The sequence below is a fragment of the Cupressus sempervirens genome, chromosome 3, assembly GCF_028749045.1.
Source record: "Cupressus sempervirens isolate cs-2001-9-10 chromosome 3, ASM2874904v1, whole genome shotgun sequence".
In the NCBI taxonomy this organism is placed as follows: Eukaryota; Viridiplantae; Streptophyta; class Pinopsida; order Cupressales; family Cupressaceae; genus Cupressus; species Cupressus sempervirens.
Window position 1 is genome coordinate 349,756,258 of NC_143120.1, and position 72,089 is coordinate 349,828,346.

Genomic DNA, 72,089 nt, shown 5'->3' on the forward strand with positions numbered 1-72,089 from the left:
CCTAGTAGTTGAATGTGTTTTTAATAGTTGTAATAGCACTCTTGATTTAACAATATTTTGAGAATAATGCAAAAAAAATTATGAATTTAAAGTTGTCAATTATTAATAGTAACTACATAAAATTGGATAAAATGTATTCCATAAATCTAAAACGCAACAAGACATGTTATATCATCACCCAAATAAAACATGACTTTGTACGCAAAATAAGTACTTTTTATACTTTTTTCAAGATAACTTTTTTAACTCATTGACAAAAAACATGTTTTTTATTAAGAAAGACAGGGTTTGAAGGGTGCCTGAAACCCTGTACATATCAAAATATTATCACTGAAGCCCAAACAAAAATACTATAGCCCAAAGGTGAAACAGGTCACCAACCAAAACAAGTTGACCAAGGTGGCCTCACAATAACACAGTACATTACAACCACCAAGACGGGTAAACCCTATGGTTACAAAAGATATAAGCAATTATTCATAAACCATGACAAACTACAAAGAACAACAGGTCAAAAGTGCCAAAAGATCCATCAAAAGGGGGGACAACCTCAAATAGGCGAGGGCGCAAGATTTACATTTTGGTCTCATCTTTTGAGAATGTAAAAACATATCAAAAGATGGAATGGAGAGCTTGACCTTTTTTCCTTTTGATGTTGTCCATCCATCCTCCACCATCTTAGCAACCTTCTTCCACGCAAAGCCCGCAACACTGCAACCAGTCTCCAAAACCCCCGCAGCAAGAGAAGAAACTCCACCACCACATGATTTCTGGATAGCAGTGCCATCCTGAAACAAAGTCGCAAGAGGGGCCACCATCGAATCACCAGTTATAACATCCGTAGGAGGGGCAATTGTTTTGGTCACCACCATTGGGGCAACATTTGAATCAAAGACAACAACAGAATTTGCACCTGAAGAAAACAAAGAAGAGCCACCAACTCCAACAGAGGAAGCTTTCTGAACCGTGTAGTGATCATCCGAAACTCCCATCCACCAAGAAGGTGACTTCTTCAATCACCTTTTCAAATGAGCAACGCACAACAAGGTGACCTGTCTCATGGCATTTCCTACATCTTAAGGGGATTCCCTCATAATCAAGAAGTTGAATCCAATAGCCATTAGGAGTGGCCAACTTATCTTTTTTTAAGGAGCCGCTTGAAAACATCAATCTCCCCAAAAATGTGAACATACGTTGTCCGAATCACATTAGAAGATGCAGAATCAACCAATAAGAAGTCCCCGAGGGCCTCCCCCACAACCTCTAGGAAAGAATCCAACAATAAGTGAAGGGGGCGATTCAGCAACCTTACCCACAAAAGAATCTTATTAAAGGATTCTATTGACAAGACAAAAAACATGTTGATGTAGCATTGCAACCTTATTAAGTTATAAGCAAGGAACTCCTCAAATAAATTACTATCAATAATTGAGAGTGAGAATCCATATAAGATTTTGTAAAGCACAAAGTAAAGGCATTGAACTCCTAAATCCTCTCCCTTGATTAGTTAGCAAATGTAACTTGCACCCAATAAATAAGGGAGTTGGTAAACTAGGATTTTAACTCTTATAGTGTGTCCTTGTCAGAGCTTTAAAAAAATACGAGCATTTTATATAACCCATCATATGTACTACACTTCAGTGATGCCCATTAGCTATAAAACCATTTATTGCTCCCGTAGTGGAATTGCTTAACAAACCAATAAAGGACAACTACTCGCATCAATCTTTAACAAGTTAGCAGACCGAGTCCAACGTACATATTTGAACTAAAAACTCCTGTGTTTCAACCAAACTCAGTTATAAATCATTTATTTCCATATAAAGATAAAATGAGGTAATTGTATTGACCAAGAACAGCTAAGAAACAAAAATTATAGACATTGCCAAAACATGAGGTAAATTATAACGAAGTTTTTTCTTCTTAGTTGTGTGGGACCATTCTCACTCCATTGGTGAAGTGTGTCATAATTAAATAAATAAATCAGACACAACAGTATCAGGCATCCCCTACTTGAGGACAAGAGTAGCATAAGCTTCATAATTTTTAATAGCATCGTCCATGGCTCAACATAATAGGGAACTTGAAACTATCATAAAATAGTATCATCCACCACTCAATGACCTGAATAATAGCAGCCTTAAGATGCATGACAAAGTATATGGCTTAAGCTCTAAAAAGCCTTAAAAACTATCATATAATAGTCTACATGTTTAAAAGAACTTCCTGTCATTTTTCTGCAACTGTATGTTACCCATCTAGTTTTTAATTACAGAATATAACTCTTCTGAATGGTTGCACAATATTACAAATTTTAGATTGATAGATGCTGACTTAATGCTAACACTAACTCTTCTGAATTGTAGATTGATAACACACACATTGCAAATGGCTAATTGATGCTGACTTCAAGTTAACAGTATGCAACTCTTCTGAATTGTTGATTGATAACAATAACATTACAAATGACTAGATGCTGAACTCGTGCTAATCTTCTTAGTTAATTCTAACATTATAGATTGACTTAATGAATGCACACTTCATGCTAGCACTTATAGCAAACTGATGCTAACTAGGTATTCCACATAATAGATATGTCAGGACTTTTCAAATAGGGGATAAATACATGCAACTGTTCCATAGAGGATGTTAGAATAATGCAAACTTACAAAATAGCAGGGGCCTTCTAACTTCACAAGAGAGGCTTTGGTAGACAATTGATTAATTAGAGAACCTATATTCTTCACCGCCTGTACTGTGTTACTCAAAATCGAGGATATTAAATAATACAGAATTTGCAAAGCTGCTTAAATCTTCTATCTTCACAAGAAGCTGTGGAAAATACTTCATTGTATATCCCAGATGTCAATACAATGAAGAAACAATTTAACAAAACATATACATTTCTCATGCATAAAAAATGTAATAATCGCATTTAATGAGCAGAAGTATGTCAGCGCATCTTATAGCACTGTGTTCTTCCGGCCTGACAACGCTTACCAGAAAATGAATAGCTCAATATAATGTCAACATCACGTGGATTCTTGGCATTTGGAGCAACAGTCATGCTTCCAAGAAGGGATTCCCCCTCGCACATGGTGATCACATCTTCCAGATACATTACAGTTTGCTTCCAATGAGTAGCACGAGATCTAGGCCCTGTAATGAGAACCAACTTAATCACATAAGCCTACATTTCAGTTGTCTAGGGAAGCATTTCAGAAATGCTAACACAATTTTTTGCCTGAAGAAATCAATGCAGCAACTTAACCAAAAATAAAATAAAAGAGGCACATGCTTAATTTTCAAGCAAATTCATTGACAATATTAAAAGCAACATCAGATTCTACTTAGCTTCTCTATTTAAATCAATAGTTACCTGTTGAAAACCCCATGACTTTATGACAATTGGTAAATGCAACATCAAAGTATGCCACCAAAGCATGGACAAAATCATTGCGCTCAGCCACAAGCTTGAATGGTGCAGTAAAGGATGCATCTCCGGGACTCATCTTTGAAATGTCCATTGTCTGAAATTTGAATAAGCAGCAGCATGGATTTTATCACTAATACCAAAAATGGCTTACAGTAGATTAGGAATGGAGTTCAAGTAAGACATAAAAAGAAATGCAATAAACCTTCAGCAACTGGCAGTTTGTCACTATTTGATTCTGGTCAACTGTGTCCACAAGAGGTTCCAACATGGCTTGCTGCCTAATGCAACTCATGTCAAAGCCATAGACACGATCCCAGACTGCCAAGAATAACAATAAGCTATCAGATAGATCATCTACTGAAGTCTAATGTTTATCTTGAAATAACACAAGTTAATCCGATTCACTCTATGCTAAGCTTAAAATTTGACTGCAGTAATGTCTGTGGGAGCCTTGACAAATGAAACTTACAGTCAATCTTCTCTTGTTTGTAGTCTGCGTCTTCAATGGCTGTTAGGAAGAGGGAAGCCCTATCTGGTAACACAACACCACCGGGGATCTACATAAAAGGACTTGTCAGACAAAAATGACAAACAAAAAGCAGTCGGCATTACAATTTTCCCAAGTGTGACAAAAACTAGTTGGTATAGCACAATTTTCTTCCAGTAAGACATTGTTAAAAAGTCCATGAATGTTATGAAATTATTCTACAGGAGTGCAAATTTAAATAACTTACTAACAGATCAAAGAAAGAAAAAATTGAAACACAGAATGAAGATGCTTTTTTAATGATATAATGAAGATGTTTACTAAAAATCTAAAAGCCTGACCCCATGATGTAAATTTATGTCAACAATGGTTTTGCTACAAATTTTACACCCACAATGCTCTGTGAATTTTAAGACACATTCATAAACTATTCATTGTGTATGTGTGTGCATGCGTACATAAACATAGGTTGTGTAAAATGTACTTTGAAGATGATCACATACATATTTTTGAAGATGATACGAGTATCGTGGCATTTAATTTACACATGAGAGCAGTCCAAGTTAAGAATTAATCTTGTACCAGAATATCGTACAATATTAGATACTTCAAATTCAAATAGACAACTTATGCATTGCGCAATCTATTTTATTAAATTTAAATCAGATGATGATAAAAGACATGATATAAGCGAAGGCAAGTTAACAAAAGTCTATAACATATAGTCAACACAATATTATGAAATAAATGTCAAACACACATTGGTCAGGGGATTCAGATAAGGACAAGATCAGCTAGAATTTTCCCTGACATAGACATGGGTCCACTGCCTGAACTGAGAGATATCTCCCTTGACTATTCATAACAAAGATGCCATCAGAGCTTGTGCAAGGCAGAGGACACAAGTTAATTGCTTGATAAACTATTTGCTCTTTGGCAAAAAAGAGTGGATAAGGGATTGATGATTGGTTAAACTTACAATTTCTACATGCAAAGACAAGAACAGATAAACATCCGATTCTCGTGTATTGAATTCAGTCCACGAGTGTCTTCACTGGAAGATAGCATGTTAAAAGCAATTATAATTGACCAAGCCCTGTGCCTTTTCATGATTTTTGCATTGACTTCAGTGTCTTCTAATTAACTTTTATTGGCTACAAGCTGTCAGCCTAAAACACCAACACATGTTACAGATAACTGTGCACTGCCAAAGATGCATTCTAAGCCACTCAGAAAACATTTACCAAAGACTATAATTTAATAAATTTGTAACTAATAGCACAAATTGTTTGCATTTAACTTTTTTCCTAAGAAATCAATAAAGCCTTGCATTGGTTTTTGAATGGGCTACTGTTTGGAGTCAGATGCATACAAATCATTAGTTTCAATCGACACAATTGTTCTTCCAAGGCATCATGTTTGCAGTCTTTACCACTGCCGTTTAGTATTGCCAGAAATTAAATCTGTCAATCAAGTTCCAGATTTTGTAATGATAATTGTTGATATGTTGAAGAGCTTTAAAGTTCAAAGATAATAAAAATATAGGATTGACAAAAAACAGACTTAAACAGTCAAAAATAATATGTTACCATTCTTGAACGGTGCTCAACCACCAAAGAGATAGTTGTTACATTGGCATGCTATAAATTTGCATGAAGACGTAGCAATTGGGTTTGAATAGTCATCCTAGAGCATGACTCGAATGCCTTTGTTTGGAGCACATGGGTTTGCAATCACTCATGGTTTACAAAGCTGCACCTTTATGCATAAATTGATGCCATAAGATGTTTGTTTGAATATTCGAAGGTTTGGAGCAAAGTAACGAGAATCAGAATCGGATCGGAATCAGCAAGGCTGAATCGAATCGTGAATCGGCCATGAATCGCCCCTGAATCGGCTATGAATCGGCAAATTTATAAAAACCCTTTAAGTTTAGAGATTTTTACAATTTAAAACTTATTTCGTGCACCCTTTATTGAATATAACTTAAACACACTATAACATCATCCTATAACATCATCAAATAGAAGTTAACATACATAAACATGGAACATGGAACATAAATGATAAATCCATCACATACGTAACTATGTTACACATAAAATGTTAATTGTAGGCTGTAGCTGAAGTAAATAGAAATCATATGAACATAATGATTCAAAGTTGAAACACACAAAAATCCTTGCACTGAATGGTTCCATAAATGGCACTTTTGAAACATTAGATACACAATAAATTACTCGACATTCTTATTACTTTGCTGACGCAGCAGGTTTGACTTTTATCGCTGCATAGGCATATACACACAACAGCTCAAGTCTTTTTATTGCTGTTGATCAAACTTGGGAGATTTATTGTTTTTGCTGATTACTTCTTAACTTTTATTGCCACATCCTTAGATTTATCACGTTCCGTGTGTATGTCTCTGCTTGTATATTGAATTGTTCATACTAATCGTTGAGTATCTTACTGGTTTCATCCTCTTATTTTATTCCATATTAATAGTGCAAAACTGGTTGTTGTAAATGGCATGATGTGTATCTACTAATCTAGTATTACGTTTTTCCACTAATACTTCATGATATGCTGACTGGAATATTTGTCTTGCTACAATATTTTTCTTGTGTACATTATAGCCTTCAACGCTTCTTTAATATTGGGCAATATTCCATCACCTGTATGCTTACAAAAAGAATGCAATACATATACCTCCAGCGCTGCATTTATTAGTTATGAGTCTCCAGCTATGTTCTTGTTCTAGATCTGTTAAGTGAAGTATATATACTTATAGTAATATACACAATGCCATGGATGTTATTTTTGTTCCATCTATGTTTTCATGAATCTCCTGCAAGTCTGCTCAAACATACCATGAATGATGATTCTTTAATCCTTTGTATGTTTCTTTAATTACTTTATGCCTTGCCTTGCCTTGCCGATTCAGGCGATTCATGAGAAAAAATCAGCTGATCCGATTCACGACTCATGAAAAATTGCCCAAGTTGAATCGAATCGCCCAATTACAGATTCAAGCAATTTCATGGCGATTCTCGAAACTCTGGTTTTAAGTGTGGGAATTAACTGCCACATTACTTGATTGCAGGGAGTAATGCTATCAAATGACTCAAGGATTATCTCATTGTGTTTGTAAATTCATTTTAATTTAGTACAGTGAAGGATATATAATTGAGGCATTCAACATGGTTTTCGGCAAGGCAAATTATTTGTCATTTTGATTGTCTAGTTGTTAATTTCTTCTATCAAATATCAGTTTTGTTTATGATGTTTAACAGCAAGTTGTATCATATTCAAAACCTCTTTTATACTCCTAAGTTCTGCTCAAAGAACTTGACTAATATTCCCTACACTTGATTCTAGAGCTTGTGTTAGCTTAGCCTGTGAAAGAGAGGACATCTTGGCTTGGTGGTAGTGAAAGATTTGGCGTTTGGCTGATATTGCATCTAAAATTCGAAAAAAAAATAGCTAGCACCTCAAGAATTGAGATTGAGAAGTTCAACAAACAACAGTTCCAAGTTGTGGAATCTGAAGATAGAAGATCTCATGGTAGAGAGATATCAATGAATTGCAGTAACTACAATACCAAGATCAATTTATTATAGAATGGATACAAAGGATTGGTAAAAGCAAAGAAAAATCAGGTTATATCTTTATGATTCAGCTTAAACAAATGCTTTTGGAGATAAAAGATGACATTATCAATAACCAAAATTCCTGGTTGTAGAAATTGTATTCACTGAAAATGAATAAGGGAGATTCCATAGTTTAAATACATTTAATATAATAGTGTGTAATTAACTTCCACAGATGTAAAAGTAGGAAAAGTGGACAAATATACTACTTTAATTATTACTTGATCCATAGTATAACTTAACAAGACCGTTAACTTGAGTTGGAAGCTGAGAAAGTTATGTCGCCCTAATAAATAAAGAACTAAAGAGAAAACCTCTGACCAATGCGCTCTAAAGATGCTCTCACAGTGAGAGCTTGTTCCAAAGAAAAAGAGATTGATTGAATGAATGATGAGACAATATGAGATGCCCATTTTGGGTTAAAACCATAGTAACACGGGGACGCATCCCCGCCGTTATTATGGGGCCCACTCGAGATGGGGACGCACCCAAAGCAGGCGGGACAGCATTCCTGTGTCCCCAGCGGTGCCACCAAATCGCCGTCGGGAGGAGGACGTCCCCATTGGAGACTTGGGGGACGAGGACATGTCCCTCAACCCAGTTGGGGATGGCCGGCTGGCCTTTTATTTTTTACTTTAAAAAGTGCAAAAAAAAAAATTAATTTTAAAGGTTTTGTTATAATGTTTTTTAATGTTTGCTAACCCTAGGGCATGTGGGGTCCATCTATAAGTTGAAATCCCATTAAGTCTCTTTGATGTCTCATTTCTATTCATTTCATGGTTTTCTAATTTTTGCAACAGCAGCAAGAAGAAGAGTGAAGAGCTCATTGAAGGGTGATTATTTGAGTGGAGAGTGTGTGGAAGGCAAGATGGAGTAAGGAGCAAGTAAAAAAGAAGCAAGATTTTTCAGCTTGTTCAAGAGATTTGTGAAGCAAAAGGTAGGGTTTTTCATAGTTTTTAAATTTTATTTTCTGATTTTTCAAGTCAAGATCATTGTTTTTTGTTTCTAGTTTGTAGCTTTTAGATCTTAGTTGAATTTCATTTCTAGATTTTAGAAGATGTTTCTTGTTTGATTTCCAAATTTTTGTTGCTTAAATTTTACTTTAAAAAATAGTGATTTTGAAGAAGGCATGGGCTGAAAGCTGTATTTTTTTTGTATTTTTTTCATTTTGTGAAATGCAATTTGAAAATGAGTTCCCAAAGTCACAACTCAAGTGGGTCAAATCAAAATGATGATGAGATGGATTCAAAGGCAGATTCTCATAGCAGCCAAGAAGATTATAACCCTAAGGCTGAGCATGATGAAGAGAATGAAGAAACAGATTCAAAATCAATAGATAATTGGCCACCTAGTCCACCGGCTACAAATTACCCCCCCACTCTTTTAGCAAAGTGGGTTAGGGGTAGTTATGACTCTAAATCTCCTCTCAGATAGTTTGCAACAAGGATAACTGCACGGACAGCTGCAATTGGTTGTACAAGGAAGTGGAAATGTAACATTTGTAAAACAGAATGGTTTGGGATCATCACTAGAGTGATGCACATTTCCTCTTTTGCACAGGAAAAGGTGTGGGTGCACGCAAGTTCTTCATGAAAGCAAAAAACTTGCATTATAGAATGGAGTTCACCAATCTTTGGGGTGTTCCAGATGACTTGGGCGTTGAGGTACCTACCACCTTGACTGGTAGGCAACAAGTTCAAAGTCTTCAGCTGGCTTATGAGCAGGGGCAGCCACATTTGTCTACTCCTAGTCCTAGGGGTAGACCACAGCAAATACCTACAGCTACATCATTTGCAGGTGCAGCCTCGGGTCCTTCTACATCTAGTGCCATGCCTGAAGCACAGTCCGGCGAGGGGAAAATAAAGGTGTCATCTAAAAGTAACCCCATTGCTGATCCATTTAATGCCTGCTAGAGAGATGAGAAAGAGGAGGCCATTGGTACATTTCTTTTTTCAATGGCATACCTCTTCCTGTGACATAGTCTCCTTATTATAAGGAGATGATGCAACTAGTGGCAAGGGAAGGAGGATTGTCATTTGTGCCACGAGGTGAGCACAAATTGCAGAGTACAACCTTGGACAAAGAGTATGCCAAGATTGCTTTAAAGAAGGAGAACTTGAGGCCTATTTGGGAGGAGTATGGCTGCAGCATCATCATGGATGGGTGGACGGACATTAGGAACCATCCACTCATCAATATCATGACAGAGGGGCCATTTTTTCTCAGGGCATCGAAAGGATGTTGATTTTTAGTTTCATATCCAGAAAAAGTGGTCCAAGCAGTAACAGATGCAGCACCAGTGTGTAGAGCTCCAAGGAGACTTGTTGAGACAGCTTACAGACATATTTAGTGGACTCCATGTTGTGTGCATGCCATGAACAATGCACTAAAGGACATGGGGAAGATTAAGGGAGTAGTGAGCAATGCTAGAGATGTGGAGACGTTTATCTACAATCACCAAACATCACATGCCCTTTTTAGGAGTTTTGCAAGGAAGGAGTTCTTGAAACTGGTTGGGACCCAACATGCATCCTACTTCATTCTTTTGGAGAGAATGATTGAGTTGCAAGAGCCATTGCAACTCATTTTTATGACGAATGAGTGGAATAGGTGGGATGGGTCTAAGACAAAACAGGGGTTGAGGATGAAGGAGATAATGAAGAGTGATGTATTTTGGAGTGATGCAAATACATTGACTCTTTCATCACTCCAGTCTTTTAGGTCATCAAACTGGGGATGCGGATGCAACTACTCTTGGAGAGGTGTACGAGTGCATTGATGTTATGCTTGGCCAAATGAGAGCAGTTTTGCAAGAGAGGGACCCAAGTTTAGCATTTTACACTGAGCACATTCGGCCTATTATTCAACATAGATGGGATAGCCTCAACACTACCTTGCAAATGGTTGCTTATGCATTGAATCCCGAAGTGGTACATGCCTAGGCCTAGGAGAGTTACACAATTGAATGATGATGAGGTAATCAGAATCTATTATCAATTTTGAATTTAGTACACTTGCACTTGAAAGTTACAAGTTAGTACACTTGCACTTATGAATATTATATTTGTTAATTTACTCATATTGAAATTTGAATTTAAGATGAAGGAAGGATTCTTCAAGTGCATTGATAGGATGTATGGCATGGGGAAGGTTCACACCGAGTGGACCAAATTTGCTGCTCTTAGGGGCTATCCAGCTAGAGCAAAGGCCGACATGAAAACAACGGCACAAGAGGATCCTATTTAGTGGAGGAATTGTCATTGACCCAAATCAACAACTACCACACTAGCCATCTGTCTCCTATCTCAAGTTTCATGTTCTTAAACTTTAGAACCTTTACTTTTCACTTCCAAATTTCAATTTCACTTTTACTTTAGTCTTTTAGTTATGAATTTCAATTTCACTTTTTTGATTCTCATACTAGTCATTCAATTGTTATGATGTTATCTTAGGTATCTAGTTCTTCAGCTTTTGAGAGGAACTGGTCTACTTATAGCTTCATCCACTCTCTTAAGATGACCAGACATACCTTTGAGAAAGCAGAGAAGCTAGTGGTCATACATTATGTCTTGCGTACAAAAATCGCAAGACACGTGTGTACAAGGAGAGCCCTGTAGCAGGATGGGATGTAGAGCCAGAGGAGCCCTCATAGGTTGATGAGAATGCAAATACTTCTAATTCGAGGTTGGTTGGTACTCCTCTCACGGCTCTTGCCCTTGGAGAGGTCAAGAGTTCAAAGGATGAGTTTGTTGAGCCTAAGCCTCAAGTTGACATGGATTATTAGAGGCCCCTACGCAGCCTCTACTGCATTTTGGCAGCCCTTGGGCCTTTAGTACTTGATTTTTAGTCTTTTGATTTTGTAATTTGTACTTGAGACTTGGGTATTATCATATTTGTCATTTGAAGTTTGAAAGTTGAAACATTAAACATTGAACATTGTGATCATATCATGGTTGTTGCTATTTGATGTAATTAAGTCTATGATGCCATTAAATGATTGATGAGATAATGATACTCATACTTTGAAGTTTGATGCCATTTGAATCTTCAATCTTTGATTATTTAAGTTAGTTGATAGAAGTTAGAACTTAGAACTTAGATCTCTTTCTTTGTTCATTGTTCAATGCAATGTAAAACTAAACTAGCAATAGCGGTTTTGATGAACTTATATTTCATATTTATGTCTTACATTGTTGTACATCTTTTCATAATTAGCATTTTAAGTATCATATGTATAGTACATACTATATACCCCCCATCCCTCGCTCCCATCCCCCGCCGTCCCAAATTGAGATCCCTTTGTCCCCCTGTCCCCCAGGCTGGTGTAACTATGGTTAAATCTCTAGCTAGATTTGAGTAAGACTCACTCAGTGTCCAAAAACAGCTTACAAGATTGATTTCACAACCCCTTTGACTTTTACACCACAAACAAGATGTTTAACTACCAAAGAACCAAACAATCCCAAAAAGATCTACCCTTAGAACTTCTATGACTATTATGAACACAAGAAAAGCAATGTCAATGCTAACTACAACAGCTCCCAACAAGAGAATTAAAACCTAAGCCTATATGATTTTACCTCCACAAGGTTATATATTGACTTTCCAACCATAGACAAGCTGGAACAACCATCTAAGGGCAGAGGAAGAGATAGCAAAAAGTCTAGAACATCATAGGATATCATGACTATACATAAACAATATGCCACTTCTAACAAAAATGCAATCATGTACTTGTATATGACAAATTTGTTATTTTACACAAGTTTCAAATACAAGGTGTATTTAGGGGACATAATTTTTTAGGCTATTTTAGGATACGGTTTTTAAAAATGGGTAAGCTTTAAAACTATGGGGAAATTTCAAATATTCATATGATAAGGCATTCATCATATAGATTGCTGATCCTTGATACACAACATCAAGAATGTATTGAGAGTTCACATAGGAGCAAAACAAATTAACAAAAAATATTTGCTTTAATTTAAAAAGACTCAACCAAAGCTTTTTGTTGTACTTTTGACATTGAGGAAGAATCTTCTCCTAAATCCTCACATTCTCCTAAATCAATCTTTTAAGCCTCCTCTTAAAAATGCGCAGTGAAAGAATCTTCTATTGAATATGGATCAGTTTCACCAAGTCCCTAATCACTCATTGAAATCTTCCCTTCTTTAAGGTCAAGACGTAGAACATGCAAGGAGAACATTTCTTGACTTCGAACGGAGATGAGAAAAGAGGCCACCATATCCTATAACCTTATTGCTATTCTACTCCAATGTGCAATTCTTGTACTTTGACATGTCCTATATCAAGTCTTTAATTTTAATGTATTTTTTCACCAAAATTGTTGGAGCATCCATAGTTAGAAAGTGAAGTTGCATGTTTGCAACCTCGAGATATTGAAAAGTTGTATTTTTTATTAGTAAATATGGCTTTTATGGGGTCATGCCCAATTATATTAATATGGTAAAAAGTTCACATAGATCCCCTCTGTATAGTCAAGAGGCTTTGACCAACTTTACAATGTTTGCAATAATAACATAATGGCCTTGCAACAAATGGACCATGAACACCACTTTCATCTATCTAAATTAGAGGCAAAATGCAGAATGTGCTTCTTAACATCTTCATCAATATATTCTAATCCAAAAACTTATGTATCTGAACTATTTTCATTCTAAAGTATTCTTGATTCATTGTCATCCTTAGAGCCATCCTCTTTAGATTCTTTGTCCCATGCAAAAGACCAATTGTTATCTTCCTCACCATATAACACCATGATTGTCATCAATTACTAATGTGACATGCATTTGCCTTCTATATTGCAAATTAAATTCTTGTAGCCTAGATAATCAAAAGTATCCATGAGCTATTAGTATATGCAAGTATGAGACAAGGCCATATTTTGGACACAACTTGATGGTGAGGATAGCAACGTAAAGAAAATTTCTTCAATCCCCAAAGTCATCAGGTCCTCACCCAAATTTTGCAAAAGTTTCCTGACATTTTCCTTTTCCAAGCCACATTCTAGAAATGTCGCAAAAAACATAAACAACACATCAATGTTGACTCAATAGTGGTGGGAGAAATTTCATATATTATTCACTATAATCATTTCAATGGCATACAAAACTAATAGAGTATATTGAAAATACACTTCAGCCTGACCTTAATGTTAGCATGCCTAAAAGCCATCTTTTGACTCTTTGTCGAGAGGCAAATAGTGGTTTTCATCTACTTGAGAACTATAATTTTTTTAAGATAAGTGCAGGGATCATTTCCATTTTTGTAGAGTGTGAGCAATGGTTGCAATGCATTTGATAGTTTCAAGAACTTCAAACATTCATTTTACATGTATCACAATTAATTAGTAATCTTTCATTATTGTTCTTGGACATAATGTGATCAATCTGTAATCATGAGAGCATAGCCCTTAATGGCCAATGCATCAGAAACATCTCCTCACAATAAGAGTTGATGGCCCAATTGGGCATGTGATTGGCCACATCATCAGCCTTTCTAAACATGTGAATAAACTAATATAGTGATTCCTCTACTTCACTTATTTGGTAGTTAATGAGTTGCCTTTGATAAGGATGTTATATTTATTTACTCTTTTGCATGTTTGTAGGTCTAGGATTATAACCCATGTAGCACAAGCACTAGTGGACATCAAAACATTAGAATGGATTCTTGGGACGGGGAAAAAGGGCTTCAATTTGGGGACGAAGGAGTATGGCCACAAGTGGCAAGGTGTGGGGGTGTTGTAATATACTATACATATAATATTTAAAATGTTAGTTATGTAATGATTTATAATTGTATAAGGACTAATAAATTATAATACAAAATACTTGAACATAGCAAAATTGCAACATGAATATATGAGTAGCATGATATCAACCCAAGTACAAAATCATGTACATACATTCATAAATATGCATAAGTAGTATGTGGGCGTAGCAGTGACCCGTTGCTAGTAAACCCCTATCACAAGTGTTGGTTGCAAAAAACCCCAACGGTGAGATGATTGTGTGAAGGCAGTGGGGGGACTTGAGAATGCCAAGTCCCTAATCTGAGTCCCTAATCTGATATATCTTCACTTAACATGTACAAATGCTAGAGACCTACATATAGAAGAAAAAGAGCCTGCTATAACAATTATGGCACCCTTACTGGAAAATACATAACTGTTGTGCGCTAACAAAGTGTAATTTTTTACTCACTCTGGCCTTCTTTAACATCCAAGCATTAGTGCACAAAAACAATCAGCTATTCCCCACACAATACCCATATTTCCAAGACATTGAACAATTTTTTGACAAGGGACAGTGGGGGCATTTCTAAGTTTTCCACACATCCCCAGAATGTCATAGATTCAAGGACGTGTCCAAAAAGGTTGAGGACGCATCACAATGGAACATAGCAAATCTATCACAGTGAATATGTTTTCACCACTACTACAAACTAGTAATTTTGCCAAAACTAACAAAATATTTGTTTTGAGAAGCATCCTACACACACTAAAAACCCGCACATGGATGTCTAGTACCCATTAGTCTCCAAGCATCTAATTGATGAGAGAGTATATTGCTTTAATTTAAAGAAACTTGCTCAACATTTGTTCTTTCCATCTCACATGTAGATTTTGGGACCTCCTAAAGCTGATATGTGCCCCAATTATCATGGAAAATGAAGAATTTACCATTTTTTATGATCCAGTATTTATTAACCCTCCTGTAGATGACTGTCTTGTTCTCGTATGAGTAAGGACTGCCCAAGATTAAACCACACACATCTAAAGAAAAAACATCAAGCCCTATTTCATCAACAATAGTTAGTTCCAACTAAAACTCTTCACTTTCATTGATTACTTATTAGCATGCCAACCATTTATTTGACCCAACCCAGCCTATTAAATTTAGATTGTGTGGACAGTTTTCAGGTTTAATTTATACACCAAATCTTGTCAAACTAAGTTACTAGATAAAAAATGCATCAATCTTAACATTATTTCTAGGCATTTTGAGAATAAAGTAACAATTTTTCCAACAACAGATCTTTTCACAGTGTTCATTCATTTAAGGCATAGAGTTTTCCTTACCTTGTTTGTGAGGGGGTGTTTTAAGATGTAATTTCGAAAATGAGGACTATACATGACCATCCATATCAAAATGATCAGTACGTACACAGATTTCATTTTGGTGCTTGTGTTCCTTTTTTATCCTTTTTATTAGCCTTAACTTTGTTAGACTTGTAAGTGGAAGAAGAACTATCTCTCTCAAAATATTAAGCATGTGAGCATGCTTCATCTGTCAACTAGCATAGAAAACAAAATGGACCTACAAGATCCTTATGAAGACCTCATATATATTTAATTAGTACTTTATCTAACCGTCCACTTATTTGTTAGCCCTTCTATAAAATTCAACATCTTCTTGAAGACTTTGGCCTTATTTTTGCTTGCGATTTGTCATTACATAATAGTTTCTTCCTATGACATATTGGATATAATTACTTCCTGAATAGCTGATTAACCTGCTCTCAAGAAATATGAGTGATTTGCATATCATAAAGTACAAGAAAATTTCATATCTTGCTTTTGCCAACAATAGTCTGCCAAATGAGATCTTTTCATTTGGTGAGAGAGCATGCATGCCAAAATACCTAAAAGTAGAATGATCCAAATATCAAGCTTCTCCATATAAATATCTCCTTCAAATTTTAGTACCTCAATCTTGGTCTCCACCTTAAATAGAAGATTCTTGAAAGAATCTTATCAGCCCTTGAAGTATCGTATTCTTCATTAGATTTGGGCTTGTCACCATCCAATGTCTCCAAAAGAACCTCCACAAGACTTTTCATGGTCCCAACAATTGAAACAAACTTAAGGCGGCATTCTAAATCCTTTAGAATCTTGCTTCAATGTCCATATAATCTCCCACCATGCTCCTCGACAATCTTCCAATTGCAGGATTCAATGTCTCTTTGCAAAGGAAAATCTTCTCTCCAATCGATCTAATTGTCACAAGAAACTTCCAAAACACTCATAAAACACCTCCCAAAAGATGAAATCGTGCTGATACCACTTACTTTGTAAACTATGATGATATCCTGCGTGCAGTTTGCTAAAAATGGAATTGTTTGCTTTATTTTATGTGAAAAGAATGACCGAAACATTTTTAAAAATGAAATAAATATAAGAGATGTTCAATTAACATGAAAATATGACCAAGATACTCTAAGAAACCCCTTGTGTGTAACAACACTAGCCACCCCTAGGCTCGCCAGGCACTCAAAATAGCTAGCTAAATGATTTCCACAACCCCTCAGACCTTTTACAAACTCCAATAAGATATTTAATTCCCTAAGAACCAATCAAACACTCTTGAAGTGATCTATTGATCTACAACAACTATGGCAAATAAGTTGTAGGGTTCAACTTTTGGCACCCTCCGTACCTATCCGATACACCTGCAGATTCAGCTAGGGTGTGCACCAAGGCATGCAGTTGTTCCAAGCCAAGGAAAACCCAAAAGCTTGGGAGCCCATTTTGTATTTTTATAAAAGGAAATGAAACCCTAAAGTGAGTTTTAAAATAGTTAGGGAGACTATTTTTCAAGCAGCTGTTTCTCTCTTGCGGGTTCAGCAAAAGTTTGGCTTCTAGACTCAATTAAAGGAAGTTGAAGATCGATTTTTTGAAGCTTAATCAAGTATTGTACTTGTAGCTTCACTCCTACTCATTTGCAAGCTTCCATTGGCTGAAAGAGGTAAATTCTTTTTCATTTTTTTCATCCATTTTGTTTCCTTCTGTTTGCTTTGAATGTGTTCATAAATATTTTCTGCCAGAGGAGCTACAATGGCAGCTGCTGCTTCCTCCATAGGACAGCTTCTGAATGAATTTTTATTTGAATATTGAACATGAAGTATATGACAGTATGATCATGCTGCCGTGATTACAATTTTATGGTATTTTTGTTGCCTATATGATATTGTGTGACATTCTAACTTTGATTCATGCTTTTAGGTTGCACATGCGTGTATAATTTTTACATCATTTTTGTCTTAACGAACTCGAAACCCCATTTCATAATTTGCCATACCAGAAAAAAAGGGTTCTCAAAACCAGAGACCTAGTATGGCAGACATGAATAAGAGAATATACAGTTCAAATCTCACTATGACAACTCTCAAGAAGAGATTTAGAAGTTAAAACCCGAGCATATAGAACTTGACCTCCAAGAGATTATAAATAGTCTCTTTTGCCTTGGGAATGTTGGAATGAACATCCAAAAGCAGACAGAGAAAAATGACAAATATCACAGTTTAGAATGTCAATAGACACTGCAACTACATGTGATGAATTCACTGCTTCCAAAAAAGAGATAGTTGAAAGTCTGCCACAGTCCAAATAAATTTTCAACGGTCTGACAAATTCACCAAGGCAATTACACTTTGGGCACCTCTATGGCTGGCAATTTCACCAAAACTAGCAAACATTTTAGCTTGAATAACCTCCCACAACACTGGAACCTGCAAATGGATGTCCTCTTTCATTATAAATATTTTCCAGCATACATAAATTACACTTTGGGCACCTCTATGGCTGGCAATTTCACCAAAACTAGCAAACATTTTAGCTTGAATAACCTCCCACAACACTGGAACCTGCAAATGGATGTCCTGTTTCATTATAAATATTTTCCAGCATACATTAAGTGGTCCTCTATTCCAAAACATAGAAATGAGCACAGAACCAGATTTATTTCCAGATCATATTGATATATGCAGTTATTAGAGGTCTCTTTCGTCCTAATGTGAGGTTTCAATACCATCACTGCATTATAAAAGGGGGGGCCCTCTTTTTGCTTTGGTGGTCAGAGTAGTGGTCTTAGATGCTTTTGGGTGGTCTTAGGTTGTCTTGGAAGCAATTTTGAAGTCTCCAAGTCAAAAACGTGGGTTTAAGCAATTTTGGCTTATTGGGAGCTCAAGCCTGTAAGGGATACCCATGAAAGTTGGGCTAAGCTAGTCAAGGATATGCAGTGAAACCATGAGATTGTGATGAAAAGAGTTAGAATCATTAGAAAATCCTTTTTCCAGCTTCAATTTGACCTTAGAAAGTCAAGAGAGGTTGTGGGAGGAAACAACACTGAAGGCATGCTAAATCTTGAAATTCGGCCAAGTCTGAATTTTTTTGAAAACTCTCAAAATCTAAAAACTTTATTATAACTCCTATGAAGCTGAAACCTATCTCAAACATCCTAACAATATTTATATAAAATATAACTTAAATCTTCTATTTTATATAAGATCCTCCCACCCTTTAGGCTGAAGAAACTGGCTTGAAGAATTGGGTAGCTAACTTGCAAAAGAAAAATCCCAATATTAGATTGGAATCCAACCATGTCTTGGGATTCCTAATCCCAATAACCCAAAAAAAATCTGCCCCTATTAAAAGTGAGTTTCAAGTGCAAATTGATGGGGAAAAATGAAGGAAGAATGCAAAATAATAATAATAAAGTGGAGTAGAGTTTGCGAAATTAAAAATTCCATGGGGTGGAATCAACCCTCCTCTTGGGATTCTTAATCTCAACACCTACTAGATTTTTGTTCTGCATTTAAATGTGAACATAAAGGGTGTACATCGGAGGTGAAGATGAATTGCAAACATTTGGGCTAGATGCAAACCAAGCAAAAAGTGAGGAGCTTTAAAACTTCGAAATTAGAGAGACAAAGAAAAAATCACAAGGGGTGGAATCCACCCTCCCCTTGGAATTCGTAATCCCAAGACACCTCCAATTTCTGACCTCTTTGACTCAAAAACCCAACCCACCTTCAAATTCGCCCAAGTATGGGTGTCTTAGGATGATAGGGAGGCAAAATGGCATACTTTGAAGGTCAAATCATTAGGAGAAAACTAAAAGTCAGATTGAGAACGCAAGCAAACATGAGAAATCAGGCTTCAACATGAACAAATCAGATTGGATTAAATAAAAGGGAAGTTCAATTCAGATTCTCAAAGTACAAATTCAAAGATCAAGATCAAGATGGAAATCAAGAAAAAACAAAGAACAAGGAGAAGGAGAAGGACAAATCATCAACCTGAATTTCTTCCAGAAATCCACATTCATTTTGAAGGATCCAAGTGCATAAAGATTTCATCACCAAGAAAATCAAAGTGAAGGCATTGAAAGAGACCAAGTACAAGCTGTTGATTTTTTTATACCAGAAATGAACATAAGCAGTACCAAAAACAAAATAATGAACACAAAACACAAAATTACCCTAGGAAAAGCCTCCAAATCGAGGAAGAAAAACCCAACCACAAAATGTCACTTCATAGATGAATGAAACAGAAGTCTGAATTACAATTCCCACCAAACTAGCTCGACAAGAGTAATAATCAAGAGTCCCATAGTTGGAAAACTCGGACTGAACAACAAATTGCCAAGCCCCCTAAAAGTCTATTAGGGAAAAAATCGAGAACCTAAAAAAACGCTAAAATTTAATTCAAAATACATTTTTTTGCAAATTTCAATGAGAAGATACATCTAATGAGTTAATTATTAAGAACACAAAAGAAACAAACAAAGTTTAGGTATATATAAATGCATAGTGGATACAAAATTGCATTCTCATGAGGAATGTTGATGGCGAGAAGCAAAACAGTAAATAGTTTTTGTCAAACTAGAAGTCTAGAAGTAAATACATCAATACAATCAAATCTTCCTCTACAATAGCTAACAATCAACTAAGAATGCCTTGGAACCCTTCTCTCCCCTCCTCAAGCCTCCAAACGCACCAATTAAAACTAGTGTTGAAAGAAAAGAATTTTTTTGCCTATATCGCTGGAACTAACGCGCAGCCGAGTTTTTAGTAAATAATCGCGAATTTTTAGGAAAAATTTGTTGATTACTCTACAATTACTCGGCGAGTTTTTGAAGCCAACCAATTTTTGGAATCCGCATTTTTTCTAGGAGAAACTCACCCAACAAAGGAACTCGGTGATTTGTATCTAATCACAAATTAAACTGCGATTTTGCCAACTATGATCAAGACCTATATATGTCTGTAGACAATACTGAACATTGTATATGACCTATTGTCCAAGCAAAGAATATCAAAAAAAGTGACCTCAAAAAAAATGCGAATACCATCTACAAGTATGAACTTGTCTAACACTCAAAGAGGACTCTTCATTGTCTTTACAATGAAGAGTTTGTCATGTCAAATGAAGCAACTGTAATTACAAAAGAAAATAACTTCATTTTCTTGTAACTTTTGAAAATGAGAGGAAGACTCTTCATTGTCTTGAACCATTGACTCTTCAATTAAAACACCTACAAAGATGTTACAAATAAAGCATCTGCTAATATAGGAATTCCTTTAGATGTCTATGTTGATTTGACTTCATAATATATAAACCAACAACGCATTACAAAGGCTACTACACTAGTCATTTATTTGATTTGAATTTTGTAGAGAAAGATATCTCCTGCAGCTATATCATCAACACTTTGTCTTAGTTAGGGGAGTATCTTTCTAGATATCTATGTCATAATAGAGTCTCTCAGCATGACACCCACAATGGTTGCACCTATTTGTGGAAAAGAGATTATCACAGAATCCCTTAACGTAATAACATCATGGATCACTCAACACTACGTGCACCACGGATACTCCCATGTGAAAAGAAGTGTATACATAAGTGCTCATCATGGAGTAACTCAACGTGATGTCATCATGGAGTCTCTCAACACGAAGCCCACAATGACTATTCCCATGAGTGGAAAGAGCAACATCGCTTAAGGGCTTTCACCTCATATTTTTGTCTCCAAGAAATATGCATTTTCGCACATAGTAAGGGTCAACGATGTTGAGACTCCCTCTCAGCAAGAGCAACATTCTCCACAAAACCAAGCTTGTCCCGAAAATATGCAGATTTCACTCAGGAGAGAGGTTTGGTGAGAGTATCAATTATTTGTTCATCAATGTAAAATATTTTTGAGTTGAATTGCTTTCCTCAACACCATATCTTTGATGTAATGATATTAGCTCTCCATTGTTTTGTTCTATCATGAAGCACTGGATTGTCAAAGAGTGTCACACAACTTTGATTATCACAATGAATCATACTTGGCCCCAATGTTTGACCAAACAATATTGCTTCTCAAGTTGCTGCACATGTTGCAATGCATTCAGCTTCTACAATGCTCTGTGCTACAGGGGTATGCTTCATGCTACACTAGGAAATCTTAGCTGACCCCAAACTAAAGCAACATCTAAAAGTGCTTTTCATATTAGTTACTCCCAACCCAGTAAGAATCAAAATAACCTTGTAATTTCAGATCTTGAACTGAACTTTGAAGTATATCAAAGCCATATCCCATTGTGCCACGCAAGTATCTCAAGATATGCTTGACTGCAACTAGATGAATTTGTCTTGACTCACACATGAACTAACTAAGAGCACTCATTGCATAACAAATATCTGGTTTAGTATTCACTAGATACATCAAAGATCCGATTAGTTGTCTATACATAGTGGGATTTACCAAATCAAAGCTAGTTGTATCATCTCTCAACTTCATCAAATTTGTCTCCATGGGTGTAGATATGGTGGGATTTACCAGATCAGAACTAGTTGTAGCATCTCTCAACTTCTTCAAATTTGTCTCCATGGGTGTAGACATGGACTTGCAATCCATCATCCCAGACCTTTTCAAGACATCTATGGTGCATTTCCCTTGACTACGAATAATCTCATTGGGTCTTTACCACACCTAGTCCTAAAAAATAATGTATAAAACCAAGATCATCTCAAACTTGGAGGTTAAATCTTTCTTGCATTTGAAATGTGACTATCTTCTTTGGTAAGAAAAAAATCATCAACATAAAGAATCAAGACTAAGGCCCTACCATTAATTATCTTGAAGTAAATATTTGAATCTGCACCAATCTTGGGGAATCCCAAGCTCATCAAGTATGGATCAATCCTTCAATTCCATGCACGAGGTGCTTGCTTAAGGCCATGCACCGCCTTCTTTAGTTTGCATACATTAGAATCCTTCCCATGAATCACAAAACCATTTGGTCATTCAATGAACACTTCTTCAATTACACCATTAAGAAATGCAGTCTTTACATTCATTTGATGTTGCTTCCAACCTAGCTAAAGCAATAGCAATAATAGTCTGAATACATGAATTCGCAACGAAAGCAAAAGTCTCCTCGTACTCTATTCTCTCATTTTGAGAGAAACCTCTTACCACAAATCTTGCATTGAACTTCTCAATAGCTCCATCAATTGCATGCTTGATCTTGAAAAGCCACTTGGAAGACATTTGATTTTTCTTTAGGCCTTGGTACAAATTCGCAAACATCGTTCTTGATAATAGATTGATATTCTTCTAACAAAGCATCTCTCCACCCTTGCTGATTGGATGCTTCCTCAATGCTAGAAGGCTCAAACTAAATGAATCGACTTGTTAATGCCACACATTCTGAAAAAATTGCTGCAATCTATTACTTTCTCGAAAAGTGTTACAAGGAGCTGCATATATTCTACCTCTTGCATAGTTTGTCTAGCCCATAAAGGTTTCCTTCTAACTATAGAAATACCACTTGGCCTATCAATTGGATCTATGGGATCAGGTGGATCAAAGTCTCCTCTGGTTCAGTCCACTCCCTTTGAATCTTAGGAGAATGATCAAAATAAATGTCCATGTCCTGAGTTGCTCTTGTCCTTTACTATCTCCATTGAAGACCCTTTTAATATTTTGAAGGAAACTTCCTCTTCAAAAAATACATCCTTACTGATCTCAATTTGTTTTTGCCCTGGAGTGTAGAACTTGTAGGCCTTTGCAGACTTGTAACCCACAAATATTCCTTTCTCGCATGATGGTTCTAGTTTAGATCTTTCATCTTTAGGCACATGAATATAAAGAGGACAAGCGAAAATTCTTAAGTGACTAACTTCAGGTTTGACACCTGTGAAGGCCTCTTTAGGATTCATATTTTCAGATATTTTTAGTGGACTTTTGGTTCTAAATATACACACCAAATCTAAAAGGCTTTTGACCAAACAAAAGTTCGTAGATGAACTATGGCTCTATTTTCCTTTTTGCAACTCCATTTTGTTGAGGGTTGTATGGGACACAAAAATTCCTCTTGATCTCTACCTCAATGCAAAAAAATTGAAAGCCTCTATCAGTGTATTATCCTCCATTATCAGATCTCAAAACCTTAATCCTTTTTTCTGGATATATTTTCAACCTGAGCTTTGAATTCTTTGAATCTATGAAGTACTTCTTCAGAATCCTTAGATTTCAAGAAATTAATCCACATCTTTTGAATATAGTCATCAATGGAAATCATATAATACCAAAATCCACTCAAAGATGTCATACACATTGGTCCAAATAAATCAAAATGAATCAGATCTAAAATTTATTTTGATCTACTTTCCATACCTAAAAAAGAACCTTTAAGATTCTTACCTAATGCACATCCTTTATTGTCATCATGCTCTTGACTGAGCTTTGGTAAACCAATAACCATCTTCTCCATGGATGGAAGAGCTTTTAAGTATAAGTGAATAAATCTCCAATGCCATAGGTCATTGGAATCGTTTGTTTCATTTACTAATACTTGAATTAGAAAAATAGAAACTTTGTATAGACTCTCTTGATGAACACCAATTGCACAAACTTTGGCCAACCAAAAACTTTTCCTTCATAAAATGCAATTCGATACCCTTTGTCCTACAATGCTAAGATTGAGACCAGATTTCTTTTGAAACCTGGAACAAACAAGACATCACTCAAATTAAGAGGGATGCTGGAATCTAGATGAAGAAAAGTGGCCCCAGCATGTTTCACTGAATAACATGCATCATCTCCATTAATCATTTGTAAATTGGTTACTCTTTCTACCAAGTTAAAAAGATGATCTTAATATCCAGTAATGTGACGTGAAGCACCACTATCAATTAACCGAGCATTGATATCGGTTGGAACAATGATTGAAAGAGTTGAGATGAATAGAAATCCCCTTAAGTTGTCACTGGATTCCTTTTTAGGTAACACCTCATCAACATTTGCAGCAGTAGCATGATGTTTAGTTCTTTTTGCACAATCTTCGAGCATAATGGCCATAATTGTCATATATGAAACATTGAATGTGAGAGAGGTCCCCCTTTTTGGTCTAGGGGCTGAATCAGAGTTTCTATCTCTACTCCTCTTGAATTTGCATTTTCTCCCTTCATTTCTTTTCCTTCTAAATATTTGAGCAGCAAGAACATGATTTTCTTCATTATGAGAGCTTCGTCCATTTCCTCTTGCTACCAACCTAGATTCTTCATGAACGCAATCAACAAGACGAATTAACTTGGGAATTTTAGATCTTCCACAAAAGCCTTCGACAAAAGACTCTCAAGATTGAGGAAGACCATTCATTGTCAACATAACTAGGTCTCTATCTTTAACCATATCTCAAATGGCATATAGCTGATCTTTTGAGTGATCTTCGTGAAGAAGGATATGACTGACTTTCCTTTAGCCATTTTTATATGATGGAGTTGTTGTCTTAAGGCAACGACCTCTACTGGTATTGTTGATCTCATGCAAGTTTTGAAGAGTCTTAAACATGACTCTGCCTGACTTCATCTTGGATATGATTGGTACAAGATGATCCTTTACAAAATCTATCAAAACTTCTTAGCCTCAATGTCATTCTTCTTCCATTGAATTTTCTCTGCCTCATCATCTTAGGTACATCATTCTCCACGAAGTCTAGAAAATCATTTTCTGCCAGTGATCAGTACTCTGAATTTCCAAGAGGTGAAATTCGATGCGCCATCAAGCCAATCAACCTTTAGTTCATTCACTATCTTTGATATTTAGATAGGCTTGCTTAGATGAAAAAAAGTCTAAATTACAATTCACACCAAACTAACTCAACTGAAGTTATAATCAAAACCTCTATATATTCACAAACAATACTGAGCACTGTATATGAATGATTGTCTAAGCAAAGAATATCAAAAACAGTAACCTCAAACAAATGAAATCATCTACAAGCATGAACTTTTCTACCACCCAAGGAGGTGGACTCTTCATTGTCTTTACAATGAAGAGCCTACTATGTCAAATGAAGCAACTATGGTTGCAAAAGAAAAAGACTTCATTTTTCTTGAACCATTTGTCAATAAAAGGAAGACACTTCAATGTCAACAAAGAAAGCATTTGCCGATATAGGAATTCCTAGGAATGTCTATGTTGATTCAACTTCACAGCATATGAAGCAGCAACGCATTACAAAGACTGCTACACCAATCATTTATTTAGTTCGAATTTTACAGAGAAAGATATCTTCAACATCTATATCATCAACAAAAGAAAGTTTAAATCATGGCAATGAGAAAATTTCAAGAATGAAAATAAAGAAAATTTAAGAAGATGGAGGAATTGGAGTAAATGCCACCACAATCAAAGGCTTAATGGTGTTCAATATCAAGAGATATATTCCCATCACCAAAAATCAATCAAGTCTTCAAGATAAGAATTGTAATTTTAATATAAGATATATTCAAGATAAGATATCTTCCTCATTGGCTCTCAAAAGTATTGTAATTTTCTTATTGGCCCATAGGGTGGTGCCTTCATGTAATTGGTTGAAAGGGTGGCAACCCTAATTAAGGTTTGTAGGGATTAATCTTGGCCCTTCATTATATTTGAACACTTATAAAATGCCAAGGCTTCTCATTTGTAAAGAGTTACAAGGTTAAATTTTAAAACCATTGGAGAGAAAATAGTAATAGAAGCGGTATAGGAGATAAGACTTGATGAAATTGTTGTCATAATGCTATAAAAATTATTGATGATACATTGTTGGTCTTCATGGTGGATTATTTAATGTTGGATTGAAATGATACATGGTTCTTCAATTCCTCACTTAGATTGGGTTTGATTTCATGTTAAGTAGAAGTGGATGAATGGACAATATTGATAAATAATGATTAATGGTGAAGCTAGTCTCCACACCTTTTGGTACTTGTTGATTGTAAGTAATTGTGCAAGGTTAGATCTGGGACTAAATTGCAAATGTTTAACTTTTATTAAAGATTTTCATTTTGATTGCACCTTCACAGGGCATTGGATGAATATTAACAATGTGAAAATCATTTGTGCATCCTTAGAAGCTAGCATCCTCTTGTGCGTAGTTGATATGGCAAAGCAAGCATTGGTTAGAGGCTCACCCGATCATCAACACTATCCTACGTTCATAAATAGCTTTTATTTCCTTCCAGCTTATTTGGTTGGAAGTAATTCAAAGAAGTTGAAGAGTTGATATCCACTGAATGAATAGTGTAATCCACTTTGTGATAACCAACATATCACTTGTTATTTCCGGTCCATCTTGTTGCCTCCATTGGACCATACTCTTTCTAACGTGGATGCTGAATAATTGATGACTTGGCATATTTGGAGGTGGAGTGTCTTTCTTTGTTTACTGGTTCCAATATTTGAAATTGTGCCTCTTGGTAAATTTCTTTTCATTGAGTCATTTCAGATTAGGTGTTTACTTGTTTGTACCTATAATTCAAGTCCATTGTCTTCTTGTGGGCATTTTCAGCAATTATTATTTGTTTAATATTGCCTTTATGCTATTTTCAGTGAATATTCTTATCATCTTCATCCAAGAAAGACGAGATTATTAGAAGCGTGTTTTTTTCTTTTGGTACTATAAGTGTTATGTGCGTCTGAAACTGGATATAGCCAAGTCGCCAAGTTGATAGAAATATTATATTTTGTCATTTGGTTGCAAACAAGTTTTTGTGTGTTTTGTGTGTAAGCAATGCTTTGAGATCCTTTCGATATTGTAATGTGTGTGTATCTACATATCGTTGCAATATATCTATGTGTTTCTTATATGATCATCTCAAGTGTCCAAGAGTGTAAAAAGGGAAATCAGGGGTATGTGTGAATCTCAAACCACAACGATGGAGAAGACGGGAATTCAGATTGAAAGAAATTCTTCTCCAACTCAATCTTTATTCATGCATCTCTATGTTGTGGACACATTCAGTTTAGCAAATGCTATGATCATCATATGAGTGTTGATCTGCATTTATCGTTCAATATTGTTAGAAGAGATTATTGTGTGTTCAACCATATTTGTGTGCATGTTGAGATCCTTCTCAAGAAAGATTATACTACAAAGGGTAAGTATTCTATGGTTATACCTTTGAATGTTGATCATGAATTGTTGTTATATCACTATGAATGGTTTACTAGTTTACAACTTTAGCATTGATCTCCATATTTCTCTTCATGATAGGTTGATTCTATGAATTATTATTAATCTCTCTTGATTGCAAGATGGTTCAAGAAGCAACAGGACGATGAGAAATTATATGCAAAGTCATGCAACTTGTAGAAATGAACATGGGGACGCTATTTGCAGTCAAGGGACTAAATTGATGATACATATCCTCATTAAAGAGGAAGATCATTTGCAAGTTGTTACTATGATTAGTTTCCTTGAAGAGGAAGAAATGACATTCTTCAAAGGGAGTTTGCATGAAAGAGGGAGAATGCCTAATTCTCTGCAAACTTGTGTGGCAATGTGACTACTAAAGCTCCATGTTTGGTCAAAATGATATAAGGGCTCTTATTGTGATAATCAAAGTAGTGAGAATGTTGCCTCTGCTGAGAGAGAGTCTATGTTGAGAAAGAATCTGAGCCATTCTTGTACTCTAATCTGGCATACTATTCTTCTGTTCAGATTATGAGATCTGACACGCCCAGCCCACCTCTCTATTGGGTTCGATCAAGATTGACATTGATCGTTTCCCTTCATACCAGTTCTCGTTGGATGCTCCTACTCATCTCCTCCCCTTTTGTCAGGAGTTGAATTGAGTATTTCAGACAGGATATCTACAGGCAGTACATTATCACTACTTGGAGTAATTCTCCTGGTGGATTACGTCCTAAGATGGCCTTTTATACAGAGCATTTTCTTGAGATTCAAAATGGTATTATTGTGTGTCATGCTTATCTCTATCGAAACTGGTGTCACGCCCTTCAATTCTCTTTGGGCTCCTTCTGAATTGGTTCTCATTGTCTTCAAGTCTGGACTGATCACCATATGGCCAGAAAGGATTAGATTTGTGATTGTGTACTTTGGCGGAGGTCAAGACTGAGACCCACTTCATATTTTGTTGCCCTATCCACTATGAGATTAGAGGGAGATTTTATTGTCTTTTCAGAGATTGTTTCTCTCTTTCAGAGTTCTTTAGCTATGTTGACCAGCAGTGTCTTGCACTTTATCTTCAGGAGGCCACCCAGCTTCGTGAGCATACCCCTTCAGTCAGTCACATCTCAAGGCCATACCTCAAACCAGCTCATCGCCGCATTTTTCTCCCCCTTGTCTCCACCACAGGGTGTGAAAAGCCATCCAACATCACTCCCTCCAGACTAGTCAGACATTGTACCAGTCTTTCCAGGCAGCAACACTCCTCTAGTGGTTCTCAGTGACAATCTATGACTTTGAATCATCTACGGTTATATCCTTCTGTGACTAGTTACTTTGTACCAAGGAAGGATTCTTAGTCCTTACCTTGTGTCTCTTGGTCTTGTATCTTGGTTTGTTTCTTTTCAGTCACCGTTTGGTGCTCCAGTTGTTGCTAGCTCTATTGTTTGTATGCTCAATCCCATAAACCCTTTGTGGTTTTTCCTTGGACATTAATATTATTATCTTATCTTATCTTATCTATACATGATGGAGATACTAGGAGAAGTTTGGGGTGAAAGCCCTCATTCAACCCTCTGCAAGTAGGTATGGTGGATCCACCCACTGCAAGTAGGCATAGTGGAAATGCATTCTTCTCTATGAGAAGTCTAAGGGAAAAAGCCCCCGTTCCAGCTTTTGCGAGTAGGTATGGTGGATCCAGCCTCTGTGAGTAGGCATGATGGACATGCATTCTTCATTGTGAGAAGACTGGGGTGAAAGCCCTTGTTCCACCCTCTACGTGCAGGCATGGTAGAAGTCATGTGTGTGACTTCGTGACTTTAATCTTATGCTTTTATGGTCCACTCTCTAGAAGTAGCTACGTTGAATAGTGTTATGCTAAGATAACAATGTTTTATTGAGAAATATTTGTGATTAGAAATTGTTATTGACATTTTTTATTGCAGCTATGTGTGCCTTCCATAATAAAGTGTTGAAGATTATAGCTGTGATAGAAATCTTCGCCTCTGATATTGCTAGAGAAGACATTTATGATGATATTTCCATCATATTCATTTGTATCTTTTTTATAACCAAGTGAGCACGATGTGGCATTCAAGGTGTGCTAGGTGGCTCACCCTAAATATCTAACATTTTATTGTATGAAGAGACATGTGACAGGCGACATGCAAAGAAACATGAGTTTGGAAACATGCAGAGACTCGTATTTGGAAAATGGAGAGACTTTCAGTTATGATATGAAGTCTCTCAAACTTATCCAGTTAGAAGCATTGTACTTGGACCTCTATTATTTAATAACAGAGATATTTTTGGGTGTGGTTGGGTTTTTCCCCTCAAGTTGGACGATTTTCCCAAAATAAATTGTTGCGTCTCTATGTGTCTTGTTGTTCTTCATTTTGTTTATTGATGTTTATCTTTATGTTGAGCAAAACATTAACAGTTGTGACTAACATAAGAAAAGAGAATTTGTCAGAGACTTATTCCATTTCATGAGAGTTTGAAGGCCTGTCTTATTGGTAACTTCTAAATCACCAACATGCAGATGCTTATACCTCCTGAGTATTGTCAACCAGTTGCTTTTCAGATGACTATCAACACAGTTTGTATCCTCTGTGCACTTGCCTATTGCCCAATTGCTTGATTTTTTGTTCTTATCCCATAATAAGCGGGGCAAAAGTAGATTGGCATATTAAAGATAAGTTTTGAGTGAAGATAAGTTTTGAGAGTGGTCATGTGGTCAAAATAGGAGTGCAACATTACAACAGAACAGAACATTAAAATGAATAAGAACCCTCCTGAGGAAGCAAGATATCCCAGAGGGGTCCTTGAGTTTTTAGGTCTGTGGCAAGTAGTGCATAAGACCACATTTTTGTAAGCCCACACAAAGACCTTTTTTCCATTACCTTATGGATGTTCTCCGTACCAGGCATACATATCATACCCTCTTCTGAATGCCTCCTCTAAGTGTAAAGGCCATTGCCACTGACATGGCAATATTTCCTTTATCAATATGCCAGCTCTAGTTAAATTAGAAAAGGATAATGAATGCTTTAAAAACACATTATTCATCCCACACTGAAAAATGTAGTAAAAAGGCACAAATTAGAAGAGACCATAAAACATCAAAGAAAAAAGAAATTTAACCAAAAAAAGGAGAGTTATTCCAAACTCTTTCCAGTATACACTATAAATGAAAAAAGATAACTACAAAAAATATTCAACAAAATTCATAAAAAACTTTTAAATGCACCAAATCTATCATCAACAGTTTCACAATATTGTTGCACCACTTACCAGCCATTTATCACGGGCATACAAAACAGTGTTCAGCATGTTCTCAAAGAGAAGGAAGTAGCCCATCCATTCTGAAATGATAACATCCACATGTTGGGTAGGTAAATCTATTTCCTCAATTTTTCCCTTGAGAACAGTGATGACTACATGACAGAATCACAAAGACATTTTTATAAGAAAAAAAACAATCAGAAAATCATAACCAATTTCAAAAACTGAAACATATGTCCATCTTCCATACCATCACTATAGCCATTTGCTTTAACAATCTCCATTGCCATGTCAGCCATCTGAGAGCATTCCACCTGCAGCAACCAGTATGGGCATACATTGTATCAACTGTCAACCACAATCTTCATCTATTGGCTCACAGAATCAAATATTAACCTATTTCAAATACAGCTCACAGAAACTCCTAAAACATATACTGCTTGTGAATCGCTGATCATGTTTTTTGGATGACTAAATATTCAACAGACTAAAATATTTGAGCTATTTCTTTTATCTCCAAGGTCAAAGATGAAGAAAGCAAGAAATCGTATAGTGAGAAAAGTCTATTTACGCACTGCATAAACGTGCTTTGCCCCTCCTTTTGCACAAAAGAGAGACAATATTCCAGTCCCAGCTCCGACATCAAGTACGACTTTATCCTTGAAGAGGAATGAATTATGATAAATTACATTTTGGTATGTCTTTGTTCTGATTGTATCTTTTAGCATTTCCTGCAAAAACATGTTCATGTGTAAAATATCTAACTAGGCCTAGTTGAAATTCAGGATCAGAGAATGCATCCTTCAAAGCTCATACAAAGCATGCAACAAAATGTTTAGTCTAATAAAAGAACAAATGCAGGCTATTTTTTTTATTTACAAAAAATAGGTTAACATAGGTATGCTACGGGAACAATAGAAGTTTGTTTCTATAACCAAAGTGCTTGAGGCATGGCATTTTCACCACTTGCAGACAATCATTAACTGGACCCAGTGGGATCAAAGTGCTCTACAAACAACAAACAGGAACCATTTTTCCTTGGCTGCAACTTTGATACCTATCCAATGATCCTGAATTTGTAAACCTCTTGCATCACAATTGTTGCAATCCCAAAATGCGATGCTCCATCACACGGTAGTGCATTCTTACTGATAAATCTTTTCTCCGTGATTAAATCCATCGAAACAACATATTTATATGCAGAAATATTACATATTTATATGCAGAAATATTAAAGGCGCTTGAATCCATTCCTAATAAAGATATTATACCCACATATTCAAGTTAGCAATTGCTAAATAAACTTCTAGCCATAGTGGCTACACAGTGTGAGGTGACTTCCAGCACTGCTCTTCTGCAGACATTAAATATCCTCCACGGTTATAAAATAATGCTACTGGACTGAACCTTACATGGATCCCAGTGCAACAGAATGTCTGCAAAATATAGTTCTCAGTAAAACCACAACACCGTGTACCTTCCAAAGACCATGTAGATTTGACTACTGTGTCTGTACTAATGTTATTGCTGGTTAAATTTTAAGCAGACAGCTCTCAATAAATATCAAAATAAAACCCTTAAAATGTACATAACCATGTTCAAATTTATTATAACCAAAGGAAAAGAGTTTCAGTTCATTGGAAGCTTTCACACAAAAACTATGTAGTCAAGAATGGCAAATGCATGCTCCAGATTTATATTTCCTGGCAGAATAATTCCAGTATTATGTCAATCAGAAAGACAAAATAACACAACAGCTGGAGACACAGTCAATATTAGCTGCACACAGAAAGCCACAATAACTGTATCTGCTAGTTTTGACAAACCATTATATGGACATTGACGCCCGATGCTTGCATACAACCGAACTTTGCACAAAAACAACTCAGGGCATTCTTACAACATTAACCAAAACCATAGATACCTCTCTCTCTTAAGTTTTAACACATAAAGGCATTTGCATGAATAACTATCTTTAGCACAGTTTGCATTCATAAACTAAAAAGCGTTTTAATAAAGAAATAAATAGTTCAAAGGTGTAAATGGCCCAAACCATTAGAAGTTCAATACTCACTTCATGTATGCCTGCAGAAGAAACAAAGGTAAATATATCAGAAATGCTGTACAAGCTGATAAATACTACATAAGCTGACACCAATAAAAATATTTATAAGTTTTCGTTCCCTCATGAACATATTTAAAACACTGATATATAATGTGAGCTAATAAAAAATTTTAAAAACTATTTTTCAGTTCACGTTCCTTTAAAATTTTAAATATCTCGCTCTCTCTCTCATATGCTAGCTCCAACACATCTCAAACCCTCATGTAAAACTCATTATACATGAGATCAAATACAAAAAAAAAACAAAGAACCTCATCTAACAGAAAGCAAAACAATCATTTAACTCAATCCTTAAAAATTGCTCACTTTCACTTACAACACTAACTCTAAGTTACACAAGGATACCAAATTCTCAAAAACCCTCCATCTAGCATTCCTCATAATATAATCCCATAAATTTACATACAAACACAAACATATCAAGTCTCAATGTAAGAAGAGACCATAAACACCAACTATTGTTCAGTTGACATTCTAAGGAACTCTCCCAAAGCTACTTATATATAAATGAAAACATATCAGAAACACGTCCCTTCTACAGTTTTCTCTCAAATAAGCTGACATGAAAACACTGATACATGAAAGCCCCTTTGGTGAGCTGAAAGTAACAGTCACTAACAACCAGTGCCACTATCAACCAGAGTAATAAACTTCAAATTACAAAATAAGATAAATAAAAATTACAAAATAAGGTAAATAAATCAAGTCATAGGTTATAAACCTAGTCGCCAACAAACATAAATAAACAGAAAAGCCCGGTACATCACAAAAGAGCTACATATCACTGATCAAATTCAAAGAACATAGTAAGAAGACCGTCTAAGCACATGAATAAAAAAAGAAAAAAGGTTTCACAAATTTAAACAATTGACAAAAGAATAGAATTTATACTAAAAAAACCACCAGCCCAACAACATAGAGACAAAGAATCCTAACATGATGCACAAATTTTTTGTACAAATTCAGAGAATGGAATAACAGGGTGACCTGAACATGTACACGTGCAAAATACAGTTAAGCTCGTGAACACAAATAAAATGATAACAGGATAAATGCATCCACCCGTCCAAATAATGTGGCCAAAATGCTCATGTGTTCTAGTACAAAAATGCTTCTGGAAAAACAACAACTAAATATTCTTCTGAAAAGAAAATGAAATAAGAAACTAAAGTTTCACAAGTTCATGAACACATTTAAACGATACTAATAAGTCAGGGTTTTAGCTTTAAGCATAGTAGATACATGTAAACTAAAGCCGTCAAGGCCGTAAACAGAGTATATCACATTGAGAAATGGATGTTGCTTTCAAGGCATACATGAATGTAATCACAGTTATTATCCATAGAGACGAAAAGGATAATCAAATTTAAGATAAAATATAAATCATTTTTTCGAAGGTGTGCATTCAACTTACCAAAATGGGAATAGGAATCGAAGTAATAATCAGCACTAGTCTGATCAGAGCCAGTGAAAACATTGTCCTTCGATAAATTTTCAACAGCAGCAGCAACCATAGAAGACTCGGCCTTGTCTTGTTCGTCGTCGACACTCATTCTGATGACTTGGGCATCTAAGCTTGAGCTTCCTGACGATTTGTCTCCCTTAATGCCCTTGTTGTTGCGCCGCCCCATTAAACTTTTTTTATGTCCCTTTTTATCCCGTATTTGCTGTACGTACTTAGTGCCTCGACACAAAGGGTACTGTTTTGAGCACTGCAGTTTTGAGTGAAACAGAATGATTGAAGAGAAGCGTAATTTTTTTGAAACTTAGCTGACGATTTCAATCTGTCGGGAGATGTTTTATCCTCCAACCAAGGTATAATCGAAATATGTGTCTTCAATCTGCGATAACAATGTTGGTCGGGTGTGAGGGTAAAAAGGAATTTGAGGATGAGAATATGAAAGAAAAATTGTTTGAGTATAGTCGTAACCTAATTTTTGTACCCTTGTTTTAGGAACTACATTTCTTAAAATGGCCGATTCGGAGTCGAGGACTGCCACACTGGTCGTATATGACTTCAACGGAAAACACGCCCACTAATAACACTAGGAAAGGCATCCGGCCTATATAAGATCTGATGTCTTTATTATTATTTACTTATTTCAATAGGAGATATCTGATGTTTTAATTATTTATTTATTTCAATAGGAGATACCTGATGTTTTAATTATTCATTTCAATAGGAGATATCTGATGTTTTAATCATTATTCATTTCAATAGGAGATATCTTTAAGCTTTAAGTATACAAATTTGAAGAGTTCGGGTTATAAAGATGACTTCGATGGATGGATAGATTGTTACAGATGTGGCAAAACTTCTCACATACTCCATGATTAAATTTTGAGAAAATGCCATCCATTAATTTGTGAAATTTAGAAAATACAATAGATTTTTATCAAAATTTCAACATGGATTTTTATGATCTATATTTCTATATAATTAATGGTAAAAAACGATAATGATATGTTTCTTGTTTATAACTTATATTTTAAATATAAAATAGATTTAAAAGGTAAATTTTTATAATTAATTTATAAAATAAACTTAAAAAATTATGAAAGAAATTTATTATGAAAGTAGCATATAATTATTGTATACCATTCTTATAATATTAAAAATAATCTTGAATTTACATTACTAGAAAGTTTGGTTTAATGGTATAAAGAAAAATATATATTTTATTAATCAAATATATCATTAAGTGGGTAAAGAGAAGAATATATTTGTATCCAAGATTACATACTTCCCTCCCCCTATTGCTTCAGAAAATGTGAAGTAACTAATTCCATGTGAAGAAATACTTCCTCAGAAAATAAAACAACAAGAGAAACCGTGTAACCTCCTCTCAAAGTAGTGGATGTAGTGTTAGTAGTTGATTGGTGGTGGATGCTAAAGATGATCCTCAAATGTTGAACAACATTTCTCTCCTTGCAAAGAAATAATAACACAACTGTGTGCAAAATAACCTAGTATTCCTCATTGAAGATGTAGGAAGTACATATTTGAACTATGCACATGATTCTAAGATTGAAATGATGTCCATGATGGATGCTCAATTATCTCCAAGCCAATGCTCTAAGGTGACAAATAGTCACTAATTAGTTGATAGGCTTTCCTTGCAAGGTTGCTTGCAACCATAATTTGTCTCACACCGGTAAACAAGGTATTCAAAAATGGTTTCGGATGACCTTAAAATGGTTTTCTAAGAAACTTCAAAACCACTGGAATTTGTGATTGTTGGATCACTAAATCTTCAACGGAATTAATTTCTATCTTCATTTTGATTAACTGGCTTTGATTGGTTGAATGTCGGGTTCTAGCATCTTTCTAACATCCAACACATGAGTTGTTTAATTGTTTTGACACTATCTCCGAGGAGATTTTATTAACAGCCTTGTGACCATGGTTGCTAGAGAAATAAATACTTTGTCTAGTACTCCACACTTGTTATTAGTTGAAACATCAACTCGAATGTCTAAATTTTTTTCCACTTGCATAGAATTGTATGAAAGTCATCTTCCATCATTTTGTAGTCAATCTGCCCAATTTGGGTCGATCAACGGTCTTCATTGCTCCTACACCTTAAGGTTCATTCCAATATCAATTTCTTGTTTGACTCACGCTAAAAAATAGTTGCTAGTATGTGTAAACAAGCTAGCAAAAAATAATTCGTCAATCATGGTTTTTGAGCAATGTTTTTTCTTGGGTCATAATTTTCGATGATGCATTAATTTTAGGGCAGCATGCAAGTTCAGATGTCCTTTTCACCTTTCCTCCAACCCATAGAAAATATAAAGGCTACAATGTAGGTATGTAGCAATGCACTGAGTGTTGCCATTTGTTCATAATCTCATTTGATATGCAGTAAGTGCATATTAGTCAGATTGCAATTTTTCTAATAATTAAATCTTTACACATTACTATATTTCTTCTTAAATATAGTTGTTGGGATTGTGCCAGGAAAAATATGTAGCGACAGAGATAGATGGGTTGATCACAACTTTCATGGTCATTTCACTGTACAAGAATGGAGTGCCCCTTGGTGTTGATTCAAACCAAACCAGTATGAAATAGGTATGGAAAATGGACATCTCATTCACATGCTCATTTCCTAACATACATAGTACTATTGCTCTTCTAATCTTACTAATTTGGGACATTGAATCTTTGAAGTGTAATCCACACCATTTCTTTTGGTATTTCTCACCAAGCACTTTAAAAATGTTAGTATTTTGTTTTGATTATGATGTTCATTTTTTATTGACACAAGTATTTAGTTTTAAATATGAGACTCTTTAAATTCAATCACTCTAATTATGTTCTGTAAAATATTCTTAAATACATAGAGTATTCAAGACCACTATTAAGCCAAACGTATACACTTATAGATTGAGTATAATCCGTAGAGATGATTTCATGTTTCTTGATAAAGTGTATGATATGAATGATCTTTAAACCTTCATTGATGTTATGTTTTTTAAATGCAAATGCATGGAGTACTTATTGTTGTCACCTGGGGCTATGTTTATGCACATTGGAGTCATAATGTCCAGATATGCCAAAACATTGAAAGTTGCAGAACCTCCAAACTTATGGATATATAATTAGAGTAAGTGGTTGGGGCACTAGTCTAAGTTGGGTAGTTACAACTGTAGGATTTGAGCAATACAAATCCACAAAACCCGAAGAATAAATGCATGCAAAAACCTATCACATAGAAGAAAAGACAAAGAAGAGGCAAGGGTCTTGCTCTGAAATATGAAAAATTATATTATCATATTCAAAAGATGAGAGATATTTATAAAAGATCAATCCTTGTAGAAGGAGATCGAAAAACCTAAAAGGGAAACCCTAAGAGGTAAATGACATTTAATAATTACTAATTAATTATTAAATAGAAATGCAAGTACATAAAGGGAAATCTTAAGAAGGGACTAAAGGTAATTAAATAAATGAAATGAAATTAACCTTTTACTCTAACGTCCCCCCTTAAGATGAGCAATAATGCAACTACAAACAATGCAAGAAAAAGTAAGGAAACTACAATGCTAAAAGCAAAACTTGGGTCTTGACAACAAGGCCTAATGAGGTACCCAATCACAACCAAATCTTGATGAAATGGAGAAATAGAGAAAACCTAGTGGGAAAAACTCTACTCCAAAAAGAGATAGAAAATGATGCACAAATGAAATATCTCAAGAGACTCTCTCAAGACCATAAGTACAATAAGCTTGAGACTCCATAGCCCTCCCTTCCCCCCCCCCCCCAATAATGGTAGAACTCATGCATCAATGAGCATACCAATGTGGCTTCAATCTAAAAGAAACAAAGGCATTGGACAAGGAGGGTAAGGTGAAGTTGGAAGTCCTAGTTGATGCTCAAAGGAGAATGCATGAGAATCCTAAAATGAAATCTCCAATGGAGGTGGCATAACACATAAACTAACAAATACCTGTAAAGCAATTAACCCCATTGCCTCATCCATCTTGTTTATGTGTTACATGACCTCAAAATGCCTCTATAAAATTCATTGCACTACATCTAAACAAGACCACAACCCTTTTGACCAGAGAAGTTGTATCATCAGGGACTTCCATGTGTGATAGTTATGAGGGGTCAAAAGTTCTAGACAAGAAGAGGCATCAGTCATTGCTTTAGAAGGTGTTGGATTTTTATTTATTTTTAAGTTCTAGTTTACTGATGTAAATAACATAAATAATAATAAAAAACACCCTCCCACAATACGAAAAACCAAACTCCAGCTAGTAGAAGGAATGTGTAAACAAGAAGAGAGAAAAAAAGGCTTTAGTTGAGTATCACATGTACCTTTGAGAAATACTGATGAAAATAATAGAGAATCTAGATAGGGCTCAAGAAGATAGAAAACATCATCTAACTTTGATAATAATAAAAAAGGTACCAAACTGGAAATAACTCCAAAAAATACCTTCATCGTCATCTCTGCCTCTGAATCATCTTATCAATACTTCTTTCAAATCTAAAAAACACCTCTGTATGCTCTAGTTAAAGCGAAAAGACTGATAGGGCCTTTGTATAGCAAAATAACTTCACAAATTTCCAAAAAAAAATGAAAAGGCTTAAGCCCTCGCACCCCCCTCCCACATGACCTCAAGTGGGTGGACTAGGCAGAGTAGTGGTCGAGCAATGCTTGAACTTGGTGGGAAATGAGTGTTGGTGGTGTGGTAGAGGAGAGTTGGTGGTCGTGCAACAGAGCTCCGTTGCAACTAAGGGAGAGTGCAGACGGTGACTATTACAGGTTATCTAGACCACCAGCAGTTTTGCTAACCGTTGCATTGAAATTTAAGCCGCCAGTGGTAAAAAATCACTTTTAAAAAAAAACATTAAAAATAAAAATCTCTACCTTAGAGTGCATGCCAGAGGTTGTACAACCCTAGTATGCAAAAAAAATTGCCTCCCTAGTCAACATTGTCCAAAATTAACCGATTTAATATGAAAATGGGGGTTTGGACACCTTTTGAATCCATCTATGAGGTCTGTTTGGCCTCAAAGTGCTCCGAAAATTAGACACCCCCTATTTTCATAGAAAATACCTGAAAAGGGCTAGATTTATTCTATCAAACTCTAGTTCTTCTTTTTCTCCAAATAAGAACAAGCTACAACAGCTCAAGCTCCAATACCATGTAGGATTTGAGTAATACAAATCCACAAAACCCAAAGAACACCTATAGGCAAGAACCTATCACAAAGAAGAGGCAAGGGTTTTGCTCTAAAAGTATGGAAAATTATATTATCAAACTGAAAAGATGAGAGATATTTATAAAAGATTAATCCTTACAGAAGGAGATCGGAAAACCTAGGAAACCCTAAGAGGTAAATGACATTTAATAATTACCAATTAATTACTAAATGGAAATGCAAGTGAATAAAGAGGAATCTTAAGAATGGAGTAAAGGTAATTTAATTAACCTTCTACTCTAACAACAACAAAGGGGTAGAACAAGCTTAGAATTGAGATTGTACTTTTTTTCATTTCATCTTTACAAGTACTTTAGATAAAGATAGTAAACAATTAAAATCTTTTAGTTTCCAGTCTATGAAGATCAATAATGTATTTATAGATATTTCTTATCCATATTATAGATCATATTAAAAGCTAGATTTATTATGTCAAACCCTCACTCTTCTTTTTTTCCAAATAAGAACAAGCTACAACAGGTCAGGCTCTATACCATGTAGGATTTGAGTAATACAAATCCACAAAACCCGAAGAACACCTGCACGCAAGAACCCGTCACAGAAAAGACAAATAAGAGGAAGGATTTTTCTCTAAAAGTATGGAAAATTATATTATCAGACTGAAAAGATGAGAGATATTTACAAAAGATCAATCCTTATAGAAGGAGATCATAAAACCTAAAAGGGAAACCCTAAGAGGTAAATGACATTTAATAATTACTAAATAGAAACGTAGGTGCATAAAGAGAAATGTTAAGAAGGGAGTAAAGGTAATTTAATAAATTAAATTAAATTAACCTTTTACTCTAACAAAAAAAAAGGGGTAGAACAAGCTTAGAATTGGGATTGTATTGTTATGCTTTCATCTTTACAAGTACTTTAGATAAAGATAGTAAACAATTTAAATCTTCTAGTTTCCAGTCTATGAAGATTAATAGTCTATTTATAGATATTTCTTATCCATATTATAGATCATATTAAAAATGAAATACAAAGAAGATAAAAGTAAATCCAAATGTTAATCAAAAAAACCTATACACAATTATTCAAAAATTACTATAGATGGCACACCATTTATTTCGTAAGATTTTAATGTTTCATCCCTCATCTTTGTTACCATAAATGTGATGTTTATAGATCATTTCATGTTTCAATGATAACAACGGGTTTCTAGTTGCCAAGCAACCATTTCTCTATCATCAAGTGTTGAAGTTTCACAAAATTTCTGCACTTTTTGTCAATTTTTTTTGGCAACATTATTAATAGGATATCTTGAGGGAAACATAGAGTCAAGATGCCATCTCTCTTCATTGAATTGTTGCCTTTATTTTTTATTAAGTAAACCAATTTTTTTTACAGGGGTTCTTGAAACCCACCAATTAACAACAAAATACAACTAAAAGTCCAAAGCAAGCAACAAAGCAACAAAAAAACAATAGACCATACCTAGCCACCAGAACTAGACAATATTAGAAATAGCCAAAAGTTGGGCTATAGAAAAAAATCTAGGAGCACAAGTCAGGGCACCATTTCTTTGACCAACTCCGCATTCTTGAGCTCCAGCTCTCCCGTAGTCTCTGCCTCATCAGTCTTCAAATGACTATCATCTAGAGAAGCCTCCTCTTCCCTCTTCCTCTTTTCCAATCTCCTTCTTTTACTCAAGCTCTCGACTTGTAAGAAGTCATCTACATCATCAGCCAGGGCTAGTAAAACTTTGGGCGAAAAGTCTAGTCCTATACCCCAGGCTAGCAGAGTAGGTACTTGGCACAAAAGTCTCGTAAGGGAAACTGGCCTACAATCTTTCTCCACTATGAAGGGCAGTTGAACCTGTGACCTTGAAGAAATAAACCTCAAGGCACTGACCAACTCACCTACAAGTGGCGACTAAATTTTGGGGGAAAAATCTAGTCCTATACCTTAGGCCAATGGAGTAGGTAGTTGGCACAAAAGTCCCATAAGGGAAACTGGCCTATAACCTTTCTCCACTATGAAGGGGAGTCAAACATGTGACCTCAAGGAAGTAAACCTCAAGGCACAGACCAACTCACCTACAAGTGGCAGCTAAATTGTCACCTTTATTATAAATGTATTTCTATGGACTTTTGCAAGGTAACATTACAATTAAATATTAAAATGTTTGTTGTTTATTCTAATTTAGGAATCTAATATTTTATGACTTATTGTACTTGTCGTAGGCAATATACTATTGCATTCACTTGTGCACAATTAGAATTAATTTGCACCAATTAGTTATAACTATTTTTTCATAATTTATATGTTTATAAAGTCTAGCTAATTATTTATAAATTTCATATAGTATAGTAATTATTTTTCTCCACTCCAATTGGTTGGTTCCATTTGATCTTATAAGACTCCTTTTTTCAAAAACTCACTCCATAACCTTTTTTTGCAGCAAGATTTTTGTAAATGTGTGAGTAATACTATAAAAACTATAAATCATATTTAATAGTTAAAATACAACTTGTAACAATATAATCGATTTTAAATAGAAATTTATGTTCAATTATTTGAAGATGATTAGAAGTAGATAAAAAATATATTTTAAATTAATCATTTATCTTTTATTTTTCATGAATGATATGATAGATCATAATACAATATTATCAATATTATGTATATATTTTTAATAATCTTCAATGAGAATTTATACAAAGTGATTACTAACTATTTTATATTAAAAATATATTTTGAAATTTTATAATTATTGAAATTAATTTTATATATCCCATTAAACATATTAAAATGATTACAAAGATTTTAATTTTAAGCATAAAGTGATATACCGACATGTTTGTAAAATTTATTTGATTAAGAGAATAATTAAGCACAAACTTATAGATTCTATACAAATATAACTATAATATTTAATATAAATTATTAAAAGAAAATAGGAAATATTTATTTTATATTTAAAAATAAATAAATGGTGCTTACATTTAAGTTAGTTTTTAATAATAATCAAATATAATATTTTAATAAACTAATAAACATTATTAGATAAATTACAAAATGTGATGACTATTATGGTCTCCTCTATGCTTCCCCGCGTCTAAAAATGAGGAAACACACTAAGAGAGAGAATTTTAAATATTTTCAAAACATTAAGCTAACTCAAGTATAACTACTTTGAAAAAACCATTACAAAGTTAAAATTGAATTCATTTACAAAAATACTCCATTAGGTTTAGAATTAGGGTTAGAGTTAGGGTTATATATAGGGTTAGGGTTAGGGGTAGAATTAGAGTTAGATTTAGGGTTAGGGTTAGAGTTAGAATTAGGGTTAGGGTTAGGGTTAGAATTAGGGTTAGAGTTAGAATTAGGGTTAGAACTAGTGTTAGGGTTAGAGTTAGGATTAGGGTTAGAATTAGGATTAGATTTAGAATTAGGGTTAGAATTAGTGTTAGGGTTAGGGTTAGAATTTGAGTTAGAGTTAGAGTTAGGTTTCAAGTTCAAGTTAGAGTTAAGAGTTAGAGTTAGAGTTAGAGTTAGAGTTAGAGTTAAAGTTAGAGTTAAAGTTAGAGCATAACTTTAATTTGCTTTTATTTTAAGGATATTGTTATGTAAAATGTTATAGTCAGGAGTAGAGTTATGGCTATGGTTATGGTTAGGGTTAGAGTTAGGGTAGCATTAGCATTACAATTAGAGTTGGAGTTAGAGTTAGGGTCAAGGTTAGGTTTAGAGATAGAATTAGAGTTAGGATTAGGGTCAGGGTTAGAATTAGAGATAGAGATAGAGTTAGGGTTAGGGCTAGGGTTAGGGTTAAAATTAGGGTTAGAGTTAGGGATAGAATTAGGGTTACAATTAGGGTTAGGGTTAGAATTAGGGTTAGGATTAGGGTTAGAATTAGAGTTAGAGTTAGGTTTTGAGTTAGATTTAGAAATAGGGTTAGAGTTAGAGTTAGAATTACAGTTAGAGTTAGGGTCAGAATCAGAGCTAGGGTCAGGGTTGGGATTAGGGTTAGAGTTAGAGTCAAGGTCAGGGTTAAGGTTAAAGTCAAGGTTAGGATTAGGGTTAGAATAGATATAGAGTTAGGATCAGGCTTAGGATTAGGATTAGAGTGAATTGGGGTTAAATTGGGGTAAGAATTAGCTTGAGAGTTACGGTTAGAATTAGAGTCAGGATTAGAGTTGGAATTAGAGTTAGGGTTAGAGTTAGGGTTAGGGTTAGAGTTAGGATTAACGTTAGGGCTATAGTTAAAGTTTGGGTTAGGGTTATAATTAGAGTTAGAGTTAGGGTTCAAGTTAGAGTTAGAGTTAGTGTCAGAGTTAGAGTTGGGGTTAGAGTTAGGGTCAGGATTAGGGTTAGGGTTAGGATCATAATTAGGGTTAGAGTTAGGGGTAGAATTAGAATTAGAGTTAGATTTAGGGATAGATTTAGGGTTACGGTTACGGTTATAGTTAGAATTAGGGTTAGGGTTAGGGTCAGAATTAGGGTTAGAGTTAGAATTAGGGTTGGAATTAGTGTTACGGTTAGAGATAGGGTTAGAGTTAGAATTAGGGCTAGATTTAGAATTAGGGTTAGAATTAGTGTTAGGGTTAGGGTTAGAACTTAAGTTAGAGTTAGAGTTAGGTTTCAAGTTCAAGTTAGAGTTAGAGTTGGAATTAAAGTTAGAGCATAACTTTAATTTGTTTTCATTTTAAGGATATTGTTACGTAAAATGTTAAAGTTAGGAGTAGAGTTATGGTTATGGTCATGTTTAGGGTTAGAGTTAGGGTTAGCATTAGCACTACAATTAAAATTAGGGTTAGGGATAGGGTTAGGGTTATAATTAGAGTTAGAGTTAGGTTTAGGGCTAGGGCTAGGGTTAGGATTAGGGTTAGGGTTAGAGTTAGAGATAGGGTTAGAGTTAGGATTAGGGTTAGGGTTAGAAGTAGAGATAGAGATAGAGTTAGGGTTAGGGTTAGGGTCAGGGTTAGAGTTAGGGATAGAATCAGGGTTATGGTTAGAATTAGGGTAAGGATTAGGGTTAGTGTTATAATTAGAGTTAGAGTTAGGTTTTGAGTTAGAGTTAGAAATACGATTAGAGTTAGAGTTAGAATTAGAGTTAGGGTTAGGGTTAGAATTAGAGCTAGGGTTAGGGTTAGGGTTAGGGTTGGGGTTAGAATTAGATATAAAGTTAGGATCAGGCTTAGGATTAGGATTAGAGTGAGTTGAGGTTAGAATTAGGGTAAGAATTAGGGTTAAGGTTAGGGTTAGAGTTAGAGTTAGAGTTAGAATTAGCGCAAGAGTTAGGGTCAGAATTAGAGTTAGGGTTAGAGTTGGAATTAGAGTTAGGATTAGAATAAGGGTTAGGGTTAGAGTTAGGGTTAACATTAGGGCTATCATTAAAGTTTGGGTTAGCATTAGGGTTAGGGAACTTATAATTAGAGTTAGGGTTTAAGTTAGAGTTGGAGCTAGTGTTAGAGTTAGAGTTAGAGTTAGAGTTGGGGTTAGAGTTAGGGTTAGGATTAGGGTTAGGTTTAGGATTAAAATTAGGGTTAGAATTAAGGTTATACATAGGGTTAGGGTTAGGGGTAGAATTAGAGTTAGATTTGGGGTTAGAGTTAGAATTAGGGTTAGAACTATTGTTATAGTTAGAGTTAGGGTTAGGGTTAGAATTAGGGTTATAATTAGTGTCAGGGTTAGGGTTAGAATTTGAGTCAAAGTTATAGTTAGGTTTCAAGTTCAAGTTATAGTTAGAGTTAGAGATAGAGTTAGAGTTAAAGTTAGGGTTAGAATTAGGATTAGAGTTAGGGTTATACATAGGGTTAGGGTTAGGAGTAGGAGTAGAATTAGAGTTAGAGTTAGGGGTAGAGTTGGAGTTAGGGTTAGAGTTAGAGTTAGGGTCAGGGTTGGGGTTAGGGTTAACATCAAGGTTAGGGTTATAACTAGAGTTAGAGTTAGGGTTAGGATTAGAGTTAGGGTTTATGTTATTATTATGCTTAAGGTTATGTTTGGCCGTATTGCTCCTATCATAATTGACGTTAGTTCTATTATTACACTTTAAGTTAGTGTTATGTCAATTATTAGGCTAATTTTTTATGTGGTTTATTCCTATTAAAATGCTCATGATTGGTAATATTGTGGTTCATATTATTATGTCTTTTATAATGTACTCACTTCTTCTCCCATCCCTTTCCACTCTCTACAGAGATTCTCTCTCTCTCTCTCTCTCTCTCTCTCTCTCTCTATATATATATATATATATATATATATATATATATATATATATTCCCCCTATTAAAAATATAATATTATTTCTATTAGTAGTAGATATAGGGTTAAGGTCAGGTATATAATTTACTAAATGCTTAGTACAGTCAAATATAGAGTTAGGATCCAAGGTTTACAATTTCATTTATATGACACTTAGTGTTATGGTTAGGGTTAATAAGTGGTTAAATGTTAAACACCAAAACAAGGGACATGGTTAAGGGAAGTATGAGATTTAGGTGTAGTGTTGAAGTATTTGGAGTAGAACTATGGTCAAAATTGGGATATAGGTTTTAAAAATGACTGTATCTTGTTCATGAAAGGGGAATTATAAGTCCCAACATAGCTATTTAAATGATGTAAGAAGTGTGAAAAAATAGATAAAGCATCAATTTTACGAAAAATATTTCTCCGTGATGATGTAAGAACATTATATATTGTTGAATTTTTAATAATGCTAATGCAAGTTTTACTGCAATGATTAAGAATTTTAATCAATAAACATGCCTATTATGAAGGACGTCTATGTAGACTTATGATTTTCTTTCTTAATTAATATATTTAGTAGCCACATCGATTGAAGACATCTTTTATAAAAATAAATTTATTTTTCTTGTTCTCTTCTTCATGAAAGTTACATAGAACAATGGGGAAACACAACTCCTAATACAAGTAATTAGAATAAGTAAAAATTTGAAACTAGAGACACAAATGAACTATATACATAACATTTATCTGCAACAGTGTAAATACATGTCACATTCTTCAATGATTAGGATTGTATTGCAACCTTTATTTGAACAATGATTGTGAAAGATTTCATTCATCATTAAGGGAAACCCATCCACTTTTGCAGATGTGTCACGCATGAATTTTTTTGCATCTTTCATTTGCATTATTTTCATTTCTTCAACATAGTTAATTGACAATATTGCGTTCTCCACAACTTTAATTATATTTGTGCATGACTCTTTAATTATTTGTCAACATTTGTCAAACTCGGTATCAAAGAAATCATTTGAGGCCATTGAAGTAGTAAGGCTAGTATATCAATAATGTTTGATTCTCAATTCAAGGCTTTCATAACTCAAATATTAACCTATAAACTTATAAACAAACATTAACATATAGAAATAATCAGAATAAAAAAGTATTAGAAATTAACATAATTTATTTCAAATGAATAATGTTCAAAATAAGATAAATAAAAATCAAAACTATTTTAAATGAAATCTTTGGATTGTAATGTTTGAAATATGGTGGCATTGCCTTCCACTTTTCAAACATTACAAACATAAACATTATATACTTTTAAAAAAATGAAAAATACTTAAATTAAACACATGTAATCTAATTAAATAATGATAAAATATAAAACAAAATATGTGATTTGTCTATTTTAAATAGATTATTAACTTTAATAAAATATAAATTTCATTGATATAGTGACATTGCCATCCACATTAATGATAACATTTAATTATGAAAATGAAAATATAAATTTTTTGAAACATGCAAATGTAAAACTACTATGAAACATACAAATCTAAAACATGTAAATCAAAACCATTTTGAAATATGCAAATCTAAAACTAATTTGATAACATGCACATTAAAAACATGCAAATGAAAAGTATTATCAAATATATAAATCAAATAGATTTGAATGCAATTTTAAATCTAAATCAAACATGCAAGGCTAAACTATTATATGCAAACTTAAACAATTTTGAATGCAATTCTAAATCTAAATGAAACTAATTGAAATTAAAATCTAAATCAAAGTAGAATATTATAATTAATTTTGAAACTAATTTTACATCTAAATGTAAATACATAACTAAGTCTAAATACAAAAATCAATAAAAAAAAAAGGTAGAAATCTCACCTGCAAAAAAATTACTCCAAAACTTCAACCAACTCCTTTTCAAAAACTTCAATCTACTCCTCTCCAATAATCTCTACCTCTCCCTCCTTCCAAAAACACAAAAAGAAAAATAAATTAGGAGCCTTTTTTTATAACTTGTGAGAGGCTCTTCATATCCCCCAATGGATGTATCTTCACATTCCATGAATTTGTTTTAAATTCCACCACTCTTGAGAAAAAATAAGCATGAATGTGCATGCAAAAATATATTTAAAAAATATTTAATATTTAAAATTTTAATAAAACTATTTCAACCCTATTTTTTTGAGTCCTATTTTTTTGGGCTTAATATTTCAACCTCCATTTAACTTCCTATTATTTTAGCCAATTATTATTTCGAGAATGTTTTATTATTTAATAATTTAATATTTAATTAAAAAATTTGTAACAACTCATTTTTCTTTCTTATTGACAAGGAATCTATTTTAAATTGATTTTCTAAATATAAATTTCGTTTGTAACTCCCATCAAATTTATTTTCTATTTCTATTTGTTAATAATTATAATTGTCAAATGGCATTACACATTTTAATTTAGTTTTTACTATTTTTGTAAATGTCAAATGACATTTGCTATTTTTGATTAATTTTTAAAAATAAATATCATTTGTAACTCCCATCAAATTTATTACGCCGAGAGGCGTTCTATACAATGGCAGCACAAATGCCCAGCACGGGAATATGCCAATATTCCTTGTCAATAAAAAAGAATTGGGAGCAGTTATAAACTTCTAAATTAAATATTAAAAAAGAATTCCCGAAATAATTGCTGGTCGAAATAATAGGAAGCCAAATGGAGGCCGAAATAATAGGCCCGAAAAAGTAGGGCCCGAAAAAGTAGGACCCGAAAAAATAGGGCCCAAAAAAATAGGGACGAAATAATTTCAATATGATTATTTTTTTGTTAAATATAATTTTGCATGCACATTCATGCTTTTTTTTTTGCGGGGAGTGGGGGAATTTGAAACAAATTCCTGGAATGTGAAGAGACGTCTGTTGGGGGATATGAGGAGCCTCTCAAAAGTTATAAAACCAAGGCTCCTCATTTCATTTTCATTTTATGTTTTTGCAGGAAGGAAGAGGTGGAGGTTATTAGAGGATTAGATTGGAGTTTTTGAATAGGAGTAAATTGAAGTTTTGGAATAACATTTTTGCAAGTGAGATTTCTATTTTTTATTTACATTTTCATTTAGATTTAGATGTAGATATAAATTGAAATTCAAAATTAGTTATAATATTCTACTTTGATTTAGATTTCAATTTTAATTAATTTCATCTAGATTTAGAATTCTGTTCATAACTATTTAGGCTTGCATTTAATAGTTTAGTCTTGCATGTTTGATTTAGATTTAGATTTGTATTCAAAATCTATTTGATATATATATTTTATAATACTTTTCATTGTTAATGGTGCTTGATGGGAGTGTTTTAGGGGTGTCTTCTTTTCTATTTCTAAAATATTTTGGTCCAATATGTACTTTCCTAACCAGATCTATCCATTTTCTTATGATTCATGCATGGAGCTTCCTGACGCTATTAACGCATTGCTGGGATTGAATGGGAATGGATTAAAGATAAATGACTGACTCTGGATCTGGATATGCATTTGGAATTGGCTCTGTTGCAGCTCCAATTTATAGGTTCCTTCCTGCTACCTATTCTTTCGGTGGTTTAATCTGGTTAAGTGCAGATTGAGAGGTTCTGGCTCATTCCCACCAGTTTGTAATTTTGTCACGATGTCTAGCGTGTGGCATTCTGATGGGATTCTTCATTGGAAAATGGTGCGAATAATTATGTCAATGCTGAACGACTTGTCCAATGTGATAATTGCTCTAGATATAGAATGCAACCATGGTGATTTTCTTAGCAATACAATTGAAAAAAAAGGGAAATCTGGTATTAACACAATGTTATAGGAAATCTCTGAGCAAAAATGCTTATAAATACATTCAAATTTCTTTTGTAACTCATAATATCAATCTCACTTTTTCTTGTGCTCCTTTAGTCTAAGAAAGATAACAGATTGGAGTAACAAATTGCTTCTGTAATGGCAGTTGCAGGTGCAATTATTTTAGCAATTTTGGGCATTCTAACTGTTCCTTTGATGGGTACTTATGTTTTAGTTCTTAGATTATGTGATTTGGTTGTATTTAGAGTCTTTTTAATAATGTTTGAAATTACTATTGAATATAATAATAAAGATTAATTTAATGTTAAATATAACATGCTACAACACTTATCAAAAATATCAAAAACACAATTGCTACAGCAAAACGAGAATGGAGAAAAAATTTTAGTTTTTATATTAATTCGTCTGTTTAAAATATATTACAATTGCCATATTTTATATTGAGAAATGCCTCATATGGACTTTCACATGCTTATTTAACTACACTACAATCAAGACTAACTTTGTACTTAATCTAATTTTATCGAATGAGACTGGCCCAAGATTCCTATGTAACTGTTGTTATAACAAACATAGACAGTTGTAGAACTTGTGATTAATAATTTATAACTGCTTGATTCTCCATATTTCATGCGTCAATTCATGATTCTAAAAACTCAAAGTTCAAACTACATGTTACATTCTCTTCCTTATTTGGTGAATTGGTGCATGACTATTAGATTAAACGGTGCATGGAAGAGACAAAACACTAAAAGAAATTACTCTTTTCTTATTATTATTGTTGCTGCTATTTTTATTTTTTTAATAATTATTGTTAGTCTTGATGTTGTTTTTAATTTTATTATTACAAATATTGATTATTAATATCTCTAAGTTCATCCAGAGAATAGTACTAAATCTAGAAAAACTTAGTAATAACAGTTTGAGATAACTGCAGAAACTTTTTATTTTCACAAATATTCTCTTTCTTTTGAAAATCTACTATTATTTTGGTAATGAATCATAAAGTAGAAAGGAAAAACTTTCTATAAATCTTTTTTGGTTACTGTTTCGCTTGCAGTTTTCATTTTATATGAAAGTTCATTATTTTTTCAAATCTTAAAAATAAAGATTTTTATATATGTAATTTTATTTTATTATTAAAATAATAAGATTTTGGAGGTTGTAAAATATTGAAGTTTAGAAATTATTTTAGATTTTACAAATGAATTTTAACATAATATTTATATTAAAGAAAGAAAAGATAATAAAATTGTTACTTAAATCAAATATAAAAATTAGAAAATTTTACCTAAATTTATTAATTGTATAAAAAACTATTAAAGATAATTAAGTTCTATTAAATCTACTTGATTTTATATTATAGAAATACAAACAAAAATTATAAATTGGGACAAACTTTAGAAATGAAGTCAAATTTAAAGAGAGACAAATAACATGAGGTGACGTGCGCGTGCGTGTGTGTGTGTGTGTGTGTGTGTGTGTGTGTGTGTGAGAGAGAGAGAGAGAGAGAGAGAGAGAGAGAGAGAGAGAGAGAGAATTAACATGAGGCGACGTGATACGAAGAAAGAGTGAGATAAATAACATGATGCAATGTGTGTGTGTGTGTGTGTGTGTGTGTGTGTGTGTGAGAGAGAGAGAGAGAGAGAGAGAGAGAGAGAGAGAGAGAGAGAGAGAGGATAATCTTAGAGGGGGTAGAAGGAAAAGGGGAGAGGGGTAGAGATGGAGATGGTGGAGAGAGAGAGGCCGAGAGAGAGAGAGAGAGAGAGAGAGAGAGAGAGAGAGAGAGAGAGAGAGAGAGAGAGAGAGAGATGAGGTAGACATACATATAGCATTTTAGAGATATATAAACATGAAGATGGTGTGTGTGTGTGTGTGTGTGTGTGTGTGTGAGAGAGAGAGAGAGAGAGAGAGAGAGAGAGAGAGAGAGAGAGATCACATGAGGTGATGTGGTAGAGAGAAAGAGTGAGACAAGGGGGAGAGAGTGAGAGACATGAGGTAGACATAGATAGATATAGTGAAAAATAAGGAGGGAGAAAGAGTGGGGTGAGAGAGAGAGATAGAGAGAGAGAGAGAGAGAGAGAGAGAGAGAGAGAGAGAGAGAGAGATGATTTGAGGGGGCAGGAGATGTAGATATATAGAAGGGGAGTAGGGAGAGATGAGCTAAATAAGAAAAAGAATATATAAGGCCCAAAAGAGATGTAGACAATGATGGGGAGAGGAAGAGTATGATGGATAGTGATAGACAATGACAATAGTTATGGAGGTAGAGATGTATATATGTAGAGAAATAGATGGACAAAGAGAACAACATAGGGGGAGTGGGGAGGGTATACATTATTGGGGTTGGGGGGGGGGGGGGGGGAATTATAGAATGGGACATGTGAGAGAGAGTGTGATTACAATTAACCCTAACCCTAACCCTACCTCTAAATTATAATTATAATTTAGAGTAATAATATTTATTAATTATAATTTTATTAGCTATAATATGATTAGTAACCCAAAAATTATCTTAACAGCAATAATAACACAAACCCTAACTCTAACTCTAACTCTAACTAGATAATTCTAATTTTAACCCTAACTCTAACCCTAGCCCTAACCCTAACTCTAACTCTAACTCTATCTCTAACTTTAATTCTCCCCCTAACCCTAACCTTAACCCTTTATAATCCTAAATCTAATGCTAATTCTAACCCTAACCCTAATTCTAATCCTAATCCTAGCCCTAACTCTTACCCTAACCCTAAATCTAATTAGGTAACTTTAACCTTAACCCTAATCTCTAACTTTAACTCTATCTCTAACTTTAACTCTAACTCTAACTTGAACCCTAACTCTAACTCTAATTCTAACTCTAACTCCTATATGAACACTAACACTAACACTACCTCTAATTTTAACTCTAACTCTAATTGTAACCCTAACCCTAATGCTAATCCTAACCATAACCCTAACACTAACCCTAACCCTAACCCTAATGCTAACCCTAACCATAACCCTAACACTAACTGTAACCCTATCTCTAACACTAATTCTAATCCTAACCTTAATTCTAACCCTAAATATAACCCTAACTCTAACTCCAACCCTTATTTGAACTCTAATTCTAACTCTATCTCTAACCCTAACCCTAACTCTTATTCTAACCCTAACACTAACCCTAACTATATTTGTAACCCTAATTCTAACCCTTATCCTAACCCTAACTCTATCTCTATTCCTAACTATATTTCTAACCCTAATTCTAACCCTAACCCTAATCCCAACTCTAACTCTAATTTTAAACCTAACCCTAACCCTAACTCTAACTCTAACCCTAACTGTAACTCTAACCCTAACAAGAACCCTAATTCTAATTCAAACCCTATCCCTTACCCTAATTTTCATTCTAATGCTAACCGTAACTTTAACTCTAACCCTAACCCTAACCTTAACACTAACCCTAACCTTAATTCTAACCTTAACCCTAACCTTAACTCTAACACTAACCCTAAGCCTAACTTTAACACTAACCTTAACCATAAACATTAATTTGTCCTTAACTCTAACCCTAAATCTAACTCTACCATAATTGGACTCTAACTATAACCCTAACCCTAACTTTAATCTTGGCTTAAAACTTTTCCCTAACCATAACTCTAGAACCTTAACCCTTACTCAAGCCCTAACCCTAACCCTAACCCTAACCCTGGCCCTACTATAACCCTAACCCTAACCATAACCATAAGTCTAACCCTAACCTTAACCATGAGCATAACTCTAACCCTAAACTTAACCATAAACATAACTCTATGCCTAACTCTAACCCTAAATCTAACTCTACCATAACTAGACTCTAACCCTAACCCTAACCCTAACTTTAATCCTAACTAAAACCCTAACCCTAATCCTAAACCTAACCTTAACCCTGACTCAAACCCTAACCCTATCCCTACAATAACCCTAACTCGAGCCCTATAATAACCCTAACCCTAACCCTAACCTTAACCATGAGCATAACTCTAACCCTAAATCTAACACTACCATAATTGGACTCTAACCCTAACCCTAACCCTTACTTTAATCTTGACTCAAACCCTAACCTTCACTCTAACCTTAACCTTGACTCAAACCCTAACCCTAGCCTTACTATAACACTAACCCTAACCATAACCATAACTCTAACCCTAACCTTAACTATGACCATAACTCTAACCCTAACCTTAACCATAAACATAACTCTAATCCAAACCTTAACCATAAACATAACTCTAACCCTAACCTTAACCATAAACATAACTCTAACCCAAACCTTGACCATAACTCTAACAATAACCATAACCGTAACTCTAACCCTAACCTTAACCATAACTCAAACCCTAACCCTAACTCCAACCCTAACCCTAATGCTAACCCTAACCCTTATTCTATCCCTAAGGTTAACATTAATTGTAATGGTAACTTTGTCCCTAACCATACATCTATGTTTGACTATAACATTTTACATTACAATATGCCAAAAAGAAAATTACTTTTTTTAACCATAATCCTACCCCTAACTCTAACCCTAAATATAACCCTAACTATAAATCTAACTCTACCATAATTAGACTCTAATCCTAACCCTAATCCTTAGTTTAACCTTCACTAAAATCGTAACCTAACCCTAACTCTAACCTTAACCCTGACTCAACACTCTAACTCTAACCTTAACCCTTACTTTAATCTAGATGAAAACCATAGCCCTAACCCTAACCTTAACCCCAACTCAAACCCTTACCCTAACCTTAACCCTGATGTAACTCTATATACAACCCTAACTCTAAATATAAACCTAACCTTAACCATCACCCTAAAACTAACCCTTTCTCTACCGCTTTCTCTAACTCTAACCGTAAATCTAATTTTAACCCTAACCCTAAGCCTAATTTTAACCCTAATTATAACCCTAATTTAAACTCTAACTCTAGCCCTTATTCGATCTCCAATTCTAACTCTACCTCTAACTCAAACCCTAACTCTAATTCTAATCCTAACCCTAACTATATGTTTAACCTAAACCCTTATTCTTACCCTTGCCCTTTCCTTAACCCTAACCCTAACTCCAATTCTAACCCTAACTATATTTGTAACCCAAATTCTAACCCTAATCCTAACATTAACTCTAACTCTAATTCTAAACCTAACCTTAACTATAACCCTAACAAGATTCATAATCCTAAAAATAACCCTAGCCCTAACCCTAATGCTAATCCTGACTCTAATTGTAACTCTATTCCTAACCGTAACTCTAACCCTATCCATAACTCAAACCCTAACAATAGCCCCAACCCTAACATTAACCCTAACCCTAACTATAACTCTACTCTTCAATATAACATTTTACGTAACAATATGCTTAAAATAAAACTAAATTAAAGTGATGCAAATAAACACCATATATAGAATTAAAAAATAAAATATTCAAGAATAATTTTATAGTAAGTTTATACAATTGTATTTAAAAAGAAATAAATAATTTAGCACTTACCTTAAAAAAATAGAAAAAAATTTAAAAATACTTTTCCTATTGCGTCACGATTGCCACTAGCTTATATATACCTCTATATATATTACGCTGAGAGTAATCGTTCTCGAGGCGCCTATTTTCATTTTCATAAATCCCAACTGTGATTAAAATAACCTTAGGATTAAATGAAAATAGGCGCCTTGAGAACGATTACTCTCGGCATAATCTTGTGGCAGTCGTGGCGCAACCAGAAAAGTATTTTTTAATTTTCTATTTTTGATAAGGTTAGTATTGATTTTTTTCTATTTCTATTCGTTAATAATTATGATTGTCAAATGACATTACATATTTTAATTTGGTTTTTAACATTTTTGTGAATGTCAAATGACATTTGCTATTTTAAATTGATTTTTAAAAGTGATTTTTGTTTGTAACTCTCATCGATTTTTTATTTTTTCCTTACACAAATTATTCCTTGGAATATTCTCGTGCTTGGAATTGTTGCTCCCATTGTATATGTCTCTTAACATAATTATGTTTTTTATAAACTAGATAACAAATTTTTAACTTTATAATGTTTCTAAATTTTATTTTTTATGTCCAACTAGATAACAAATTTTTAACTTTATAATTTATTATTATTATTATTATTTTTAACGTTTTAATTGGTTGGTTCAATTAGACTCTTATATGTTGGTTTATGAATGTTGATTTTTTTCTAATCCTCTCTCACCATGACTCTGTCATTGTTGCCTTATACACAACAATTTACACATTATCAAAATTATAAATATTTGAAACCATTTTAGACTTATAATTTTTAATAAGTTTTATGCAAAATTATAATGCTTTAATAAAAAAAATTAAATCATATTTATTTAAAACTATATACATTTATTTAAATATTAATAAATAAGTTTAATATAAATGATATTACTATTTACTTTTAATTAGCAATAATCTATTTTATGTATTTTTATTAATATCTCTTATATTAGCATAATACTACATAATTGGACATCTCTATATTATGAAATATTATTATTACAATTGTTGAGCATAAAACTTCTGGTAATCTAAATATTTTAGGGTTTATTATTTTCTCATTAGTTTAAATAATTATGAAGAGAATTAAATTTACCAAATAGTTGACACATGGTGAAATTTCACTATGAAAGCTATTTGATTATTAGATATATTTTCAAAAATTTTGTTATATAACTACATCAAGTAAAGGTGAGAATTTTTTTTGAAAATAAATAATTTATAAATTGTATGCAATATCTAAAATTGATATTTATTAGGATTTTGATAAAACAAGAGTGATAAAGCAAACTAAAATGAAGTTCACCCAAATATTGTGTCGAATAAAAGTGATCAAGAGCAAACAAAAACTTAGTAAAATATTCTTTGAAATAGAAAAGTATGAATAAAGTGTTATTTATTTTTTATGGAATATTAAATTTAAGAATTCCCTTTAGTCCCTACACCATAACTATTTTTACGCTTATTTACTATTTATTAGTTCTTGTCATAGGCAAGAAACTATAGCATTCAATGCACTTTTACTTTTTATTTTGTTTGTTCAATTAGAACACTTTATTATTCAATTACTTTTTGACCTATAAAGTTCTCATATTTATTGTATTTACAATAATTCAACACAATATATTTATTGATAATTTGAGTGGTTGTTTTGTGCTACAATAGGGAGTGCAACTTTTTTCCTTTATTTGTTTGTCCAATCAAAACAATTTATTATTCAATTACTTTTTGCAACTATAAATTTTTCATCTATGTTATATTTGAAATAATTCATAAAAATATATTTATTCATTGTTGTTTTGTAGGGCTTTTAATTTTTTATACACAATATACAACAAATTATTTTAGAGTTACTATAGCATAAAATTCATATTATTTTCAAATTATTTTAGAGACTTTATACATTTTACTATTACATAAAATTCATATTATTTTCTTCTATCATTATTGATTGTTATTTTGTAGGGCTTTTAATTTTTTTATACATAAAATGCAACTAATTATTTTAGAATTACTATTGCATAAATTTTACATTATTTTCAAATTATTTAAGAGACTTTATACATTTTATTATTACATAAAATTCATATTATTTTCTTCTATCATTTTTTTTTTGGATCAATAAACAGTCGTAGCCTTGATACTATTAATTAGTTAAATGTTGTACAAGAGAATGTCTCTATTCAAATGGGCACTGGTAGGAAAGAACGGAGAAGAAAACCTCCAGTCTTGCCCGGGACTATAGTCCTTTATTATTACAGCATAAAAGGGGCATACCCCAATCAATTGTATAACTCATTTGATCTTGTTACCATATTAAATCCATAAAAGTACTTAATCAATTAACCTTTATACCATCTGAAACTTATGGTCTTGAGCTAAGCCAGTCGATATCAACTCCATTCAACGCTAAGAGTAATGTCACTAAAAAGCTTCTAACAAGATCATCAAAATGATTAGTAGTTACATATCCAAAATCTGCCTAATAAGGAGCAAGCAAAACACCTTGGGGAAAGGATCAAAACTACAAAATCTAACATAATACTCTTAACCATTCTTCTCATTCAATGATACACACTAAAATTTATCCTACTTATAATTACATGGATCATAATATCAGTAAAACCATCCAAACATTACATCCTTAATTTTAATAAACTAGCTAAAGTCTTCCATCATAACCATAGGAGATCTTGATTTCCTCTATGAACAAACCACCTTGTTGAAAAACAAGGACAAACAAAACATACAATAGCTATCTTATAAGACCCATAAGCTAAATGCATCAACCATATCAAAATAAGAAAACATGGGAAACCATATAAAAAACATAAAGTAGTACAATCCATATATATTTGAAAAATTCTTAAACAAGCTATTATCTGATCATATAGAATTAACAGATAACATAAACCTCATGAGGGCTACCCCAGAGCAAACCCCTTGAAAACCCAATTCTATTCTACAACTATCCATGTTTGCTTGAAAAAAACTTGAATTTTTATTTTAACAATGCAGTTGTACCATCAAGAGCTACAAAAAAGTACCTTTCAAACTAACGTGTCATATCTAAGAATTTCTTCTTACTTTAGCCGGAATGAAACAAACGACATGAAACTCCTAAGATTTGCAATTTTGAACATAGCTATTAACCAAATAAATCATGAGAGTCTCATCTATTAATAATAACACATATGTATTAAGATATTGAGTAGATTACAAATGTACAGAACCAACTATATACCATAGATCATTACTCTGCCCCTTCACTATAAACCAAACAATGACTTGACTATAGCACTAGACTACTAGATCAAAAACATAAAAGGGCAAAACTGTACTAGAGAGAAATCGATAACATTAGATATACGAAACTTGAAAACTTTACGACTAAGGAAAAATATCAAAATTCCTTGTAAAAGAGACAACATTGGACCAAAACTAGCCCATCACAACATTACAAAGCAGGCAACTGCACCCATCAAAGACAATGTAGTCCTACTAGCATACCAAAGTTACTTATTTCTTCTAGAAAACATTAATGACTTATGCAATGTCATTAACGTTTTTCGGCTTGAAACAAGGAGGAAACTCTAGAGTAGATTTCTCCCTACTAGATTTCTCAATATTGGGAGTACAAAAGTCCAAAGTCTCCAAGTTGTTAAACTGACCCTCGGGTGGATGTATGCCTTAAAAAAATTGAGATAATTGATGAGCCATTTTGTGCCATTTTCCATTCTATTTTTTCTCCACGTAAGCAGGAAATGATAACAGGCTTCCATTTTTGGCCATACCTTATTAAAGTCAACCTGGTCCTTTACAACCAATGTTGGTTTCCTTGGAATGTTTGCCACAATAAGGCTCCCCGGAGGGTGGTTCAAGTACATTTTGGGCAGGGGCACTCTTGCCATCTCGTCCAGGCTCATAACTGCTTCAATTAAGCCATGACACCAAATACGATCAAATAAGTTCAGGCACAATCTTACTATGTCCCATTTATTAATCTTGGCCCTCACCATACACCCTATGTAGGTCCCAATTATGTCACTATTAGTCCTCCAGGTGAAGTCATATTCAAAGCAACCCTCTCTAATAACTCTACTAACTGCAATACGCGTCATTCCATCCACCGGCCTCAGCACCCTATTCCATCGTTCTAGTTTGATACTGCCTTGGAAGGCCATGGTGTGGGCCTCTGATGTGTGGAAGACGCATATGAAGGTTTCCATCTTACAGTCTGTGAATAAGACAAAGAATAGGCACAACCTACATAAAAGGAATAAAGATAAAGCTCCCCGAAGACTCTAGAATCACCTCGATTCTTCTATCAAAATCTTAGTGGCTTGACATCACAAGTATAATCATACTATAGACCGCCCTTCAATGTGAGCCAAAATGAAAAGGAGACATTAAGTAGATCACTTCAACTAATTATGATGATAGATCGAGCTAAATAATAATCAAAACAAGCCTCTTAAATCTGTAATCAAAATGACAAAACCCTAATATATGTTAGGACAAAAACAAAACCATGAGTTAAAAACATAAAGATAAGCCCGCTATCCTTTCTATCTTACCATCTTTGGAGACCTTTAAAACTGATATGTTATGTTACTCTTCCCTATATTAAGTAATTTCTAGGATATAGACTTAATCATTTACTAATATAAATGATAGATACATGAATCTAAAAGGACATTCCTAATAGAAAAAGAAAAATTAGCATAAAAATTAAAAATTGAAAGTTATAACCTCTCATTGATAATCAAAGAGTTCACACCATCAGCTCCCTCATTTGCAAGATGATCCACCTTCTGATTACCTTTTCTATAAATATGACATATCTGAGTATTTACAAATCAATCTAGGAGCCCAAGAACTTCTTCAAGCTTAGAATTAAGAACCCAGTTGGGAGTTGCTCGATTCCTTATCACAGGGTATACTTTAAGGAACCCCTCCTTTAGAAAAGGTGTAAAAACTTGGCAAAAGGTGTAAAACACCTGACAAAAAAAAATTATTTTTTGTGGCAAAAAAAATAGTTTACAAATAAAAAATAATAATCTCCATTGGTGAATCATTCATAGTCTCTCAAACAATGTGTAAAATCTAGGTGAATTGTGTTATTTTAAAACCGCAAAAAAATTATACATTAGCAAACAAAAAATAATAATTAGTAAAATTTTAATTTTTTGGGAAAATCATTTCATTGTATTCAAGGTTAAAAAAAAAAATGTGAAGTCGATGGCATTAGAGGTTCGCAAAGGGTTTCATCAGCTTGAAGTTGGCGGTTGTGAAATCACGAGAAAGGCTTTAATAGGTCTATCACAATGTCACTATCAAAGTGAAAGTTAATAGTTTGTCTATTGCGAAACCGTGAGGAGGGTAGAGATTGCATCATCATCAGTTGGAAAGATAAATGAGGAGTTAACTTTGCGACTTTGCAAAAAGGAGATTTCGCGGCATCGACAGTAGCAGTTAAATGATGGTGATTTGGTGAACATTATGTTGTGAAGTCGTGAAAAGGGAGATCACATCATCAAAGGTTTTATCCAGGTAGTTTTTTTGTTGGTTGCAAGACCATGAAATGTTAATTCAGGAAATATTTGCATGTTCACAGTGGTTAAAGGGATAAAACTTTTGATAGTCGCGAAAAGGGAGATCGCATCATTAAAGGTTTTATCCAGGTAGTTAGTCTGTTGGTTGCAAGATTGTGAAATGTTAATTTAGGCAATTTTTGCATGTTCGCAATGGTTAAAGGGAAAAGACTTCTAATAGTTACGAAAAGGGAGATCGCATCATCAAAGGTTTTTTCTAGGTAGTTAGTCTGTTGGTTGTGAGACCGCAAAATGTTAAGTTAGGCAATTTTTGCATGTTCGCAGTGATTAAAGGGAAAAGACTTTTGGCAGCCACGATATTGTGATGGCAGGGATTTTCATGTTCTGAGGTTTTGATAGAAAGATATGTCACCCTGTGAAGCCGCGAAAAGTTAAGATGAAGTCGTCTTTGCCACTTTGCACCGATTAGAAGGAAATGGGTTTTGACAACTACGAGACTTGATGTGAAAAGTTTAAGTTCTGAAGCTGTGATAGAAGGGGAATCTCATTGGAAGAGGATATAAGGCTTATCATAGGGTCACAAGGGTAAAGTGAATATTTGATTTAACGGTTGCAATAGCTTGAGAAAAGAAAAAGAATGGTTTTGCAGTTTCGCAAAAAGATTTCAAGGTTAAGTTAAACCGATTGTGACGGAGCGCAGAAAGAAGGGTTTCGCTATCGCAACTCATAAGATTGTACAATGTATTTTTAAAGCTTGAAACTTTGAAAGTACAAAAGAACAAGTTTTCAAATCTATTATCTGATTCCCGACAGTTGATGAGTTGACATTCTAAGGCAAATGAAATAAAGGTAGTACCTACTACTGGTAGTGGTTGATAATAGATATCCATGCACATGCAAGATTTAAAGCTATTAAAATTTAACAATTTAATGCCGTGGCCCGTCACCAAGTTGCAAAAAACTAGAATTCTTAGATATCTAGAGCTAACAAAGCAAAAAGAATTTGTAGTAAGATCAGAATGGTAGAAGTAGAATCATTAGTAAAGAAGGGCACTAGAGAGGGCAACAAGGTTTCATTGTCTGCCAAATTTATAGAAGAATGGTTGAAGATTCTTCCTAAATCTTCTAATGCTCAAAGTGCTAATGTCCACTTGTTTAGAGACGCTTACAGCTTCCATAGAGATGCTCAGGTACCGAACACCGATGGAACTGAATTTTTTTGGTACTTTTACAAGAATAAGGTGCAGAAGGTTCCCATCTCAAATCCATGGATGAAGAACCAGGGGAAGTTGATAATGCTGGAGATAAACGTGGATGTTGACCTTATCAAGGCATTGGTAAATGCATATAATCCAACCATTCAATCCTTTCATAGAAAGGATGTGAGCATTCTCTATACGTTAAGTAAGGATGCTTTTGCTGAAGCATTTGATTTGCAGGGTCCCATGTCAGTTCCTATTAACCTAGAAAAATTAGAAGCAACATTTCAGAAATAGAGAGGTTTCTATACAAAACATGCAATGTTGCGACATATCCTAAGGGAAAACAAGATGAAAGGAGAATTCCTGAAAAAGGTTACTGATTTTATACCCTTGTCATATTTTTGTGCATACTTTCAAAAAATAGTTTTCGGATTGAACAAACTATTGGGAGTAGATGGATCCATGGATGCCTCCCCAGCATTGTATGTTATAGCTCTAGACATTCAGGACCCACATACTAATGTGGGGTATGATTTTGGAACATTCATTGTTGATAGTATTCATCAACAGATGGTGATAGCTTAGCAAGGTGAGCTTGGCAATTTCAAATTTCTACATTACTCTTTGCTTATGCATCTCATCCTCTTCTACAATGTGGGCCATGTGGATTCCAGTTTCATTGAAGCTTTGGACAATTTTGGAGAGGCATTGACTGTTCAAAGATGGACAAGATTATGGCAAAGGTTCTACTCTTTTTCTAATTCCCTCTCTTTTTATAATGATTTTGTTGCAACTATTCATAGGATGTTAGGTTCAAAATTGGAAAGATTGCCTAGGTTAATCAGGAAGATTGTTAGACCAACTATGTGTTTTGATGATGAGGGACCAATTGATCATGATTGGGGTAGTGCCTTTTTGTTAGAAAACTATACAGTGATTAGAATTTTTGGTTTTTCCCAACCCCCTCATTTCTTTCCAAGATATGTACCGGAGAGGTTGGGTGTAGTGGAAATTTTCTAGCAGTTGTTATGCATGAATAGAGAATATCTAGGCCAACCATAAAAAGGGGTCTTTTCTGTGTAGAAATTTCAAAGTAGGGGATTTTGAAATTGGTAAAGATGCCATTGAGGAAGTTGATGCCTTCCTAAGAGAGTTAAATTTCCCTACTGCCCCCACTAGGGTTTATGACCCATATAACATTGTTAGAAGTGCTCTTAAACAAATGAGGGGTTATAATATCGTCATTGGAAGGAAAATTTGGGAAAAGGATGTCATTAGGGATCAATTCGACAAAGATGTTTGTGCTGATAGGATGTAGAAGTGGAGAGAAATCCTCTTAGTAGAGGAAGAAATAAAGAAAGTAGATTCTAATTTCCAGGGCTTCTATTCTGATTTACCCTATTTTAAACAAATTGATAAGTGTATTGAGGAGTTTGATAACATTATGGCTCAAGTTCCTCAAAATGCTAGAGATAGGGTAAACCCTTCTTCTCCAGAGGTAGATGTATTGGAAATCAGTGACGAAGAAGATCAGCCTAGCCCTTTAGACTAGGATAAAAGGGGCAAGAAGAAACAAAAATTGATTGAGGTTCTGAAAAAGGCTAGAGAGAAAGCCTTACAAGTGCTTCCAAAAGGAACTGGGTATTTTGATGATGCCAAAAAAAGTTCTTAATTGATCAAGCTACTCAAGAGGAGAGGAGACCCAATAGTTTAGAACTATAGTCCATGATGCTGGATGGTAGAATTATACAGGCTTAGGAATTCATGAAGGATGATGATTTTATCAAGAGTGAAGAATTCAAAAGTTTTCTGTATAAACTCAAACAAAATGAACTTTCTTTGCATGTAAAACCTAGAGACACATATGAAAAAGTGACTGAAATGGTGCAGAAGCTCCAAGCCTATGATCCTAACAGTGAAAGCCTCACTGTAGAGGAGGCTAGGGAATTGGTACAAGGGAGTGGTATGATAGTTTTCCAAGGATGGGATATTATTTCATCATTCTTGCTTGATCAAATGAGGAGACAAGAAAAATCAATCTCTTATGAGGAGATTAATCCATTTGGTGAGTTGCAGGGAGTAAGATTTAATATAGATAGTGAGATAATGGCTATTTGGAGTATAGCTCCAGAAGTAGAGAATCCTACCTTGATGGAAATTAAAGAGACACCGGCAGGTAATGCAATTTTATGGAATGCACATTCAACTTCTTCAAATCAAATTGACAAACTCCAAAATGCTGTTGCTATGCTAGGCAAGAACAAGATTAATATTCTTCAAGAACAACTAGTGCAGACATATGAAAAGTACCTTGACACAAGGAAGAAGTATGAAGAGGAAATGAAAAGAACATATGTTTTGCGGCACGCTTTGGAGGAATAAAAAAAGGAGAATGAAGATTTGAAAAGAGAAGAAATGGCACTAAGAGTAAGGGAGGTACAAGACCAAAATATTCAAACTGACCAGATAGTAGAAGAACCACATCCAGTAACACATATGGATGTGGATGAGTTTGAGATTAACAAGGATGCAGAGATTTGGACAATGAAATAGTTCTTGATTTATAGAATCACTACTTTAAAGAGAGCCTATGTAAATGTACATAGTGTGCACAATACTCTGCAAAGTAATGAATACCAATGCTCTAAGGCTTTATCACTATTATCTCCATTGTTTGCCCAGTGGGGGCCATACATTCAATTCTTCGATAGGTTAGTTCCTTTACTCACATAGAAAAAGGAACCACCTAAGGAGATCATTGTTCCTATAAGGAAAATGATACATCAAGTTAAAGAATTGAATTCATTCTTCAATGGTAAGATCGAAGCAGTAAGGGGAAAATTGAAAAGCATAGCATTAGCTACCCCATATTTCATTCCAACAATTTTGAACAATGAAGGGTATGTCAAATCTTAGCAAGGGTGGTCTGAATCTTTTGATCTAGTATTAGACCATCGAAGATTTCTAGCATTTTCAAGAGGTGAATCAAGTGCTCAAGTTGTATATGATACGATTGATATGATATACAAAATTGAAGCAGATATGAATAAAATTACTAGAGAGGGTAAAGCCATCACAGATGCAAAATGGACTAAAAACATCAGTAATTTAGAGGCAGTTAGAAATACAACATGGCCTGTTGTGGATACAGATATTGCCATCTGAGAGGTTATAGTAGATATCAAAGCAATCCCTTCAGTAGAAGATGATTAGCAAAAAATATGGTGGCCCTGGGGAATCAATTGGAGGACAAGTGTTGCAGAAGAATATCTTAGAGAAGTTGTTCATCATAACAGATTACCTTACCTTTGCAATACATTCACTATGGGTAATGCTACAGTTAGAACTGGAAGACAAGCTTAATGATTACTTGCCACTTGTCACGTTTTGTAATTGTTTCCCCTTTTTCTATTAAAAGATGTTACAAAAGGTTTCAACAAATTGTAATGATTATCTTAATTGTTGTTATCTTTTGTCTTTTGTAATGAATCATGATGTTCATGTAACCTTTCTAAGCCTGAAGCTTGTTGCAACTCAAATGATATAAATATGAGTCCCCAAGGCTTAGAAATGGTCTGATCTGTTGTTATTTTTCAAATTAAGTATAATTTGCTTTAAGAGCAGATATTGTTCCAACTCTGTGTATTTCCATTATGTTTTGTAGTCAATAGTTCTTTGTGATGTTAATGTTAATCAAAAGTGTCATATTCTGTGCTGATAGTATGGCCTTTGCACACATCTCTATTATCTCTTTTTTAATTATCAAACAACTAAATCAAGAGAGAGATACAAAAATAACATTGTATCAACAATATGAATAGAGTTACAACTAACAAAAATCTTGAACTCAAATCAAGAGAAAGGTACAAAAATAACATTATGTCAACAATAGAGTAACAAAAATCTTGAACTCAATTTTTGTAAATTGTAATTGCAATATGACTGAATATGGAAGAATTGAAGTAGAGTATACCTATAAATTCCTTAGAATTGAATACTACATTGTTGAATCACGATTCACTTCATTGACTCAATCTCAAATGTGATGCTTCGATATCCCATATGGAATCTAGATCCTGAAACAAACTAGTACTAATAGGTTCCTCTTCATTTTGAATCGGGTATTCAAAATCTGTAAAATCTTCATCTTCATTCTGACTTTGAGACCTAAATTCATCATTTATGTTGGAGTCAACAATAGAAGTAGAACCACCATCTTTTAAAGTATTGCAAAGGCCTTGTCTTTCACGTGTGGAATTCCAAATGGCCAATGACCTAAGGAAAATCTCTAACATTGTATTGAGTTACAAACAACCTCAAGCAAGTTTCCAAATTTTTGTCTGGTTTGTTTCTGACATTTGATTTCAAAAACCCCAATGCACTGAAAACTCTCTCATCTTCCACTGACCCTAATATCATTGTTTGACATAAATCAACAAGTTTGAAATATTTTCATATTGAAGTACGTAATACTTCACTCTGACTTATCCTTTTCCAGAGCCTTGTTATTGCACCAGGATCGAATGGATTCTCAAAGTTTTTCATCTGTTGTTTCATACACAATGCAAAAAGTTTACATTTTTTTAAAAGATTATTTGAATTTAAGATTCCTTGTATTAGTTGTCCATTGCAATCCGTATGCTTTGAAAATTGTGTTATCAATTCGTCAAGTTTATTATGAAACAACTTTGCCTTAGTTGGATTATGTTCGAAGTGTTTCCAAAATTGAGGAAACACACAACTCATGGCTTCAAGAATTTATTCTCGAGGGAATCTTTCACGAATATCACTTGAAAGTTGGTAGGAAATAGACTTCACATTTTCACTAACAGTTTTAACAATCTTGTAAAAATCATCCTTTCTAACTGGTAGTACTTTGCCTCTCTTGGTTGTTTTAGATTGGTGCATTGGTATTTCAAATCCTTTCACAAACACACATAGCTCATTTTTCCCATTGAATCGTAAAAAATTCTCAGCATGATTCAAATCTGTAATTATCTCCCACCTTGAAAAAATTGGGCTATGACCTAAGAGATCTGAATACAAAGAATCCAGAGCCATGTATGTCATTTTACATAAATCAGAATACTAATGAATATACATAGTTCTGTCTTGGGCTTTCTTAACAAGTTCGTTCATTAAATCCAGCATGGGGAGAAGACTAGCTAAGGTTAATAGGCTCTTTATATCACTTAACTTATTTAACAAATCAGGAGCTCTATCCACTGTAAGGCGTTGCTCATATAGAACTCCAATTAAGGATTGATATTCTGCTAGAACTCATTCTGCTGGTCCATGCAAAGATATCCATCTGGTCTCAACATCCTTGAGAATCTTATTTCCTACTATTACTCCCTTAGAAAAAATCTTAAATTTTGCAAAGCATTTAAGACTTCTGCAAAAGTACGAGTAGAGCTCATGGATTAGATCTTCAACTTTTGACATTGTAGGAAAAGTACTTACAATCTTATATGCTAAATTCATTCGGTGGGCCATGTAGTGTATGCCAAGCATGTAAGGTGCAATACTAGTTTGTAATCTTGCACAAAGACCAGTCCTTTGCCCTTGCATTACTGCAGCTCCATTAGCTCCAACACACACTAACTTCTTTGCAATTTTCAAGTCATCCATACCAACAATTTCATTCAAAGCTTTCTTAACTTCTAAATATAAATTTTTTGAAGTTGAATTGGCCCTCATTTTATGAACACAAAGTAGATTAGCTTGACGAATATGATCTTTTATAGTATATACATGCATCCAGACCCAAGCAGTGTTATCTACCGCAGTGACTTCATCTAAGGATAATGAAATGAACTTGGATTCTTTTACTCTCTCCTGTACATTTTTCTTTTGCACCTCACCAAGACAACTTGCCATTTCCCATCCAGTGTATATTGACCAATGTGACATAGGATAGTGAGAAACTCTCAAAAAAGATAATAAATTACTATATTATGAAAAGTCTCTCATAGGATGCCCTCTAGATAGAATATGAAAAATAACACTCGTCTGAATGGTCTTTGCCAAGTTTGCATCATTGGCTGCATGTTGAAGCCCATCCTTGATTGGATTGCCACTACTGCCACTACCAATTATCACTATTTTCTTGAAATTCTCTTCATTTTCTATGGCATACTTAACATGAAGGCATTCTTCCTTTGATTTCCATCTCACTGCCGCTACTTCCTTTCCATCTATGATTTGTTTTTCATAAACCTTACCAATATGTTTTTCTATAGTGTCAAGCTTTAGCTGCAACTTTTTCTCTCTTTTAGTTTTCCAAGTACAAATCATACACTTGCATTCTATTGGTGGTTCATCATTGTTTGTGATTAGTTCAATAAACCAGTACTTTGCTACCCAATCAACCTGGAAAGTCCTTTTCATTTCCCACTCCCGCCCCATTTTTACATTCCTTTTTCTTTTCTTCCTACCAACATCAATATTATCTTCTGTTACAACATCTTCTATTGTTTGAACATTGTTATCCTCATTTGATGCATTTTGATTTAATTGAATAACAACCTAGTCTTCTAGTGGTGGTGAGGTATTGTGATTTCCTTCTGTACTTGTACTTGCACAAGTTGGTGGACCAAAAACATTGTCAATTCCAAAGAAAGCCTTTATGGTAGTATCTCTAAGTTTTTGGCATTTTGATGTAAGATTAATCCTTTCACTGCCCTTGGGGGTCTTACCCTTGTCACTTCCCTGAGACTGAGCAATATTAGTTACAGACTCACCCTCCCTTGACATCTCAATCCACTAACAATTTGTTTACTTCCCTGAGAATAAGTAGTATTACTTTCAGACTAGGAATTGAAACTTAAAGAAAAAAAGTTAAATTTCAAATCTAATTTTTAACAGTTGGTGAATTGACATTCCACGACAAAGGAAATAAAGGTGGTCAATATTCATGCATGCAAGCTTTAAAAACCATTAATGTCGCCAGCAACTTTCAACATTACGTCCACTTTTTGAAAAAATTCTAATGAAAATGGGATAAGAAAGGAAGTTGTAGATAAGCTTCTGATTAAATTAAACTAGATAAGCTCAAGGAGATTATTTTACAACACAACTGCACATACCAGTGTACCACCACTTGTGGAAGCTATCTCTGGAGTCTAAGTTGTGCCCGCGATGTGTCTTGCGCTACCATAAATTTGATGGAGTGCCAACAGTATTTAGTGAATGTCTCATTGCTTGGGAAAATTTGGACTTATACATATTATAGATCAATACAATTACCAATTTACCATGCCAAATGAGCCAACTCATCCACGGAAAAATGAAAGTGTGTTGGCAAAATGAGCCGACTCCTCCACTTCCCATAACGTGAAACGAGTCAACTCCTCCATGGTAAAATGAAATTGGGATAGCGAATTCCCCCATACTACATGAAACAACAACTTGAAACCTGATGAACATTCCATGATAAGCGTTACCTGGTCAGCTATGTGAAAGGCGAATACTGCCAAGAAAAAAACTCAAACGTAACATTTGCCTTGGCGATTACAATGCTAGGCAACTAGGTAAACTCAACAAAGCTTGGCAACTAGGAAACCATGGAAGGGCTCACAAATCACCAAAAATAACACTAGCAAAATGTCAAATTTGCCAAAATACAAAAAATTGCCACTATATTATACCCTACCTTATCGCATTTAAAACAATTCGTGAGTCTCCTTCAATAATGATGCTTGAAAATACTAACTTTTGACATTGTTGCAACCCATTTTCTAATGCTTTGAGTTCTACCAAGTTATTGGAGGTCAAATTAATAGACACAGTCTTTTTAGCAATCCATTTACCTGTCTCATCATTAATGATACATCCGATACCTGCTGTTCCTGGGTTACCTCTAGCTGCTCCATAAAAATTAAGTTTTACCTATCCCTTCAGAGGAGGGGACCATTTGCAATTTTCCTTAGCCTCCTTGCTTTTCTTAACATAGACTAGTGGCAGATTAATCAACTTTAGCCATTTCTTTTTCATGTGCCCATCCCAGATAGAAAAGGAGCCCTCTTCTTTCCTGGACTTCATGAGATGAGAGTTAGTCATCTCAACTATACTGGCTTCTATTTTTAATATTAACTCTTTAGGCTTTAACCCTAAATCATAGAAAATTCTTCTATTCCTTTCTTTCCAAAATTCCCATACCAAAATAGAAGGAAAAATATTCTAGAGTTTACTGTAAATGTCTCTACAGGGGTTGACGGGCCATCCTTTGAGGAGATCAATAAATGAGTTAGGTAGTGGTGATGGTCACTCTAACATGTTCCTAAGCCAATCCCAACAAAATTGGGAATATGAACAATTGAATAACAGATGGTCAGTGTCCTCACTACTTTGTTTACATAAAACACATCTAGAAGAACCTTCATATCCTAATTTGCAGAATCTATCTATGGATAGAATCTTGTCTTCGAATGCCAACCATAAGAAAAATCCTGCCTTTGGCAAACAAGCGGGGTCCCAGTATAGGTTAAGTGTAATTTCCACTTCACTCCATCTTTGTGAATGTATTAATGCTTTATATCCATTTTTCACACTATACTTGCCATCATTTGATGTTACCCAAATGAGTTTGTCATTTCTTTTAGTTTGCTTGACATTTCTAACTTGTATAATTTCTTCATATGTCTTAACTGCAATTGGGTCCAACTCTATGCGCCTTAGTGATCTCCATATCCATCTAGAAATTCCATCCATTGTGATCTTGATCTTGTAATCACTGACTTTATTTCCCCATAAATTGATTAATTTCTCTTTGAGATTAACAGGAATGAGGTACTTGTTTATCAAGGGATGTCCATCCCTAGAATCCTCCTAGAATAGGGCATCATTTCCTTTACTGACATCTCAAGTTAGATATTTGTTGATAAGATGATTACACTTTATCATAAAGTTCCAACTTTCTGACCCTTTAGGAAGGGTCTTCATCCTAAAAATTGATAGGGGATCATCTGCATTTAGATACTTATTATGCATAATCTTTGCCCACTTACAATCTCTCTCCTCTTAGAGATGCCAGATTAATTTAGCCCCTAATGCTTCATTTTGCCATTGCAAATTCTTAATCCCTAATCCGCCCATATCCTTAGGTTTGCAAATGTTATCCCACTTAATAAGATCCAATTTTTTGTGTTCCTCGCAATCATTCCAGAGAAAATTTCTGAATTTAGCCTCAAATTTATGAAGAAGGCACGAGGATAAAGGTAGACAAGAAAGAGGGTAAGTCGGAATAGCTAACAAAACAGAGCTTATTTTAATGCTCTTACCCACTTTTGTGAGCCATTTGTCTTTCCAACTACAAATCCGAGCATCCATTTTTAGCAGCGTGTTGTCCCATACCTTACAAGATTTCATGCCTTTCTCTAATTCAATGCCTAGATACTTGCATGGGAACAAGCCTTTCTTGTAACCCATGATGTGAAAAATCTGATTTTCTATTTTTGGATCTGTATTCAAAAAACAAATCTTCGATTTCAACTCATTAACTTTCTGCCTGGATGCTTTCATGTATAGCTCTTTTATGGATTTTAATGCAACTGCCTCTTGTACTGCATTATTTCCAGGCAAAATTGTATCATCTACATATTGTTGATGATTAATATTTGGAATATTCTTGGTGATAGTAATGCCTCTAATCTTTTGATTATTATAAGCCTCAGTGAGAGCTCTCCCAAAGGCTTTAGCCATAATTATATATAGGGAAGGTGATAGAGGATCTCCTTGTTTGATATCTCTTGAAGTTTAAAAAAAGCCTTTAGGGGTCCCATTAATAAGCA

At 34.3% G+C, this 72,089-nt stretch overlaps 1 protein-coding gene across 3 annotated transcripts; it reads right to left on the reverse strand.

Moving 5' to 3' along the window:
- Positions 1 to 2,604: 2,604 nt before the first annotated feature.
- Positions 2,605 to 35,283, reverse strand: PRMT11 (arginine methyltransferase 11). 3 transcript variants are annotated; one of them, XM_089819781.1, is made up of 9 exons: positions 35,167 to 35,283; positions 34,640 to 35,077; positions 31,687 to 31,842; positions 31,362 to 31,425; positions 31,121 to 31,263; positions 3,906 to 3,993; positions 3,639 to 3,754; positions 3,380 to 3,530; positions 2,605 to 3,159 (listed from the first exon to the last, which is right to left on the reverse strand). In XM_089819781.1, exons 2-9 carry the CDS (start codon positions 34,865 to 34,867, stop codon positions 2,954 to 2,956), a joined length of 1,152 nt encoding a protein of 383 aa, XP_089675907.1. In that variant the 5' UTR covers positions 34,868 to 35,077; positions 35,167 to 35,283; the 3' UTR covers positions 2,605 to 2,953. The 3 variants fall into 3 exon arrangements, with proteins under 3 accessions (XP_089675907.1, XP_089675908.1, XP_089675906.1); XM_089819782.1 differs by having other exon boundaries at positions 35,180 to 35,276; XM_089819780.1 differs by lacking the exon at positions 35,167 to 35,283 and having other exon boundaries at positions 34,640 to 35,103.
- Between the last annotated feature and the right edge of the window lie 36,806 nt (positions 35,284 to 72,089).

Excerpts from the sequence above, each read along its gene's own strand:
- PRMT11 (XM_089819781.1), bottom strand. The coding sequence starts at position 34,867 with ATGGGGCGGCGCAACAACAAGGGCATTAAGGGAGACAAATCGTCAGGA. Across the intron at positions 3,994-31,120 it reads ATGCCCGTGATAAATGGCTG|ATCCCCGGTGGTGTTGTGTT; the intron begins GTAAGTGGTGCA and ends CCTTTTATGTAG. Across the intron at positions 3,160-3,379 it reads AGTCATGGGGTTTTCAACAG|GGCCTAGATCTCGTGCTACT; the intron begins GTAACTATTGAT and ends TTCTCATTACAG.